The sequence below is a fragment of the Oncorhynchus masou genome, chromosome 3 (genome assembly GCF_036934945.1).
Source record: "Oncorhynchus masou masou isolate Uvic2021 chromosome 3, UVic_Omas_1.1, whole genome shotgun sequence".
NCBI classification, from domain to species: Eukaryota; Metazoa; Chordata; class Actinopteri; order Salmoniformes; family Salmonidae; genus Oncorhynchus; species Oncorhynchus masou.
This window is the reverse complement of record NC_088214.1, coordinates 693863-754810: the sequence shown is the minus strand read 5'-3', so window position 1 is coordinate 754810 and position 60948 is coordinate 693863. Positions and strand designations below refer to the sequence as shown.

The following is a 60948-nucleotide window of genomic DNA, read 5'->3' as shown; positions in this document are numbered from 1 at the left end:
ACCTCTTCCTCTCTGGACAGAGTAAACCCTCTCCTCTCACCTCTTCCTCTCTGGACAGAGGAAACCCTCTCCTCGCCTCTTCCTCTCTGGACAGAGGAAACCCTCTCCCTTCACCTCTTCCTCTCTGGACAGAGGAAACCCTCTCCTCTCCCTTCATCTCTTCCTCTCTGGACAGAGGAAACCCTCTCCCTTCACCTCTTCCTCTCTGGACAGAGGAAACCCTCTCCTCTCACCTTTTCCTCTCTGGACAGAGGAAACCCTCTCCTCTCGCCTCTTCCTCTCTCGACAGAGTAAACCCTCTCCCTTCACCTCTTCCTCTCTGGACAGAGGAAACCCTCTCCCTTCACCTCTTCCTCTCTGGACAGATTAAACCCTCTCCTCTCACCTCTTCCTCTCTGGACAGAGTAAACCCTCTCCCTTCACCTCTTCCTCTCTGGACAGAGTAAACCCTCTCCATTCACCTCTTCCTCTCGGGACAGAGTAAGCCCTCTCCATTCACCTCTTCCTCTCTGGACAGAGTAAACCCTCTCCCCTCACCTCTTCCTCTCTGGATAGAGTAAACCCTCTCCTCTCACCTCTTCCTCTTTGGACAGATCAAACCCTCTCCCTTCACCTCTTCCTCTCTGGACAGAGGAAACCCTCTCCCTTCACCTCTTCCTCTCTCGACAGAGTAAGCCCTCTCTCCTCCCTTCACCTCTTCCTCCCTGGACAGAGTAACCCCTCCCCCTTCACCTCTTCCTCTCTGGACAGAGTAAACCCTCTCCCCTCACCTCTTCCTCTCTGGACAGAGTAAACCCTCTCCTCTCACCTCTTCCTCTCTGGACAGAGTAAACCCTCTCCCTTCACCTCTTCCTCTCTGGACAGAGGAAACCCTCTAAAATCACCTCACCTCTTCCTCTCTGGACAGAGGAAACCCTCTCCTCTCACCTTTTCCTCTCTGGACAGAGGAAACCCTCTCCTCTCGCCTCTTCCTCTCTCGACAGAGTAAACCCTCTCCCTTCACCTCTTCCTCTCTGGACAGAGGAAACCCTCTCCCTTCACCTCTTCCTCTCTGGACAGATTAAACCCTCTCCTCTCACCTCTTCCTCTCTGGACAGAGTAAACCCTCTCCCTTCACCTCTTCCTCTCTGGACAGAGGAAACCCTCTCCCTTCACCTCTTCCTATCTGGACAGAGTAAACCCTCTCCTCTCCTCTCCTCTCACCTCTTCCTCTTTGGACAGATCAAACCCTCTCCCTTCACCTCTTCCTCTCTGGACAGAGGAAACCCTCTCCCTTCACCTCTTCCTCTCTGGACAGAGTAAACCCTCTCCTCTCCCCTCACCTCTTCCTCTCTGGACAGAGTAAACCCTCTCCTCTCACCTCCTCCTCTCTGGACAGATTAAACCCTCTCCCCTCACCCCTTCCACTATGGACGGAGTAAACACTCTCCTGTCACCTCTTCCTCTCTGGACAGAGTAAACCCTCTCCGCTCCTCTCCTGTCACCTCTTCCTCTCTGGACAGAGTAAACCCTCTCCGCTCCTCTCCTCTCACCTCTTCCTCTTTGGACAGAGTAAACCCTCTCCTCTCACCTCTTCCTCTCTGGACAGAGTAAACCCTCTCCTCTCACCTCTTCCTCTCTGGATAGAGTAAACCCTCTCCCTTCACCTCTTCCTCTCTTGACAGAGTAAAACCCTCACCTCTTCCTCTCTGGACAGAGTAAACCCTCTCCCTTCACCTCTTCCTCTCTGGACAGAGTAAACCCTCTCCTCTCACCTCTTCCTATATGGACAGAGTAAACCCTCTCCCCTCACCTCTTCCTCTCTGGACAGAGTAAACCCTCTCCTCTCCTCTCACCTCTTCCTCTATGGACAGTGTAAACCCTCTCCCTTCACCTCTTCCTCTCTGAACAGTAATCCCTCTCCCCTCACCTCTTCCTCTCTGGACAGAGTAAGCCCTCTCCCTTCACCTCTTCCTCTCTGGACAGAGTAAACCCTCTCCTCTCACCTCTTCCTCTAAGGACAGTGTAAACCCTCTCCCTTCACCTCTTCCTCTCTTTACAGAGTACACCCTCTCCCCTCATCTCTTCCTCTCTGGACAGAGTAAACCCTCTCCTCTCACCTCTTCCTCTCTGGGCAGAGTAACCCCTCTCCCCTCACCTCTTCCTCTCTGGACAGATTAAACCCTCTCCTCTCCCTTCACCTCTTCCTCTCTGGACAGAGTAAACCCTCTCCCTTCACCTCTTCCTCTCTGGACAGAGTAAACCCTCTCCATTCACCTCTTCCTCTCGGGACAGAGTAAGCCCTCTCCATTCACCTCTTCCTCTCTGGACAGAGGAAACCCTCTCCCTTCACCTCTTCCTATCTGGACAGAGTAAACCCTCTCCTCTCCTCTCACCTCTTCCTCTTTGGACAGATCAAACCCTCTCCCTTCACCTCTTCCTCTCTGGACAGAGGAAACCCTCTCCCTTCACCTCTTCCTCTCTGGACAGAGTAAACCCTCTCCTCTCCCCTCACCTCTTCCTCTCTGGACAGAGTAAACCCTCTCCTCTCACCTCCTCCTCTCTGGACAGATTAAACCCTCTCCCCTCACCCCTTCCACTATGGACGGAGTAAACACTCTCCTGTCACCTCTTCCTCTCTGGACAGAGTAAACCCTCTCCGCTCCTCTCCTGTCACCTCTTCCTCTCTGGACAGAGTAAACCCTCTCCGCTCCTCTCCTCTCACCTCTTCCTCTTTGGACAGAGTAAACCCTCTCCTCTCACCTCTTCCTCTCTGGACAGAGTAAACCCTCTCCTCTCACCTCTTCCTCTCTGGATAGAGTAAACCCTCTCCCTTCACCTCTTCCTCTCTTGACAGAGTAAAACCCTCACCTCTTCCTCTCTGGACAGAGTAAACCCTCTCCCTTCACCTCTTCCTCTCTGGACAGAGTAAACCCTCTCCTCTCACCTCTTCCTATATGGACAGAGTAAACCCTCTCCCCTCACCTCTTCCTCTCTGGACAGAGTAAACCCTCTCCTCTCCTCTCACCTCTTCCTCTATGGACAGTGTAAACCCTCTCCCTTCACCTCTTCCTCTCTGAACAGTAATCCCTCTCCCCTCACCTCTTCCTCTCTGGACAGAGTAAGCCCTCTCCCTTCACCTCTTCCTCTCTGGACAGAGTAAACCCTCTCCTCTCACCTCTTCCTCTAAGGACAGTGTAAACCCTCTCCCTTCACCTCTTCCTCTCTTTACAGAGTACACCCTCTCCCCTCATCTCTTCCTCTCTGGACAGAGTAAACCCTCTCCTCTCACCTCTTCCTCTCTGGGCAGAGTAACCCCTCTCCCCTCACCTCTTCCTCTCTGGACAGATTAAACCCTCTCCTCTCCCTTCACCTCTTCCTCTCTGGACAGAGTAAACCCTCTCCCTTCACCTCTTCCTCTCTGGACAGAGTAAACCCTCTCCATTCACCTCTTCCTCTCGGGACAGAGTAAGCCCTCTCCATTCACCTCTTCCTCTCTGGACAGAGTAAACCCTCTCCCCTCACCTCTTCCTCTCTGGATAGAGTAAACCCTCTCCTCTCAGCTTTTCGTCTCTGGACAAAGTAAACCCTCTCCTCTCCTCTCCCCTCTTCCTCTCTGGACAGAGTGAACCCTCTCCCTTCACCTCTTCCTCTCTGGACAGAGTAAACCCTCTCCTCTCCCCTCACCTCTTCCTCTCTGGACAGAGTAAACCCTCTCCTCTCCCCTCACCTCTTCCTCTCTGGACAGAGTAAACCCTCTCCCTTCACCTTTTCCTCTCTGGACAGAGTAAACCCTCTCCTCTCACCTCTTCCTCTCTGGACAGAGTAAACCCTCTCCCTTCACCTCTTCCTCTCTGGACAGAGTAAACCCTCTCCTCTCCCCTCACCTCTTCCTCTCTGGACAGAGTAAACCCTCTCCTCTCCTCTCACCTCTTCCTCTATGGACAGTGTAAACCCTCTCCCTTCACCTCTTCCTCTCTGAAGAGTAAACCCTCTCCCCTCACCTCTTCCTCTCTGGACAGAGTAAACCCTCTCCTCTCACCTCTTCCTCTCTGGACAGAGTAAACCCTCTCCCCTCACCTCTTCCTCTCTGGACAGAGTAAACCCTTTCCTTTCACCTCTTCCTCTCTGGACAGAGTAAACCCTCTCCTCTCACCTATTCCTCTCTGGACAGAGTAAACACTCTCCTCTCCTCTCACCTCTTCCTCTCTGGACATAGTAAACCCTCTCCCCTCACCTCTTCCTCTCTGGACATAGTAAACCCTCTCTCTTCACCTATTCCGCTCTGGACAGAGTAAACACTCTCTTCTCCTCTCACCTCTGCCTCTCTGGACATAGTAAACCCTCTCCCCTCACCTCTTCCTCTCTGGACATAGTAAACCCTCTCCCTTCACCTCTTCCTCTCTGGACAGAGTAAACTCTCTCCTCTCACCCCTTCCACTATGGACGGAGTAAACACTCTCCTGTCACCTCTTCCTCTCTGGACAGAGTAAACCCTCTCCGCTCCTCTCCTGTCACCTCTTCCTCTCTGGACAGAGTAAACCCTCTCACCTCTTCCTCTCTGGACAGAGTAAACCCTCTCCCTTCACCTCTTCCTCTCTGGACAGAGTAAACCCTCTCCTCTCCCCTCACCTCTTCCTCTCTGGACAGAGTAAACCCTCTCCTCTCACCTCCTCCTCTCTGGACAGATTAAACCCTCTCCCCTCACCCCTTCCACTATGGACGGAGTAAACACTCTCCTGTCACCTCTTCCTCTCTGGACAGAGTAAACCCTCTCCGCTCCTCTCCTGTCACCTCTTCCTCTCTGGACAGATTAAACCCTCTCCGCTCCTGTCCTCTCACCTCTTCCTCTTTGGACAGAGTAAACCCTCTCCTCTCACCTCTTCCTCTCTGGACAGAGTAAACCCTCTCCTCTCACCTCTTCCTCTCTGGATAGAGTAAACCCTCTCCCTTCACCTCTTCCTCTCTTGACAGAGTAAAACCCTCTCACCTCTTCCTCTCTGGACAGAGTAAACCCTCTCCCTTCACCTCTTCCTCTCTGGACAGAGTAAACCCTCTCCTCTCACCTCTTCCTATATGGACAGAGTAAACCCTCTCCCCTCACCTCTTCCTCTCTGGACAGAGTAAACCCTCTCCTCTCCTCTCCTCTCACCTCTTCCTCTATGGACAGTGTAAACCCTCTCCCTTCACCTCTTCCTCTCTGAACAGTAATCACTCTCCCCTCACCTCTTCCTCTCTGGACAGAGTAAGCCCTCTCCCTTCACCTCTTCCTCTCTGGACAGAGTAAACCCTCTCCTCTCACCTCTTCCTCTAAGGACAGTGTAAACCCTCTCCCTTCACCTCTTCCTCTCTTTACAGAGTACACCCTCTCCCCTCATCTCTTCCTCTCTGGACAGAGTAAACCCTCTCCCCTCCCTTCACCTCTTCCTCTCTGGACAGAGTAAGCCCTCTCCTCTCACCTATTCCTCTCTGGACAGAGTAAACCCTCTCCTCTCACCTCTTCCTCTCTGGGCAGAGTAACCCCTCTCCCCTCACCTCTTCCTCTCTGGACAGATTAAACCCTCTCCTCTCCCTTCACCTCTTCCTCTCTGGACAGAGTAAACCCTCTCCCTTCACCTCTTCCTCTCTGGACAGAGTAAACCCTCTCCATTCACCTCTTCCTCTCGGGACAGAGTAAGCCCTCTCCATTCACCTCTTCCTCTCTGGACAGAGTAAACCCTCTCCCCTCACCTCTTCCTCTCTGGATAGAGTAAACCCTCTCCTCTCAGCTTTTCCTCTCTGGACAAAGTAAACCCTCTCCTCTCCTCTCCCCTCTTCCTCTCTGGACAGAGTGAACCCTCTCCCTTCACCTCTTCCTCTCTGGACAGAGTAAACCCTCTCCTCTCCCCTCACCTCTTCCTCTCTGGACAGAGTAAACCCTCTCCTCTCCCCTCACCTCTTCCTCTCTGGACAGAGTAAACCCTCTCCCTTCACCTTTTCCTCTCTGGACAGAGTAAACCCTCTCCTCTCACCTCTTCCTCTCTGGACAGAGTAAACCCTCTCCCTTCACCTCTTCCTCTCTGGACAGAGTAAACCCTCTCCTCTCACCTCTTCCTCTCTGGACAGAGTAAACCCTCTCCCTTCACCTCTTCCTCTCTGGACAGAGTAAACTCTCTCCTCTCACCCCTTCCACTATGGACGGAGTAAACACTCTCCTGTCACCTCTTCCTCTCTGGACAGAGTAAACCCTCTCCGCTCCTCTCCTGTCACCTCTTCCTCTCTGGACAGAGTAAACCCTCTCACCTCTTCCTCTCTGGACAGAGTAAACCCTCTCCCTTCACCTCTTCCTCTCTGGACAGAGTAAACCCTCTCCTCTCCCCTCACCTCTTCCTCTCTGGACAGAGTAAACCCTCTCCTCTCACCTCCTCCTCTCTGGACAGATTAAACCCTCTCCCCTCACCCCTTCCACTATGGACGGAGTAAACACTCTCCTGTCACCTCTTCCTCTCTGGACAGAGTAAACCCTCTCCGCTCCTCTCCTGTCACCTCTTCCTCTCTGGACAGATTAAACCCTCTCCGCTCCTCTCCTCTCACCTCTTCCTCTTTGGACAGAGTAAACCCTCTCCTCTCACCTCTTCCTCTCTGGACAGAGTAAACCCTCTCCTCTCACCTCTTCCTCTCTGGATAGAGTAAACCCTCTCCCTTCACCTCTTCCTCTCTTGACAGAGTAAAACCCTCACCTCTTCCTCTCTGGACAGAGTAAACCCTCTCCCTTCACCTCTTCCTCTCTGGACAGAGTAAACCCTCTCCTCTCACCTCTTCCTATATGGACAGAGTAAACCCTCTCCCCTCACCTCTTCCTCTCTGGACAGAGTAAACCCTCTCCTCTCCTCTCCTCTCACCTCTTCCTCTATGGACAGTGTAAACCCTCTCCCTTCACCTCTTCCTCTCTGAACAGTAATCCCTCTCCCCTCACCTCTTCCTCTCTGGACAGAGTAAGCCCTCTCCCTTCACCTCTTCCTCTCTGGACAGAGTAAACCCTCTCCTCTCACCTCTTCCTCTAAGGACAGTGTAAACCCTCTCCCTTCACCTCTTCCTCTCTTTACAGAGTACACCCTCTCCCCTCATCTCTTCCTCTCTGGACAGAGTAAACCCTCTCCCCTCCCTTCACCTCTTCCTCTCTGGACAGAGTAAGCCCTCTCCTCTCACCTATTCCTCTCTGGACAGAGTAAACCCTCTCCTCTCACCTCTTCCTCTCTGGGCAGAGTAACCCCTCTCCCCTCACCTCTTCCTCTCTGGACAGATTAAACCCTCTCCTCTCCCTTCACCTCTTCCTCTCTGGACAGAGTAAACCCTCTCCCTTCACCTCTTCCTCTCTGGACAGAGTAAACCCTCTCCATTCACCTCTTCCTCTCGGGACAGAGTAAGCCCTCTCCATTCACCTCTTCCTCTCTGGACAGAGTAAACCCTCTCCCCTCACCTCTTCCTCTCTGGATAGAGTAAACCCTCTCCTCTCCCCTCTTCCTCTCTGGACAGAGTGAACCCTCTCCCTTCACCTCTTCCTCTCTGGACAGAGTAAACCCTCTCCTCTCCCCTCACCTCTTCCTCTCTGGACAGAGTAAACCCTCTCCTCTCCCCTCACCTCTTCCTCTCTGGACAGAGTAAACCCTCTCCCTTCACCTTTTCCTCTCTGGACAGAGTAAACCCTCTCCTCTCACCTCTTCCTCTCTGGACAGAGTAAACCCTCTCCCTTCACCTCTTCCTCTCTGGACAGAGTAAACCCTCTCCTCTCCCTTCACCTCTTCCTCTCTGGACAGAGTAAACCCTCTCCTCTCCTCTCACCTCTTCCTCTATGGACAGTGTAAACCCTCTCCCTTCACCTCTTCCTCTCTGAAGAGTAAACCCTCTCCCCTCACCTCTTCCTCTCTGGACAGAGTAAACCCTCTCCTCTCACCTCTTCCTCTCTGGACAGAGTAAACCCTCTCCCCTCACCTCTTCCTCTCTGGACAGAGTAAACCCTTTCCTTTCACCTCTTCCTCTCTGGACAGAGTAAACCCTCTCCTCTCACCTATTCCTCTCTGGACAGAGTAAACACTCTCCCCTCACCTCTTCCTCTATGGACAGTGTAAACCCTCTCCCTTCACCTCTTCCTCTCTGAAGAGTAAACCCTCTCCCCTCACCTCTTCCTCTCTGGACAGAGTAAACCCTCTCCTCTCACCTCTTCCTCTCTGGACAGAGTAAACCCTCTCCCCTCACCTCTTCCTCTCTGGACAGAGTAAACCCTTTCCTTTCACCTCTTCCTCTCTGGACAGAGTAAACCCTCTCCTCTCACCTATTCCTCTCTGGACAGAGTAAACACTCTCCTCTCCTCTCACCTCTTCCTCTCTGGACATAGTAAACCCTCTCCCCTCACCTCTTCCTCTCTGGACAGAGTAAACCCTCTCTCTTCACCTATTCCGCTCTGGACAGAGTAAACCCTCTCCTCTCCTCTCACCTCTTCCTCTATGGACAGTGTAAACCCTCTCCCTTCACCTCTTCCTCTCTGAAGAGTAAACCCTCTCCCCTCACCTCTTCCTCTCTGGACAGAGTAAACCCTCTCCTCTCACCTCTTCCTCTCTGGACAGAGTAAACCCTCTCCCCTCACCTCTTCCTCTCTGGACAGAGTAAACCCTTTCCTTTCACCTCTTCCTCTCTGGACAGAGTAAACCCTCTCCTCTCACCTATTCCTCTCTGGACAGAGTAAACACTCTCCTCTCCTCTCACCTCTTCCTCTCTGGACATAGTAAACCCTCTCCCCTCACCTCTTCCTCTCTGGACAGAGTAAACCCTCTCTCTTCACCTATTCCGCTCTGGACAGAGTAAACACTCTCCTCTCCTCTCACCTCTGCCTCTCTGGACATAGTAAACCCTCTCCCCTCACCTCTTCCTCTCTGGACATAGTAAACCCTCTCCCTTCACCTCTTCCTCTCTGGACAGAGTAAACCCTCTCCTCTCCTCTCACCTCTTCCTCTCTGGACATAGTAAACCCTCTCCCCTCACCCCTTCCACTATGGACGGAGTAAACACTCTCCTGTCACCTCTTCCTCTCTGGACAGAGTAAACCCTCTCCGCTCCTCTCCTGTCACCTCTTCCTCTCTGGACAGAGTAAACCATCTCCGCTCCTCTCCTCTCATCTCTTCCTCTTTGGACAGAGTAAACCCTCTCCTCTCACCTCTTCCTCTCTGGACAGAGTAAACCCTCTCCTCTCACCTCTTCCTCTCTGGATAGAGTAAACCCTCTCCCTTCACCTCTTCCTCTCTTGACAGAGTAAAACCCTCACCTCTTCCTCTCTGGACAGAGTAAACCCTCTCCCTTCACCTCTTCCTCTCTGGACAGAGTAAACCCTCTCCTCTCACCTCTTCCTATATGGACAGAGTAAACCCTCTCCCCTCACCTCTTCCTCTCTGGACAGAGTAAACCCTCTCCTCTCCTCTCCTCTCACCTCTTCCTCTATGGACAGTGTAAACCCTCTCCCTTCACCTCTTCCTCTCTGAACAGTAATCCCGCTCCTCTCACCTCATCCTCTCTGGACAGAGTAAGCCCTCTCCCTTCAACTCTTCCTCTCTGGACAGAGTAAACCCTCTCCTCTCACCTCTTCCTCTAAGGACAGTGTAAACCCTCTCCCTTCACCTCTTCCTCTCTTTACAGAGTACACCCTCTCCCCTCATCTCTTCCTCTCTGGACAGAGTAAACCCTCTCCCCTCCCTTCACCTCTTCCTCTCTGGACAGAGTAAGCCCTCTCCTCTCACCTATTCCTCTCTGGACAGAGTAAACCCTCTCCTCTCACCTCTTCCTCTCTGGGCAGAGTAACCCCTCTCCCCTCACCTCTTCCTCTCTGGACAGATTAAACCCTCTCCTCTCCCTTCACCTCTTCCTCTCTGGACAGAGTAAACCCTCTCCCTTCACCTCTTCCTCTCTGGACAGAGTAAACCCTCTCCATTCACCTCTTCCTCTCGGGACAGAGTAAGCCCTCTCCATTCACCTCTTCCTCTCTGGACAGAGTAAACCCTCTCCCCTCACCTCTTCCTCTCTGGATAGAGTAAACACTCTCCTCTCAGCTTTTCCTCTCTGGACAAAGTAAACCCTCTCCTCTCCTCTCCCCTCTTCCTCTCTGGACAGAGTGAACCCTCTCCCTTCACCTCTTCCTCTCTGGACAGAGTAAACCCTCTCCTCTCCCCTCACCTCTTCCTCTCTGGACAGAGTAAACCCTCTCCTCTCCCCTCACCTCTTCCTCTCTGGACAGAGTAAACCCTCTCCCTTCACCTTTTCCTCTCTGGACAGAGTAAACCCTCTCCTCTCACCTCTTCCTCTCTGGACAGAGTAAACCCTCTCCCTTCACCTCTTCCTCTCTGGACAGTGTAAACCCTCTCCTCTCCATTCACCTCTTCCTCTCTGGACAGAGTAAACCCTCTCCTCTCACCTCTTCCTCTATGGACAGTGTAAACCCTCTCCGTTCACCTCTTCCTCTCTGAAGAGTAAACCCTCTCCCCTCACCTCTTCCTCTCTGGACAGAGTAAACCCTCTCCTCTCACCTCTTCCTCTCTGGACAGAGTAAACCCTCTCCCCTCACCTCTTCCTCTCTGGACAGAGTAAACCCTTTCCTTTCACCTCTTCCTCTCTGGACAGAGTAAACCCTCTCCTCTCACCTATTCCTCTCTGGACAGAGTAAACACTCTCCTCTCCTCTCACCTCTTCCTCTCTGGACATAGTAAACCCTCTCCCCTCACCTCTTCCTCTCTGGACAGAGTAAACCCTCTCCATTCACCTCTTCCTCTCGAGACAGAGTAAGCCCTCTCCATTCACCTCTTCCTCTCTGGACAGAGTAAACCCTCTCCCCTCACCTCTTCCTCTCTGGATAGAGTAAACCCTCTCCTCTCAGCTTTTCCTCTCTGGACGGAGTAAACCCTCTCCTCTCCTCTCCACTCTTCCTCTCTGGACAGAGTGAACCCTCTCCCTTCACCTCTTCCTCTCTGGACAGAGTAAACCCTCTCCTCTCCCCTCACCTCTTCTTCTCTGGACAGAGTAAACCCTCTCCTCTCCCCTCACCTCTTCCTCTCTGGACAGAGTAAACCCTCTCCCTTCACCTTTTCCTCTCTGGACAGAGTAAACCCTCTCCTCTCACCTCTTCCTCTCTGGACAGAGTAAACCCTCTCCCTTCACCTCTTCCTCTCTGGACAGAGTAAACCCTCTCCTCTCCCTTCACCTCTTCCTCTCTGGACAGAGTAAACCCTCTCCTCTCCTCTCACCTCTTCCTCTATGGACAGTGTAAACCCTCTCCCTTCACCTCTTCCTCTCTGAAGAGTAAACCCTCTCCCCTCACCTCTTCCTCTCTGGACAGAGTAAACCCTCTCCTCTCACCTCTTCCTCTCTGGACAGAGTAAACCCTCTCCCCTCACCTCTTCCTCTCTGGACAGAGTAAACCCTTTCCTTTCACCTCTTCCTCTCTGGACAGAGTAAACCCTCTCTCTTCACCTATTCCGCTCTGGACAGAGTAAACACTCTCCTCTCCTCTCACCTCTGCCTCTCTGGACATAGTAAACCCTCTCCCCTCACCTCTTCCTCTCTGGACATAGTAAACCCTCTCCCTTCACCTCTTCCTCTCTGGACAGAGTAAACCCTCTCCTCTCCTCTCACCTCTTCCTCTCTGGACATAGTAAACCCTCTCCCCTCACCCCTTCCACTATGGACGGAGTAAACACTCTCCTGTCACGTCTTCCTCTCTGGACAGAGTAAACCCTCTCCGCTCCTCTCCTGTCACCTCTTCCTCTCTGGACAGAGTAAACCATCTCCGCTCCTCTCCTCTCACCTCTTCCTCTTTGGACAGAGTAAACCCTCTCCTCTCACCTCTTCCTCTCTGGACAGAGTAAACCCTCTCCTCTCACCTCTTCCTCTCTGGATAGAGTAAACCCTCTCCCTTCACCTCTTCCTCTCTTGACAGAGTAAAACCCTCACCTCTTCCTCTCTGGACAGAGTAAACCCTCTCCCTTCACCTCTTCCTCTCTGGACAGAGTAAACCCTCTCCTCTCACCTCTTCCTATATGGACAGAGTAAACCCTCTCCCCTCACTTCTTCCTCTCTGGACAGAGTCAACCCTCTCCTCTCCTCTCCTCTCACCTCTTCCTCTATGGACAGTGTAAACCCTCTCCCTTCACCTCTTCCTCTCTGAACAGTAATCCCTCTCCTCTCACCTCTTCCTCTCTGGACAGAGTAAGCCCTCTCCCTTCACCTCTTCCTCTCTGGACAGAGTAAACCCTCTCCTCTCACCTCTTCCTCTAAGGACAGTGTAAACCCTCTCCCTTCACCTCTTCCTCTCTTTACAGAGTACACCCTCTCCCCTCATCTCTTCCTCTCTGGACAGAGTAAACCCTCTCCCCTCCCTTCACCTCTTCCTCTCTGGACAGAGTAAGCCCTCTCCTCTCACCTATTCCTCTCTGGACAGAGTAAGCCCTCTCCTCTCACCTATTCCTCTCTGGACAGAGTAAACCGTCTCCTCTCACCTCTTCCTCTCTGGGCAGAGTAACCCCTCTCCCCTCACCTCTTCCTCTCTGGACAGATTAAACCCTCTCCTCTCCCTTCACCTCTTCCTCTCTGGACAGAGTATACCCTCTCCCTTCACCTCTTCCTCTCTGGACAGAGTAAACCCTCTCCATTCACCTCTTCCTCTCGGGACAGAGTAAGCCCTCTCCATTCACCTCTTCCTCTCTGGACAGAGTAAACCCTCTCCCCTCACCTCTTCCTCTCTGGATAGAGTAAACCCTCTCCTCTCAGCTTTTCCTCTCTGGACAAAGTAAACCCTCTCCTCTCCTCTCCCCTCTTCCTCTCTGGACAGAGTGAACCCTCTCCCTTCACCTCTTCCTCTCTGGACAGAGTAAACCCTCTCCTCTCCCCTCACCTCTTCCTCTCTGGACAGAGTAAACCCTCTCCTCTCCCCTCACCTCTTCCTCTCTGGACAGAGTAAACCCTCTCCCTTCACTTTTTCCTCTCTGGACAGAGTAAACCCTCTCCTCTCACCTCTTCCTCTCTGGACAGAGTAAACCCTCTCCCTTCACCTCTTCCTCTCTGGACAGTGTAAACCCTCTCCTCTCCCTTCACCTCTTCCTCTCTGGACAGAGTAAACCCTCTCCTCTCACCTCTTCCTCTATGGACAGTGTAAACCCTCTCCGTTCACCTCTTCCTCTCTGAAGAGTAAACCCTCTCCCCTCACCTCTTCCTCTCTGGACAGAGTAAACCCTCTCCTCTCACCTCTTCCTCTCTGGACAGAGTAAACCCTCTCCCCTCACCTCTTCCTCTCTGGACAGAGTAAACCCTTTCCTTTCACCTCTTCCTCTCTGGACAGAGTAAACCCTCTCCTCTCACCTATTCCTCTCTGGACAGATTAAACCCTCTCCTCTCCCTTCACCTCTTCCTCTCTGGACAGAGTAAACCCTCTCCCTTCACCTCTTCCTCTCTGGACAGAGTAAACCCTCTCCATTCACCTCTTCCTCTCGGGACAGAGTAAGCCCTCTCCATTCACCTCTTCCTCTCTGGACAGAGTAAACCCTCTCCCCTCACCTCTTCCTCTCTGGATAGAGTAAACCCTCTCCTCTCACCTCTTCCTCTCTGGACAGAGTAAACCCTCTCCTCTCCCCTCACCTCTTCCTCTCTGGACAGAGTAAACCCTCTCCCTTCACCTTTTCCTCTCTGGACAGAGTAAACCCTCTCCTCTCACCTCTTCCTCTCTGGACAGAGTAAACCCTCTCCCTTCACCTCTTCCTCTCTGGACAGTGTAAACCCTCTCCTCTCCCTTCACCTCTTCCTCTCTGGACAGAGTAAACCCTCTCCTCTCACCTCTTCCTCTATGGACAGTGTAAACCCTCTCCGTTCACCTCTTCCTCTCTGAAGAGTAAACCCTCTCCCCTCACCTCTTCCTCTCTGGACAGAGTAAACCCTCTCCTCTCACCTCTTCCTCTCTGGACAGAGTAAACCCTCTCCCCTCACCTCTTCCTCTCTGGACAGAGTAAACCCTTTCCTTTCACCTCTTCCTCTCTGGACAGAGTAAACCCTCTCCTCTCACCTATTCCTCTCTGGACAGAGTAAACACTCTCCTCTCCTCTCACCTCTTCCTCTCTGGACATAGTAAACCCTCTCCCCTCACCTCTTCCTCTCTGGACAGAGTAAACCCTCTCTCTTCACCTATTCCGCTCTGGACAGAGTAAACACTCTCCTCTCCTCTCACCTCTGCCTCTCTGGACATAGTAAACCCTCTCCCCTCACCTCTTCCTCTCTGGACATAGTAAACCCTCTCCCTTCACCTCTTCCTCTCTGGACAGAGTAAACCCTCTCCCTTCACCTCTTCCTCTCTGGACAGAGTAAACCCTCTCCTCTCCTCTCACCTCTTCCTCTCTGGACAGAGTAAACCCTCTCCTCTCACCTCTTCCTCTCTGGACAGAGTAAACCCTCTCCCCTCACCTCTTCCTCTCTGGATAGAGTAAACCCTCTCCCTTCACCTTTTCCTCTCTGGACAGAGTAAACCCTCTCCTCTCCCCTCACCGCTTCCTCTCTGGACAGAGCAAACCCTCTCAAATCACCTCACCTCCTCCTCTCTGGACAGAGTAAACCCTCTCCCCTCACCTCTTCCTCTCTGGACAGAGTAAACCCTCTCCCTTCACCTTTCCCTCTCTGGACAGTAAACCCTCTCCTCTCCTCTCACCTCTTCCTCTCTGGACAGAGTAAACCCTCTCCTCTCACCTATTCCTCTCTGGACAGAGTAAACCCTCTCCTCACCTCTTCCTCTCTGGACAGAGTAAACCCTCTCCCCTCACCTCTTCCTCTCTGGACAGAGTAAACCCTCTCCTCGCCTCTTCCTCTCTGGATAGAGTAAACCCTCTCCCTTCACCTCTTCCTCTCTGGACAGAGTAAACCCTCTCCCCTCCCTTCACCTCTTCCTCTCTGGACAGAGTAAACCCTCTCCTCTCCTCTCACCTCTTCCTCTGTGGACAGAGTGAACCCTCTCCCTTCACCTCTTCCTCTCTGGACAGAGTAAACCCTCTCCTCTCCCCTCACCTCTTCCTCTCTGGACAGAGTAAACCCTCTCCTCTCCCCTCACCTCTTCCTCTCTGGACAGAGTAAACCCTCTCCCTTCACTTTTTCCTCTCTGGACAGAGTAAACCCTCTCCTCTCACCTCTTCCTCTCTGGACAGAGTAAACCCTCTCCTCTCACCTCTTCCTCTCTGGACAGTGTAAACCCTCTCCTCTCCCTTCACCTCTTCCTCTCTGGACAGAGTAAACCCTCTCCTCTCACCTCTTCCTCTATGGACAGTGTAAACCCTCTCCGTTCACCTCTTCCTCTCTGAAGAGTAAACCCTCTCCCCTCACCTCTTCCTCTCTGGACAGAGTAAACCCTCTCCTCTCACCTCTTCCTCTCTGGACAGAGTAAACCCTCTCCCCTCACCTCTTCCTCTCTGGACAGAGTAAACCCTTTCCTTTCACCTCTTCCTCTCTGGACAGAGTAAACCCTCTCCTCTCACCTATTCCTCTCTGGACAGATTAAACCCTCTCCTCTCCCTTCACCTCTTCCTCTCTGGACAGAGTAAACCCTCTCCCTTCACCTCTTCCTCTCTGGACAGAGTAAACCCTCTCCATTCACCTCTTCCTCTCGGGACAGAGTAAGCCCTCTCCATTCACCTCTTCCTCTCTGGACAGAGTAAACCCTCTCCCCTCACCTCTTCCTCTCTGGATAGAGTAAACCCTCTCCTCTCACCTCTTCCTCTCTGGACAGAGTAAACCCTCTCCTCTCCCCTCACCTCTTCCTCTCTGGACAGAGTAAACCCTCTCCCTTCACCTTTTCCTCTCTGGACAGAGTAAACCCTCTCCTCTCACCTCTTCCTCTCTGGACAGAGTAAACCCTCTCCCTTCACCTCTTCCTCTCTGGACAGTGTAAACCCTCTCCTCTCCCTTCACCTCTTCCTCTCTGGACAGAGTAAACCCTCTCCTCTCACCTCTTCCTCTATGGACAGTGTAAACCCTCTCCGTTCACCTCTTCCTCTCTGAAGAGTAAACCCTCTCCCCTCACCTCTTCCTCTCTGGACAGAGTAAACCCTCTCCTCTCACCTCTTCCTCTCTGGACAGAGTAAACCCTCTCCCCTCACCTCTTCCTCTCTGGACAGAGTAAACCCTTTCCTTTCACCTCTTCCTCTCTGGACAGAGTAAACCCTCTCCTCTCACCTATTCCTCTCTGGACAGAGTAAACACTCTCCTCTCCTCTCACCTCTTCCTCTCTGGACATAGTAAACCCTCTCCCCTCACCTCTTCCTCTCTGGACAGAGTAAACCCTCTCTCTTCACCTATTCCGCTCTGGACAGAGTAAACACTCTCCTCTCCTCTCACCTCTGCCTCTCTGGACATAGTAAACCCTCTCCCCTCACCTCTTCCTCTCTGGACATAGTAAACCCTCTCCCTTCACCTCTTCCTCTCTGGACAGAGTAAACCCTCTCCCTTCACCTCTTCCTCTCTGGACAGAGTAAACCCTCTCCTCTCCTCTCACCTCTTCCTCTCTGGACAGAGTAAACCCTCTCCTCTCACCTCTTCCTCTCTGGACAGAGTAAACCCTCTCCCCTCACCTCTTCCTCTCTGGATAGAGTAAACCCTCTCCCTTCACCTTTTCCTCTCTGGACAGAGTAAACCCTCTCCTCTCCCCTCACCGCTTCCTCTCTGGACAGAGCAAACCCTCTCAAATCACCTCACCTCCTCCTCTCTGGACAGAGTAAACCCTCTCCCCTCACCTCTTCCTCTCTGGACAGAGTAAACCCTCTCCCTTCACCTTTCCCTCTCTGGACAGTAAACCCTCTCCTCTCCTCTCACCTCTTCCTCTCTGGACAGAGTAAACCCTCTCCTCTCACCTATTCCTCTCTGGACAGAGTAAACCCTCTCCTCACCTCTTCCTCTCTGGACAGAGTAAACCCTCTCCCCTCACCTCTTCCTCTCTGGACAGAGTAAACCCTCTCCTCGCCTCTTCCTCTCTGGATAGAGTAAACCCTCTCCCTTCACCTCTTCCTCTCTGGACAGAGTAAACCCTCTCCCCTCCCTTCACCTCTTCCTCTCTGGACAGAGTAACCCCTCTCCTCTCCTCTCACCTCTTCCTCTGTGGACAGAGTAAACCCTCTCCCTTCACCTCTTCCTCTCTGGACAGAGTAAACCCTCTCCTCTCCCCTCACCTCTTCCTCTCTGGACAGAGTAAACCCTCTCAAATCACCTCACCTCCTCCTCTCTTGACAGAGTAAACCCTCTCCTCACCTCTTCCTCTCTGGACAGAGTAAACCTTCTCCCTTCACCTCTTCCTCTCTGGACAGAGTAAACCCTCTCCTCACCTCTTCCTCTCTGGACAGAGTAAACCCTCTCCTCTCACCTCTTCTTCTCTGGACAGAGTAAACCCTCTCCCTTCACCTCTTCTTCTCTGGACAGACCAATGACATCAGATAGTAGATTATTTGATGAAAACATTTGAAGACAGACAAAGAAACACAACTAAAGGCAGACAGAATAATATAATAATTAATCTTATCAAAACACATTCATAAAGTAATATCTTTATTTGTGTCACACTTTTCAATGCAAGTGACAGTGACACATCAGCTTCACATCATAAAATAGAAAATAAATGTAATAACAATGAAACAAAAACAAGTGTAAGGAGAAATTGAAAGTAAAATTGAAATCATACATTAAAGCCATGTTCAGCAGGAATGTATAGAGCCTCTGAATCTGCAGGCCTGATCTCCTCTGGCAGACCATTCCAAAGTCTAGGGGTCCTAATGGCAAATACCCAGCCTCCTTTCTTTTTCAATATAGACTCTGGAATGGTCAACAGTGCCCTGCCAGAGGATCTCATGCTGTGTCCTGGCTCATAGGGAGATGAATGGAAGAGGTGAAGAGGATACCATCGATCACCACATTCTTTTGGAGAGATTGGAAACCCAAATTGGTCTACACGGACAAGTTCTGGCCTGGTTTAGATCTTATCGGTCGGAAAGATATCAGTTTGTCTCTGTGAATGGTTTGTCCTCTGACAAATCAACTGTAAATTTCGTAATTCCTCAAGGTTCCGTTTTAGGACCACTATTGTTTTCACTATATATTTTACCTCTTGGTGATGTTATTCGAAAACATAATGTTAACTTTCAATGCTATGCGGATGACACACAGCTGTACATTTCAATGAAACACGGTGAAGCCCCAAAATTGCCCTTGCTAGAAGCATGTGTTTCAGACATAAGGAAGTGGATGGCTGCAAACATTCTACTTTTAAATTCGGACAAGACAGAGATGCTTGTTCTAGGTCCCAAGAAACAAAGAGATCTTCTGTTGAATCTGACAATTAATCTTAATGGTTGTACAGTCGTCTCAAATAAAACTGTGAAGGACCTTGGCATTACTCTGGACCCTGATCTCTCTTTTGAAGAACATATCAAGACCATTTCAAGGAGAGCTTTTTTCAATCTACGTAACATTGCAAAAATCAGAAACTTTCTGGCCAAAAATGATGCAGAAACATTAATCCATGCTTTTGTCACTTCTATGTTAGACTACTGCAATGCTCTACTTTCCGGCTACCCGGATAAAGCACTAAATAAACTTCAGTTAGTGCTAAATACGGCTGCTAGAATCCTGACTAGAACCAAAGAATTTGATCATATTACTCCAGTGCTAGCCTCCCTACACTGGCTTCCTGTCAAATCAAGGGCTGATTTCAAGGTTTTACTGCTAACCTACAAAGCATTACATGGGCTTGCTCCTACCTATCTCTCTGATTTGGTCCTGCCGTACATACCTACAGGTACTACGGTCACAAGACGCAGGCCTCCTAATTGTCCCTAGAATTTCTAAGCAAACAGCTGGAGGCAGGGCTTTCTCCTATAGAGCTCCATTTTTATGGAACGGTCTGCCTACCCATGTCAGAGACGCAAACTCGGTCTCAACCTTTAAGTCTTTACTGAAGACTCATCTCTTCAGTGGGTCATATGATTGAGTGTAGTCTGGCCCAGGAGTGGGAAGGTGAACGGAAAGGCTTTGGAGCAACGAACCGCCCTTGCTGTCTCTGCCTGGCCGGTTCCCCTCTTTCCACTGGGAATCTCTGCCTCTAACCCTATTACAGGGGCTGGCTTACACTGGCTTACTGGGGCTCTCTCATGCCGTCCCTGGAAGGGGTGTGTCACCTGAGTGGGTTGATTCACTGATGTGGTCATCCTGTCTGGGTTGGCGCCCCCCCTTGGGTTGTGCCGTGGCGGAGGTCTTTGTGGGCTATACTCAGCCTTGCCTCAGGATGGTAAGTTGGTGGTTGAAGATATCCCTCTAGTGGTGTGGGGCCTGTGCTTTGGCAAAGTGGGTGGGGTTATATCCTGTCTGGTTGGCCCTGTCCGGAGGTATCATCGGAATGGGGCCACAGTGTCTCCTGACCCCTCCTGTCTCAGCCTCCAGTATTTATGCTGCAGTAGTTTATGTGTCGGGGGGCTAGGGTCAGTTTGTTATATCTGGAGTACTTCTCCTGTCCTATTCAGTGTTCTGTGTGAATTTAAGTGTGCTTTCTCTAATTCTCTCTTTCTCTCTTTCTTTCTCTCTCTCGGAGGACCTGAGCCCTAGGACCATGCCCCAGGACTACCTGACATGATGACTCCTTGCTGTCCCCAGTCCACCTGGCTGTGCTGCTGCTCCAGTTTCAACTGTTCTGCCTTATTATTATTAGACCATGCTGGTCATTTATGAACATTTGAACATCTTGGCCATGTTCTGTTATAATCTCCACCCGGCACAGCCAGAAGAGGACTGGCCACCCCACATGGCCTGGTTCCTCTCTAGGTTTCTTCCTAGGTTTTGGCCTTTCTAGGCAGTTTTTCCTAGCCACTGTGCTTCTACACCTGCATTGCTTGCCTTTTGGGGTTTTAGGCTGGGTTTCTGTACAGCACTTTGAGATATCAGCTGATGTACGAAGGGCTATATAAATAAATTTGATTTGAATGGTCAACAGTGCCCTGCCAGAGGATCCCAGGCTGTGTCCTGGCTCATAGGGAGATGAATGATCAACAGTGCCCTGCCAGAGGATCCCAGGCTGTGTCCTGGCTCATAGGGAGATGAATGATCAACAGTGTAGGCATGTAGACGTTTCTCCAGATCAGTGACTGAGATAAAATACTGGACTTTAGCTGTATTTCTTGGATGATTAAAGCAGTACTGGACAACCTTCTTTCCATGCAGCTTGAGGTTAAGGTCAGGGTCAAAGAAGACACCAAGGTTTCTGGCCTTAGGCTTTACATTGGTGGACAAATGACCAAGGTTATCCACAATCTAAGTTCTAGCAAGGGGGGGGGGAATACAACCTCTGATTTTTTTTAAATCATTGAGCTGGAGAAAATGGTCAGACATCCAACATTTGATGCCAGCAATACACTTGTATTACACACCTAGCGTGGTCACTGGGTCTGATTGGTAAATAGGGCTGCGTGCGTGGTGATGTCACCAGGGAATGCCTATACAGGGGGGAGATTGGGCTTCCAGAATTGATACCTGAGGGACACCGTAGTGAATAGGTCCCATAAAGATATGAGCTGAACCAGTCGAGGGCAACACCAGAGATTCCCACCCACCTCTTCATCCACTCAACAAAGATGTTATGATCAATAGTTTTAAACTGAGATCTTAAAGAACTACAATAGAGCATTTAATGGCATCCGCAGCCAACAGAAGGTCATTAATATCAACAGGAAATAGAAAAAGAAGAGAGGAAGAGGTCCTGTGGAACTCTAAAAAGGCCTCAATATCTATGTGGAAAGGGTTAAAAACAACAGCCAGTGATATTAGAGACCTTGATGTCTTTGTGGTCTAGTGACCTTTACTTTCCCAAATCCTCTTGGTACCCCTCTGTAGTTGCTAGGACCGTTCTACGAGAGGAACAGATACCCGCATGTGTTCTAGATAGATTTCAGCTCCAACCTCCACACTATGTGTGCAGCCTAAACGCTATTCTCTTTACAGTACATTGATTGAACCTTTATTTAACTAGGCAAGTCAGTTAAGAACAAATTCTTATTTAACAATGACGGCCTACCCCAGCCAAACCCTAACCCAGACGACGCTGGGGGACTCCCAATCACGCCCGTTTGTGATACAGCCTGGAATCGAACCAAGGTCTGTAGTGATGCCTCTAGCACTGAGATGCAGTGTCTTAGACTACTGTGATACAGCCTGGAATCAAACCAAGGTCTGTAGTGATGCCTCTAGCACTGAGATGCAGTGCCTTAGACCGCTGTGATACAGCCTGGAATCAAACCAAGGTCTGTAGTGATGCCTCTAGCACTGAGATGCAGTGCCTTAGACCGCTGTGATACAGCCTGGAATCAAACCAAGGTCTGTAGTGATGCCTCTAGCACTGAGATGCAGTGCCTTAGACCGCTGCGCCATTCGGGAGCCCATGTGGGCCTGGTTAAAACTAGTGCCTGTTAAAGTGAATTGAGTGCCATTTGTGACGCGTCGTATCGATGGTCTCGTCTGTTTCTCTGAGGAACAGAAACCTGCAGTTGAATTTGAGGTGCAACTTCCATACTTGGTGCGTCTCAACGGTCTATATGATGCACTACTTTGACCAGAGCCCCCACAGTACACTATATAAAGTAGTGCATCATAAAGGGAATAGGGTGCCATTCGGTCTCTCCTTAGGGTCTAGTGTTCCAGTCAGTCAGAGTACGTATCTGAGACAGGTTGACTGAATCAGATCAGTCATCCTCATCTGTAGTCACTTAGCAACAACTAGGGTCTCTGTGTTCCAGGGTCTCTGTGTTCCAGGGTCTCTGTGTTCCAGGGTCTCTGTGTTCCAGGGTCTCTGTGTTCCGGTCAGATCATCACTACCACCACCTAGTTCTGTTCTGCTGGGACGACACACCTCTACAGGGAGATGGATGCTGAAGGAGCCAACATGGAGGTAGGAGGAGGGATATACATTTTATATCTAATATAGACTGAACAAAAATATACTGAACAAAAATATACTGAACAAATATATACTGAACAAATATATACTGAACAAATATATACTGAACAAATATATAAACGCAACATGTAAAGTGTTGATCCCATGTTTCATGAGCTGAAATTAAAGATCTCAGAAATGTTCCATACAAAAAGTTTATATCTCTCAATTTTTTTGCACAAATGTGTTTACGTTCCTGTTAGTGAGCATTTCTCCTTCACCAAGATAATCCATCCACCTGGCAGGGCTGGCAGATCAAGAATCTGATTAAACAGCATGATCATTACACCTTGTGCTGGGGACAATAAAAGGCCACTAAAATGTGCAATTTTGTCAGACAACACAATGCCACAGATGTCTCAAGTTGAGGGAGCGTGAATTTGGCATGCTGAGTGCAGGAATGTCCACCAGAGATGTTGCCAGAGAACTGAAAGTTAATTTCTCTACCATAAGCAACCTCCAACATCGTTTTAGAGAACTTGGCAGTGCGTCTAACCGAACACACAACCGCAGGCCACATGTATGGCGTCGTGTGGGCGAGGTGTTTCCTGATGTCAATGTTGTGAACAGAGTGCCCCATGGTAACGGTGGGGTTATGGCATGGGCAGGCATAAGCTACGGACAATGAACACAATTACATTTTATTGATGGCAATTTGAATGCACAGTGATACTGTGACAAGTTTGAGGCCCATTGTCGTGCCATTTATCCACAGCCATCACCTCATGTTTCAGCATGATAATGCACGGCCCCATGTCACAAGGATCTGGACACAATTCCTGGAAGCTGAAAATGTCCCAGTTCTTCCATGACCTGCATATTCACCAGAAATGTCACCCATTGAGCATGTTTGGGATGCTCTGGATCGACGTGTACGACAGTGTGTTCCAGTTCCCGCCAATATCCAGTAACTTAATCATCAATGAAAAGGAAAAGGCATAACATGCACATAGGTTAGGTTACTCGGGTGACGATAGGTTAGGCTACTAGGGTGACCATAGGTTAGGCTACTAGGGCGACCATAGGTTAGGCTACTAGGGCGACGTTAGGTTAGGCTACTAGGGTGACGATAGGTTAGGCTACTAGGGCGACCATAGGTTAGGCTACTAGGGTGACCACAGGTTAGGCTACTATGGTGACCATAGGTTAGGCTACTAGGGTGACCATAGGTTAGGCTACTAGGGCGACCATAGGTTAGGCTACTAGGGCGACGATAGGTTAGGCTACTAGGGTGACCATAGGTTAGGCTACTAGGGCGATGATAGGTTAGGCTACTAGGGTGACGATAGGTTAGGCCACTAGGGTGACCATAGGTTAGGCTACTAGGGCGACGATAGGTTAGGCTACTAGGGTGACCATAGGTTAGGCAACTAGGGAGACCATAGGTTAGGCTACTAGGGCGACCATAGGTTAGGCTACTAGGGTGACCATAGGTTAGGCTACTAGGGTGACGATAGGTTAGGTTACTAGGGTGACGATAGGTTAGGCTACCCGGGTGACGATAGGTTAGGCTACTAGGGTGACGATAGGTTAGGCTACTAGGGTGACGATAGGTTAGGCTACTCGGGTGACGATAGGTTAGGTTACTAGGGTGGCGATAGGTTAGGCTACTAGGGTGACTATAGGTTAGGTTACTATGGTGACCATAGGTTAGGCTACTAGGGTGATGATAGGTTAGGTTACTAGGGTGACGATAGGTTAGGCTACTATGGTGACGATAGGTTAGGCTACTAGGGTGAAGATAGGTTAGGTTACTAGGGTGAAGATAGGTTAGGCTACTCGGGTGACGATAGGTTAGGCTACTATGGTGACCATAAGTTAGGCTACTCGGGTGACGATAGGTTAGGCTACTATGGTGAGCATAGGTTAGGCTACTATGGTGACCATAGGTTAGGCTACTATGGTGACCATAAGTTAGGCTACTAGGGTGACCATAGGTTAGGCTACTAGGGTGACCATAGGTTAGGCTACTAGGGTGAACATAGGTTAGGCTACTATGTTGAACATAGGTTAGGCTACTAGGGTGACCATAGGTTAGGCTACTAGGGTGACGATAGGTTAGGTTACGATGGTGACCATAGGTTAGGCTACAAGGGTGACCATAGGTTAGGCTACTATGGTGACCATAGGTTAGGCTACTAGGGTGACCATAGGTTAGGCTACTATGGTGACCATAGTTTAGGCTACTAGGGTGACCATAGGTTAGGCTACTATGGTGAACATGGGTTAGGCTACTATGGTGACCATAGGTTAGGCTACTAGGGTGACCATAGGTTAGGCTACTATGGTGACCATAGGTTAGGCTACTGGGGTGACCATAGGTTAGGCTACTATGGTGACCATAGGTTAGGCTACTATGGTGACCATAGGTTAGGCTACTAGGGTGACCATAGGTTAGGCTACTAGGGTGACCATAGGTTAGGCTACTAGGGTGATGATAGGTTAGGCTACTATGGTGACCATAGGTTAGGCTACTATGGTGACCATAGGTTAGGCTACTAGGGTGACCATAGGTTAGGCTACTAGGGTGACCATAGGTTAGGCTACTAGGGTGATGATAGGTTAGGCTACTATGGTGACCATAGGTTAGGCTACTAGGGTGACCATAGGTTAGGCTACTATGGTGACCATAGGTTAGGCTACTATGGTGACCATAGGTTAGGCTACTATGGTGATCATGGGTTAGGCTACTATGGTGACCATGGGTTAGGTTACTAGGGTGACCATAGGTTAGGCTACTAGTGTGACCATAGGTTAGGCTACTAGGGTGACGATAGGTTAGGTTACTATGGTGACCATGGGTTAGGCTACTAGGGTGACAATAGGTTAGGCTACTATGGTGACCATGGGTTAGGATACTAGGGTGATGATAGGTTAGGCTACTATGGTGACCATGGGTTAGGCTACTAGGGTGACGATAGGTTAGGTTACTATGGTGACCATAGGTTAGGCTACTAGGGTGACGATAGGTTAGGTTACTATGGTGACCATAGGTTAGGCTACTATGGTGACCATAGGTTAGGCTACTATGGTGACCATAGGTTAGGCTACTAGGGTGACCATAGGTTAGGCTACTAGGGTGACGATAGGTTAGGTTACTATGGTGACCATAGGTTAGGCTACTATGGTGACCATAGGTTAGGCTACTAGGGTGACCATAGGTTAGGCTACTAGGGTGACCATAGGTTAGGCTACTAGGGTGACGATAGGTTAGGTTACTGGGGTGACCATAGGTTAGGCTACTATGGTGACCATAGGTTAGGCTACTAGGGTGACCATAGGTTAGGCTACTAGGGTGACGATAGGTTAGGTTACTATGGTGACCATAGGTTAGGCTACTATGGTGACCATAGGTTAGGCTACTAGTGTGACCATAGGTTAGGCTACTAGGGTGACCATAGGTTAGGCTACTAGGGTGACGATAGGTTAGGTTACTATGGTGACCATAGGTTAGGCTACAAGGGTGACCATAGGTTAGGCTACTATGGTGACCATAGGTTAGGCTACTAGGGTGACCATAGGTTAGGCTACTATGGTGACCATAGTTTAGGCTACTAGGGTGACCATAGGTTAGGCTACTATGGTGAACATGGGTTAGGCTACTATGGTGACCATAGGTTAGGCTACTATGGTGACCATAGGTTAGGCTACTAGGGTGACGATAGGTTAGGTTACTAGGGTGAAGATAGGTTAGGCTACTCGGGTGACGATAGGTTAGGCTACTATGGTGACCATAGGTTAGGCTACTATGGTGACCATAGGTTAGGCTACTGGGGTGACCATAGGTTAGGCTACTATGGTGACCATAGGTTAGGCTACTATGGTGACCATAGGTTAGGCTACTAGGGTGACCATAGGTTAGGCTACTATGGTGACCATGGGTTAGGATACTAGGGTGATGATAGGTTAGGCTACTATGGTGACCATGGGTTAGGCTACTAGGGTGATGATAGGTTAGGTTACTATGGTGACCATAGGTTAGGCTACTAGGGTGACGATAGGTTAGGTTACTATGGTGACCATAGGTTAGGCTACTATGGTGACCATAGGTTAGGCTACTAGGGTGACCATAGGTTAGGCTACTATGGTGACCATAGGTTAGGCTACTAGGGTGACCATAGGTTAGGCTACTAGGGTGACGATAGGTTAGGTTACTATGGTGACCATAGGTTAGGCTACTATGGTGACCATAGGTTAGGCTACTAGGGTGACCATAGGTTAGGCTACTAGGGTGACGATAGGTTAGGTTACTATGGTGACCATAGGTTAGGCTGCAAGGGTGACCATAGGTTAGGCTACTATGGTGACCATAGGTTAGGCTACTAGGGTGACCATAGGTTAGGCTACTAGGGTGACGATAGGTTAGGTTACTAGGGTGACCATAGGTTAGGCTACTAGGGTGACCATAGGTTAGTTCTGCAAGGGTGACCATAGGTTAGGCTACTATGGTGACCATAGGTTAGGCTACTAGGGTGACCATAGGTTAGGCTACTAGGGTGACCATAGGTTAGGCTACTATGGTGACCATAGGTTAGGCTACTATGGTGACCATAGGTTAGGCTACTAGGGTGACCATGGGTTAGGCTACTATGGTGAACATGGGTTAGGCTACTATGGTGAACATGGGTTAGGCTACTATGGTGACCTGTTGGGTCTTACGAACCCTTCGAATGCATTGACAGAGTATTTAAATCTGATTGGGAAACAATACAGAGTAATTTAGAATTCCTTTAACAGATGTGTTTCTATTTTTGTTCAGTATATTTTAACATGATTACTGTTCACTTCAGCTTGTAACACTTCATCACAGGTATGATTGTGTCGCTCATGGAGATGTTTTGTAACCCAGATTGACTGACTCAGACTAGGAGCTAGTAAAACAGGAACTGATACCATTGAAGGTCAAATATAATGGTATATTTATTAGTATTTCAGGATGTCATTGTTACTGGGTATCGTTGAACCTTTTTCCCCTTATAGGAATCTCACTCATTAAGACTTTTTCAATCTCAGAGGTTTCCTACAGGGAACCTGTATAGCGCTGTAGAGGACGGATTGAGACCTACTACTCTCAACTATGGTACCAATAGAACCACTGATTTCTACGGCAGCGCCGACTATGACGAAGAGTACGAGGATGAACGCTGCTCCAAGACAGACGTGGTCAGGTTCGGAGCCCTCGTCACACCCATGGTCCTCTCCGTGGTCATTGTGCTAAGCCTTGTGGGTAACCTGCTGGTGCTGGTGATTCTGGCCAGGTAGGACAGTCTGATGATGACAAATAGATCATTAATATTTTCCTCATTTTCACTTGGCTTGCTGCTCTTGTCATGCATCTTGTTTTGAGAGAGCGAGGTAACTAGTGACAGGATGGAGGAAGTATTGTGCTAATCTGAAGGAGTGGTCTTCCTCAGTGGTCTGTGTTATCTGAAGGAGTGGAGTCTTCCTCACTGGTCTGTGTTATCTGAAGGAGTGGAGTCTTCCTCAGTGGTCTGTGTTATCTGAAGGAGTGGTCTTCCTCAGTGGTCTGTGTTATCTGAAGGAGTGGAGTCTTCCTCACTGGTCTGTGTTATCTGAAGGAGTGGTCTTCCTCAGTGGTCTGTGTTATCTGAAGGAGTGGTCTTCCTCACTGGTCTGTGTTATCTGAAGGAGTGGAGTCTTCCTCACTGGTCTGTGTTATCTGAAGGAGTGGTCTTCCTCACTGGTCTGTGTTATCTGAAGGAGTGGTCTTCCTCACTGGTCTGTGTTATCTGAAGGAGTGGTCTTCCTCACTGGTCTGTGTTATCTGAAGGAGTGGTCTTCCTCACTGGTCTGTGTTATCTGAAGGAGTGGAGTCTTCCTCACTGCCTAATAGCCTAGTTCAGGGCGCTCTAACCCAGTTTCTGAAGAACTACCATCCTGTAGGTTTTCACTCCAATCCTAATCTAGCACACCTGATTCTTATAATTAGTTGAGGTAACTGAACCAGGTTAGTTACAACTGGGGTTGGAGCGAAAACCTACAGGAGGGTCTCTCTCCAGGAACAGGGTTGGAGCGAAAACCTACAGGAGAGTATCTCTCCAGGAACAGGGTTGGAGTTAAAACCTCCAGGATGGTATCTCTCCAAGAACAGGGTTGGAGTTAAAACCTACAGGAGGGTCTCTCTCCAGGAACAGGGTTGGAGTTAAATCCTACAGGAGGGTCTCTCTCCAGTAACAGGGTTGGAGTTAAAACCGACAGGAGGGTCTCTCTCCAGTAACAGGGTTGGAGTTAAAACCTACAGGAGGGTCTCTCTCCAGGAACAGGGCTGGAGTTAAAACCTACAGGAGGGTCTCTCTCCAGGAACAGGGTTGGAGTTAAAACCTCTAGGATGGTATCTCTCCAGGAACAGGGCTGGAGTTAAAACCTACAGGAGGGTCTCTCTCCAGGAACAGGGTTGGAGTTAAAACCTCTAGGATGGTATCTCTCCAGGAACAGGGCTGGAGTTAAAACCTACAGGAGGGTCTCTCTCCAGGAACAGGGATGGGGAGCCCTGGTCTAGATACACAGGAGGGTATCTCTCCAGGAACAGGGTTGGAGTTAAAACCTCTAGGATGGTATCTCTCCAGGAACAGGGTTGGAGTTAAGACCTACAGGAGGGTCTCTCTCCAGGAACAGGGTTGGAGTTAAAACCTACAGAAGGGTATCTCTCTTGGAACAGGGTTGGAGTTAAAACCTACAGGAGGGTCTCTCTCCAGGAACAGGGTTGGAGTTAAAACCTACAGGAGGGTATCTCTCCAGGAACAGGGTTGGAGAGCCTAGTTTGAACCATAACTCTTACTGTAGTCTTCATCAGGGTTACAGGGTAGGACTATTACTGTAGTCTTCATCAGGGTTTCAGGGTAGGACTATTACTGTAGTCTTCATCAGGGTTACAGGGTAGGACTATTACTGTAGTCTTCATCAGGGTTACAGGGTAGGACTATTACTGTAGTCTTCATCAGGGTTTCAGGGTAGGACTACTACTGTAGTCTTCATCAGGGTTTCAGGGTAGGACTACTACTGTAGTCTTCATCAGGGTTTCAGGGTAGGACTACTACTGTAGTCTTCATCAGGGTTTCAGGGTAGGACTACTACTGTAGTCTTCATCAGGGTTTCAGGGTAGGACTACTACTGTAGTCTTCATCAGGGTTACAGGGTAGGACTATTACTGTAGTCTTCATCAGGGTTTCAGGTTAGGACTACTACTGTAGTCTTCATCAGGGTTACAGGGTAGGACTATTACTGTAGTCTTCATCAGGGTTACAGGGTAGGACTACTACTGTAGTCTTCATCAGGGTTTCAGGGTAGGACTACTACTGTAGTCTTCATCAGGGTTTCAGGGTAGGACTACTACTGTAGTCTTCATCAGGGTTACAGGGTAGGACTATTACTGTAGTCTTCATCAGGGTTTCAGGTTAGGACTACTACTGTAGTCTTCATCAGGGTTACAGGGTAGGACTATTACTGTAGTCTTCATCAGGGTTACAGGGTAAGACTACTACTGTAGTCTTCATCAGGGTTTCAGGGTAGGAATATTACTGTAGTCTTCATCAGGGGTACAGGGTAGGACTATTACTGTAGTCTTCATCAGGGTTTCAGGGTAGGACTACTACTGTAGTCTTCATCAGGATTTCAGGGTAGGACTACTACTGTAGTCTTCATCAGGGTTACAGGGTAGGACTACTACTGTAGTCTTCATCAGGGTTTCAGGGTAGGACTACTACTGTAGTCTTCATCAGGGTTTCAGGGTAGGACTACTACTGTAGTCTTCATCAGGGTTACAGGGTAGGACTACTACTGTAGTCTTCATCAGGGTTTCAGGGTAGGACTACTACTGTAGTCTTCATCAGGGTTACAGGGTAGGACTATTACTGTAGTCTTCATCAGGGTTTCAGGGTAGGACTACTACTGTAGTCTTCATCAGGGTTACAGGGTAGGACTATTACTGTAGTCTTCATCAGGGTTTCAGGGTAGGACTACTACTGTAGTCTTCATCAGGGTTACAGGGTAGGACTACTACTGTAGTCTTCATCAGGGTTTCAGGGTAGGACTATTACTGTAGTCTTCATCAGGGTTACAGGGTAGGACTACTACTGTAGTCTTCATCAGGGTTACAGGGTAGGACTACTACTGTAGTCTTCATCAGGATTTCAGGGTAGGACTACTACTGTAGTCTTCATCAGGGTTACAGGGTAGGACTACTACTGTAGTCTTCATCAGGGTTACAGGGTAGGACTACTACTGTAGTCTTCATCAGGGTTACAGGGTAGGACTACTACTGTAGTCTTCATCAGGGTTACAGGGTAGGACTACTACTGTAGTCTTCATCAGGGTTACAGGGTAGGACTACTACTGTAGTCTTCATCAGGGTTACAGGGTAGGACTACTACTGTAGTCTTCATCAGGGTTTCAGGGTAGGACTACTACTGTAGTCTTCATCAGGGTTACAGGGTAGGACTACTACTGTAGTCTTCATCAGGGTTTCAGGGTAGAACTACTACTGTAGTCTTCATCAGGGTTTCAGGGTAGGACTACTACTGTAGTCTTCATCAGGGTTACAGGGTAGGACTACTACTGTAGTCTTCATCAGGGTTACAGGGTAGGACTACTACTGTAGTCTTCATCAGGGTTTCAGTGTAGGACTATTACTGTAGTCTTCATCAGGGTTACAGGGTAGGACTACTACTGTAGTCTTCATCAGGGTTACAGGGTAGGACTACTACTGTAGTCTTCATCAGGGTTACAAGTTAGGACTACTACTGTAGTCTTCATCAGGGTTACAGGGTAGGACTACTACTGTAGTCTTCATCAGGGTTACAGGGTAGGACTACTACTGTAGTCTTCATCAGGGTTACAAGTTAGCACTACTACTGTAGTCTTCATCAGGGTTACAGGGTAGGATTACTACTGTAGTCTTCATCAGGGTTACAGGGTAGGACTACTACTGTAGTCTTCATCAGGGTTACAGGGTAGGACTACTACTGTAGTCTTCATCAGGGTTACAGGGTAGGACTACTACTGTAGTCTTCATCAGGGTTTCAGGGTAGGACTACTACTGTAGTCTTCATCAGGGTTACAGGGTAGGACTACTACTGTAGTCTTCATCAGGGTTTCAGGGTTTCAGGGTAGGACTACTACTGTAGTCTTCATCAGGGTTACAGGGTAGGACTACTACTGTAGTCTTCATCAGGGTTTCAGGGTAGGACTTCTACTGTAGTCTTCATCAGGGTTTCAGGGTAGGACTACTACTGTAGTCTTCATCAGGGTTACAGGGTAGGACTACTACTGTAGTCTTCATCAGGGTTACAGGGTAGGACTACTACTGTAGTCTTCATCAGGGTTTCAGGGTAGGACTATTACTGTAGTCTTCATCAGGGTTACAGGGTAGGACTACTACTGTAGTCTTCATCAGGGTTACAGGGTAGGACTACTACTGTAGTCTTCATCAGGGTTACAAGTTAGGACTACTACTGTAGTCTTCATCAGGGTTACAGGGTAGGACTACTACTGTAGTCTTCATCAGGGTTACAGGGTAGGACTACTACTGTAGTCTTCATCAGGGTTACAAGTTAGCACTACTACTGTAGTCTTCATCAGGGTTACAGGGTGTTTAAAACAGTGTTGTGTTTAAAACAGTGTTGTGTGTCTGCTTCTCTCCCAGGTACGAGCATCTTCGGTCACTGACAAATGCGTTCATGATGAACCTGGCGTTGTCTGACCTGGTGTTCACCTGCGGCCTCCCCTTCTGGGTCTCCTATCACATGATTGGCTGGAGCTACGGTGACCTCACGTGTAAGGCGGTTAGCTTCCTGTTCTATGCTGGCTACTACAGCAGTGGCATCTTCCTCATCCTAATGACACTGCATCGTTACCTGGCCGTGCTCCACCCCCTGTCTTACCTGGTGTCAGGCCCCTCCCACTCTCAGGGCACCTGGAGCGCTGTCGTATCATTGGTCGTCTGGATCGGCAGTCTGTTAGCTGCTATGCCAGCTCTCATCTTTACCAAGTTCATCATCACTGATTCTACTGACCTTAAAGACCCTCTGGACCCGAACAACCCTGATGGGCCTAGTGACTCTAACGCCTCTAGTGGTGAACGGCGGTACTGTGAGGTTGCAGATGTCAGCTGGAGGCTGTGGGGGGTCTACCAGCAGAACATCCTGTTCATAGTGACATTATTAGTGGTGTGTGTCTGTTACAGTCAGATTCTAGTCCGCCTCCTGAGACCCAGGGTTAGGGTTAGACGCCAGAGGAGCGGAGGAGACAGGAGGAGCCACAGGACCGCCAGGCTGGTCTTCGGCCTGGTCCTGGTTTTCTTTGTGGGCTGGGCGCCGTACAACGTGGTCATCTTCCTCAGGACACTGGCGTATAAGAGTCAAGATGGCGGCGGTGCTGATTCATCCACAACACTATGGGACGAGTGTGGCACCAGCACCACGTTGGACTACTCCTTCTATGTGACCAGGCTGCTGGCGTTCTCCTACTGCTGTCTCAACCCTTTGTTCTACGTGTTCGTTGGGGTCAAGTTCCGGAACCACCTGAAGAGAATGTTGAAGGGTTGTTGTCATGGTGTTACCGTTGTCAATAACAACAACAACAGCAGTGTTCTGTACAGGAGCAGCAGACTGACATCACAGTCCAGTGGGGAGGAGTTCTCACTTTAAATAACAACACTGTAAACAACATCAACAATAGCAGTAGTCTGTACAGGAGTAGCAGACGGACATCACAGTCCAGGGGGAGGAGTCACTGTACTAGACATCACTTTCATACTAGATATTGTAGTATTCTTTACTTCATGATACCTGGAGCCTTACACTGAACCCAAACCAGACATGCATACATTTGTTTTGTACCCCTACACCAAACGCGATCACAACACGCAGGTTAAAATATCAAAACAATTATTAATTTGGGGACAGGTCGATAAGCATTAAACATTTATGGAAATGTAGCTAGCTAGCTTGCACTTGCTAGGTAATTTGTCTTATTTAGCTAGATTGCTGTTGCTAGCTAATTTGTCCTGGGACATTGAGTTGTTATTTTACCTTAAATGCACAAGGTCCTCTACTCTGACAATTAATCCACACGTAAAATGGTCAACCAAATCGTTTCTAGTCACCTCTCCTCCTTCCAGGCTTTTTCATCTTTGAATTTATATGATGATTGGCATCTAAACTTTCATAGTATTACCATGACGACCGGCAACACATTTCCTATTTCAATCACCCATGTGGGTATAACCAATGAGGAGATGGTACGTGAGTATGATCTGCATCAGAAATAGAACTGATTCTATTTTAGCCCTTGGCAATGCAGACGATCGTTGGCGCACGTGAGCAGTGTGGGTGCAATAATTGAATAACATAGATTTCTAAATTTATTTTGCAACGCTCGTGCACGCGATGTTGTCAGGGTATTACACGTTCATACTAGATATTGTAGTATTCTTTACTTCATGATAACTGAAGCCTTTCACTGGATCGATTTTCCATTCATATTATCCATTTGCAGATAATGATTGCATTCCTCAAGACTATTTGAGGTGTTTATATCATACCCCTTTAATACCATGTTTAATACCATGTTTAATACCATGTTTAATACCATGTGTAATACCACATTTAATACCATGTTTAATACCACGTTTAATACCATGTTTAATACCATGTTTAATACTAGGTTTAATACCATGTTTAATACCACATTTAATACCATGTTTAATACTAGGTTTAATACCATGTTTAATACCACGTTTAATACCATGTGTCATACCATGTTTAATACTAGGTTTAATACCATGTTGAATACCATGTTTAATCATATGTTTAATACCATGTTTAATACCATGTTTAATACCACATTTAATACTACGTTTAATACTAGGTGTAATACCATGTTTAATACCACGTTTAATACCACGTTTAATACCAGGTTTAGAAGCAAATTAAATTGTGATTGTTGTATTTTGATTGCTGTAAGTCAAATCAGATTGTATTTGTCATATACACATGTTTAGCAGATGTTATTGGTCATATACACATGTTTAGCAGATGTTATTGGTCATATACACATGTTTAGCAGATGTTATTGATCATATACACATGTTTAGCAGATGTTATTGTGGGTATAGTAAAATGCTTGTGTGTCTGGCTCCAAGTATGTAGTAATATCTAACAATTCACAACAATACACACAATCTAAAAGTAGAAGAATGCAATTAAGGAATTGACAGAGAGAAAGAGCAGGTCCTGCTTGTACGTAAACACACCAGCCATTGTGTTACCATACTGTAGGTTCATATAATCAGCATATATTTTTCATGGTCAGATTTGAATTGTGTAAATATTGAACTATTGTTTAATGTTTTTAAGTCTTCTGAATAAAGTACTGATTTGTTTTAACATTGATGGAAAATGTCTTAACTGTCCAATATATCACAACAATTAATGATTTGATAATTTGACTAAATTTGAAACTGATGTGAAAATGAGGAACATGTAGTCTGTCCCCTCCACCCCAGAACAGGTTAACAGATCTCTAAATGAGGAACATGCAGTCTGTCCCCTCCACCCCAGAACAGGTTAACAGATCTCTAAATGAGGAACATGCAGTCTGTCCCCTCCACCCCAGAACAGGTTAACAGATCTCTAAATGAGGAACATGCAGTCTGTCCCCTCCACCCCAGAACAGGTTAACAGATCTCTAAATGAGGAACATGCAGTCTGTCCCCTCCACCCCAGAACAGGTTAACAGATCTCTAAATGAGGAACATGCAGTCTGTCCCCTCCACCCCAGAACAGGTTAACAGATCTCTAAATGAGGAACATGCAGTCTGTCCCCTCCACCCCAGAACAGACTTCTGAACAACAGACTTCTGAACAACAGACTTCTGAACAACAGACTTCTGAACAACACTGAGGAAGACTATGATGAGCTGTTTCGTCTAGGTAATAGCCTGTTTCTGTGTGCTCTGTGTCGCCTAGGTAAGTGCCTGTTGCTGTGTGCTTTGTGTTGTCTAGGTAACTGGCTGTTGCTGTGTGCTCTGTGTTGCCTAGGTAACTGCCTGTTTCTGTGTAGTCTAGGTAACTGCCTGTTGCTGTGTGCTCTGTGTCGTCTAGGTAACTGCCTGTTGCTGTGTGCTCTGTGTTGTCTAGGTAACTGCCTGTTGCTGTCTGCTCTGTGTTGTCTAGGCAACTGGCTGTTGCTGTGTGCTCTGTGTTGTCTAGGTAACTGGCTGTTGCTGTGTGCTCTGTGTTGTCTAGGTAACTGGCTGTTGCTGTGTGCTCTGTGTTGTCTAGGTAACTGGCTGTTGCTGTGTGCTCTGTGTTGTCTAGGTAACTGGCTGTTGCTGTGTGCTCTGTGTTGTATAGGTAACTGCCTGTTGCTGTGTGCTCTGTGTTGTCTAAGTAACTGTCCAACCTGTTCATTCTCAACCTGCTGTCTTCTGACCTCCTCTTCACCCTGACCCTGCCCTTCTGGGCCGTCTATCACCTGACTCACTCGGTGTTCAGCACCTTGGTGGGTATGATGTCATTACATTAACCCTCTGACCTATCTAACCCTGTCTAACCCCTAAACCTGACTCCCTCCCTCAGTTGCTGCTGACCTGCCTGGCCATAACCCTAACCTCTGAACCCAGTTAACGGGGGCCTACTTCACCGGTCATTACAGCAGTCTGATGCTGATGACCTGCCTGACCCTAACCCTAACCTCTGACCCCAGTTAACGAGGGCCTACTTCACCGATCATTACAGCAGTCTGATGCTGATGACCTGCCGGACCCTAACCCTAACCTTTGACCCCAGTTAACGAGGGCCTACTTCACCGGTCATTACAGCAGTCTGATGCTGATGACCTGCCTGACCCTAACCTCTGACCCCAGTTAACGAGGGCCTACTTCACCGGTCATTACAGCAGTCTGATGCTGATGACCTGCCTGACCCTAACCCTAACCTCTGACCCCAGTTAACCAGGACCTACTTCACCGGTCATTACAGCAGTCTGATGCTGATGACCTGCCTGACCCTAACCCTAACCTCTGACCCCAGTTAACCAGGATCTACTTCACCGGTCATTACAGCATTCTGATGCTACTAAGCTGCCTGACCCTAACCCTAACCTCTGACCCCAGTTAATCAGGACCTACTTCACCGGTCATTACAGCAGTCTGATTCTGCTGACCTGCCTGACCCTAACCCTAACCTCTGACCCCAGTTAACCAGGGCCTACTTCACCGGTCATGTGGGAGCAAATATAACACATAGACAAATGCATAAGGTGACAGAATAGCTGGACATACCTAGGCCAGAGGGATATACAAAGTAGGGGGTCAGTCAAATGACTAACTGATGACCAACAGACATAGTTCGCATATTTTTAGGACGTAGAGACGCTAGACACTGAGGAGACACATCGTCTGCTGATGTCATGTCTTGTTATGTCTGTTCCTGTCCTTTCTCTTCACTCTGTCTCTCTCTGCTGGTCTTTTTAGGTTACCTTCTCTGTCTCTCATTCTTCAGCTGTTCTACATCTCCCCTAACTAGCTCATTCACTCTTTCACACCTGTTCTCTCTTCCCCCTCTGATTAGGTCTCTATTTCTCTCTCTGTTCCTGCTACTTTCAGTGTCTGATTCTTGTTTGTGTTTTTGATGCCAGAAGCAAGCTGTCGTCTCGTTTGCTTCCACCTTGTCCTATCCTGTCGGAGTCTGCCTGGCAGGTGCATCCTGCACTATACTACGTTCTTTTTGTTCCATTGTCAACGTTGGAAGAGGATTTATGCCATTCCTGTTTTTCATTAAAGAACTCTGTTTTCTGTTAAAACCGCTTTTGGGTCTTCACTCAAGTACATAACAGAAGAATCAGACCAAGAATGGACCCAGCGGCTCCGGACCCTTTTCACTCCGCCGTCGAGATCCAGGGAGCGATGCTAGGCAGACACGAGGAGGAATTGTCTGCTGCTCGACATGCCGTTGAGACCCTGGCCGTCCAAGTCTCCGACCTCACAAGACAGGTTCACCAACTCCACCTCGATCCACCGCCCACTTCCAGGGTTTCCGAGTCTCCGGAGCCCAGGATCAACAACCCGCCCTGTTACTCTGGGGAGCCCACTGAGTGCCGCTCATTCCTCACTCAGTGTGATGTGGTGTTCTCTCTCCAGCCCAACACTTACTCCAGGAGCGCAGCCCGCATCGCCTACGTCATTTCTCTCCCTTACCGGACGGGCGCGTGAGTGGGGCACGGCAATCTGGGAGGCGAGGGCTGAGTGTATTAACCAGTTTCAGGACTTTAAGGAGGAGATGATACGGGTTTTTGACCGTTCTGTTTTTGGGGAGGAGGCTTCCAGGGCCCTGTCTTTCCTATGTCAGGGGAATCGATCCATAACGGATTATTCTATTGAGTTTCGCACTCTCGCTGCCTCTAGTGACTGGAACGAGCCGGCTTTGCTCGCTCGTTTTCTGGAGGGTCTCCTCGTCGAGGTTAAGGATGAGATCCTCTCCCGGGAGGTTCCTTCCAGTCTGGACTCCTTAATAGCCCTCGCTATTCGCATAGAGCGACGGTTTGATCTTCGTCGCCGAGCTCGTGGAAAGGAGCTCGCGTTCTCCGTTGCTCCCCTCTCCACATCACTGCCACCTGCCGCATCACTGCCACCCTCCTCCGCCGGCTCGGATGCTGAGCCTATGCAGCTGGGGGTATCCGCATCTCGGCCAAGGAGAAGGAACGGAGAATCACCAATCGCCTCTGTCTCTACTGCGGCTCCGCTGGTCATTTTGTCACCTCATGTCCAGTAAAAGCCAGAGCTCATCAGTAAGGGGAGGGCTACTGGTGAGCGCAACTACTCAGGCCTCTCCTTCTGGATCACGCACTACCTTTCCGGTCCATCTCCGCTGGCCCGGTTCATCTGCTTCCTGCAGTGCCTTGATAGACTCTGGGGCGGAGGGCTGTTTTATGGACGAGACCTGGGCTCGGGAACATGACATTCCTCTCAGACAGTTAGGGAGCCCACGGCCTTGTTCGCTTTAGATGGTAGTTCTCTCCCCAAGATTCAGCGTGAGACGCTGCCTTTAACCCTCACTGTCTCTGGTAATCATAGCGAAACCATTTCTTTTTTAATTTTTCGTTCACCTTTTACACCTGTTGTTTTGGGTCATCCCTGGCTAGTGCGCCATAACCCTTCTATTAATTGGTCTAGTAATACTATCCTTTCCTGGAATGTTTCTTGTCATGTGACCTGTTTAATGTCTGCTATCCCTCCTGTTTCCTCTGTCTCTTCTTCACAGGAGGAGCCTGGCGATTTGACAGGGGTGCCGGAGGAGTATCACGATCTGCGCACGGTGTTCAGTCGTTCCAAGGCCACTTCTCTCCTCCACACCGGTCGTATGACTGTAGTATTGATCTCCTTCCGGGAACCACTCCCCCCGGGGTAGATTATACTCTCTGTCGGCTCCCGAACGTAAGGCTCTCGAGGATTATTTGTCGGTTTCGCTCGACGCCGGTACCATAGTCTCCTCCTCCTCTCCCGCCGGAGCGGGGTTTTTTTTTGTTCAGAAGAAGGACGGGTCCCTGCGCCCATGCGTGGATTATCGAGGGCTGAATGACATAACAGTTAAGAATCGTTATCCGCTTCCTCTTATGTCTTCAGCCTTCGAGATCCTGCAGGGAGCCAGGTTTTTCACCAAATTGGACCTTCGTAACGCCTACCATCTCGTGCGCATCAGGGAGGGGACGAGTGGAAGACGGCGTTTAACACTCCGTTAGGGCACTTTGAATACCGGGTTCTTCCTTTCGGCCTCGTTAACGCTCCAGCTGTCTTTCAGGCACTAGTTAACGACGTCCTGAGAGACATGCTGAACATTTTTGTTTTCGTTTACATGGACGATATCCTGATTTTTTCACCGTCTCTCTCGATTCATGTTCAGCACATGCGACGCGTCCTCCAGCGCCTTTTGGAGAACTGTCTTTATGTGAAGGCTGAGAAGTGCACTTTTCATGCCGCCTCTGTCCCTTTTCTCGGTTCCGTTATTTCCGCTGAGGGCATTAAGATGGATCCCGCTAAGTTCCAGGCTGTCATTGATTGGCCCGTTCCTAAGTCACGCGTCGAGCTGCAGCGCTTTCTGGGCTTCGCTAATTTCTATCGTCGTTTCATCCGTAATTTCGGTCAGGTGGCAGCTCCCCTCACAGCCCTTACTTCTGTTAAGACGTGCTTTAAGTGGTCCGTTTCCGCCCAGGGAGCTTTTGATCTTCTTAAGAATCGTTTTACATCCGCACCTATTCTTGTTACACCTGACATCTCTAGTCAGTTTGTTGTTGAGGTTGACGCGTCAGAGGTGGGCGTGGGAGCCATTCTTTCTCAGCGCTCTCTCTGACGGCAAGGTCCATCCTTGCGCGTTTTTCTCTCATCGCTTATCGCCGTCAGAACGTAACTATGATGTTGGTAATCGCGAACTGCTCGCCATCCGCTTAGCCCTAGGCGAATGGCGACAGTGGTTGGAGGGGCGACCGTTCCTTTTGTCGTTTGGACTGACCATAGGAACCTTGAGTACATCCGTTCAGCCAAACGACTTAATGCGCGTCAGGCTCGTTGGGCTCTGTTTTTCGCTCGTTTCGAGTTTGTTATTTCTTATCGTCCGGGCTCAAAGAACACCAAGCCTGATGCTTTATCTCGTCTCTTCAGTTCTTCTGAGGTCTCCACCGACCCCGAGGGGATTCTCCCTGAAGGGCGTGTTGTCGGGTTGACTGTCTGGGGAATTGAGAGGCAGGTAAAGCAAGCACTCGCTCACACTCCGTCGCCGCGAGCTTGTCCTAGGAACCTTCTGTTCGTTCCCGTTCCTACTCGTCCGGCCGTTCTTCAGTGGGCCCACTCTGCCAAGTTAGCCGGCCACCCCGGCGTTCGGGGTACGCTCGCTTCCATTCGCCAGCGTTTCTGGTGGCCCACTCGGGAACGTGACGCGCGTCGATTTGTCGCCGCTTGTTCGGTCTGCGCGCAGACTAAATCTGGGAACTCTCCTCCTGCCGGCCGTCTCAGACCGCTTCCCATTCCCTCTCGACCGTGGTCTCACATCGCTTTAGATTTCATCACCGGACTGCCTTCATCAGCGGGAAGACAGTTATTCTTACGGTTGTCGATAGATTCTCTAAGGCGGCTCATTTCATTCCTCTCGCTAAGCTCCCTTCTGCTAAGGAGACGGCTCAGATCATTATCGAGAATGTTTTCCGAATTCATGGCCTTCCGTCTGACGTCGTTTCCGACAGAGGCCCGCAGTTCACGTCTCAATTTTGGAGGGAGTTTTGCCGTTTGATTGGGGCTTCCGTCAGTCTCTCGTCCGGCTTTCATCCCCAGTCTAACGGTCAAGCCGAACGGGCCAATCAGACTGTTGGTCGCATTTTACGCAGTCTTTCTTTTCGTAACCCTGCGTCTTGGTCAGAACAGCTCCCCTGGGCAGAGTACGCCCACAACTCGCTTCCCTCGTCTGCTACCGGTCTATCTCCTTTTCAGAGTAGCCTCGGGTACCAGCCTCCGCTGTTCTCATCTCAGCTCGCCGAGTCCTGCGTCCCCTCCGCTCAGGCTTTTGTCCAGCGTTGCGAGCGCACCTGGAAGGGGGTCAGGTCGGCACTTTGCCGTAATAGGGCGCAGACTGTGAGGGCCGCTAATAAGCGTAGGACCAAGAGTCCTAGATATTGTTGCGGTCAGAGAGTATGGCTCTCCACTCAGAACCTTCCCCTTAAGACAGCTTCTCGCAAGTTGGCTCCGCGGTTCATTGGTCCGTTCCGTATTTCCCAGGTCATTAATCCTGTCGCAGTGCGACTTCTTCTCCCGCGCTATCTTCGTCACGTTCACCCGGTCTTCCATGTCTCCTGTGTTAAGCCCGTTCTTCGCGCCCCCGCTCGTCCCTCCCCCCCCCATCCTTGTCGAGGGCGCACCCATCTACAGGGTTCGTAAGATTTTGGACATGCGCCCTCGGGGCCGTGGTCATCAGTACCTAGTGGATTGGGAGGGGTACGGTCCTGAGGAGAGGAGTTGGGTTCCCTCTCGGGACGTGCTGGACCGTTCGCTGATCGATGATTTCCTCCGTTGCCGCCAGGTTTCCTCCTCGAGTGCGCCAGGAGGCGCTCGGTGAGTGGGGGGGGTACTGTCATGTCTTGTTATGTCTGTTCCTGTCCTTTCTCTTCACTCTGTCTCTCTCTGCTGGTCTTTTTAGGTTACCTTCTCTGTCTCTCATTCTTCAGCTGTTCTACATCTCCCCTAACTAGCTCATTCACTCTTTCACACCTGTTCTCTCTTCCCCTCTGATTAGGTCTCTATTTCTCTCTCTGTTCCTGCTACTTTCAGTGTCTGATTCTTGTTTGTGTTTTTGATGCCAGAAGCAAGCTGTCGTCTCGTTTGCTTCCACCTTGTCCTATCCTGTCGGAGTCTGCCTGGCAGGTGCATCCTGCACTATACTACGTTCTTTTTGTTCCATTGTCAACGTTGGAAGAGGATTTATGCCATTCCTGTTTTTCATTAAAGAACTCTGTTTTCTGTTAAAACCGCTTTTGGGTCTTCACTCAAGTACATAACAGCTGATCCTAGATAATACACAAACAAAAGAATGCTTTTAGCTAAGTGCTGAGCCAAAGCATAGGGTTGTAAAATAGAGGAATGTATAGTATTTTTAGTATAGTTGGACACACTAGAAACTGAGGAGACACATAGTTTGCTGATCTTAGATAATACACAAACAAAAGAATGCTTTTAGCTATGTGCAGGAACAAAGCAAGGGTCTTGTCATCATTATAATCTGACGGAAAGCAGGTATGGGCGTTATTGAGCTGAACAAGCGAGATGCACGGATTGGAATATAACTTCATTTGCATGTGGGATGGGCTCATATGCAATATGTGGATTAATACTGGAGCCGGGGCTCTGGAAAGTGGAGTGTGTTCCGCGGACCATCCCGGCTTGCTATACTTTTGTATTAAAGCCGAATTGATTTCACAAGTTCTGTAATGCGTTGTATTTGATCCGATTTTCCACGACAAATTGGCGAGCTTACCCAGGAGGGCCAGGGACTGAAAAACGTTCTTGGCTGTCGGCAGGATCTTTGGAGCAATCTGGCAAAACAAGGGTGGCCGCCCGACATTAAACAAGGTAAGCAAAGTTCTTACAAATAGTTGAAGATAAGATTGCGTAAGATTGCTTCAAAAATCCTGCCTCAAGCAAGGGGAATGTCAAGTAGGTCTCTCTCAAATTTCCTAAAAATGATAGAAACGAAAGAACTTTTGAATTCAATGAATTGCATGCATGTGTGTAAACTTGGGAATTGTATAGCAAATACGAATGTGCATGCATGTTTAGTGAGTAAGTAGGCGGGGGCTGTGAACTTCGCTGGTGTCGGGTGTGTTATTCTTATGAAGGTCTGAATAAAATAAGTAGTTATATAAATATCCGTGGCTCTATGAAAGAGGTCTGAAATGGAAGGATATTTAGAACAGGAAGAATGCTAGCCTGATTGTGCGACGTTAAGTTTAAACTGTATGTTTTTAGGTAAAAATAAAATAATGGAATTTTCACCAAGCAGTGTATAGAATCTGATCGATCAATAAGTGGTTCATAGAGAGTACAGTTTATATGTGATAAAATACATACTAGATTACGTTTTACCGATCTTCTAGTAAGGTACCGATGTGATTTACAAATAGCCCCACTTGGAATCATTTTGCACGGAAACAACAGTTTCAGTGGCGATAAAATACGTGGAGAAGTTGTTATTAGCGTCAAAAAATAAACGTATACGAGAAATCGCAAACGTGGTAAAATTAGTTAGAAGAAAAGCAAATTGTTATATGGGTAAGATACCGATAACCGACCAGGAAGAAACTAGGCGTTCTGTGCATGGCTAAAACCTTTATCGCATGCTCAGGAAAAGAAAGGGGATTTTAGTATATGTAACATCATTAGCTTGGTGAATTAAAAGGTAGCATTGTGAATGTTAACGAAATGTACATTTCTTTTCCAGTAAATAAGGGCTACATTTTCTCTGGTAAAAATGTCATTGGAGACCGTGGTACTGAGGAACGCAGTTAGAGATATTCGGCCACTTTTTAAAAAAGTCTTAGTATCTGGATAACGACTTGATTAGTGTAGTGTCAACAACGCAGCCACTGCCAGCTAGCCTACAAAGTCAACAACGCAGCCACTGCCAGCTAGCCTACTCCAGCAGTACTGTATCATTTCAATCATTTTAGTCAATAAGATTCTTGCTACGTAAGCTTAACTTTCTGAACATTCGAGACGTGTAGTCCACTTGTCATTCCAATCTCCTTTGCATTAGCGTAGCCTCTTCTGTAGCCTGTCAACTATGTGTCTATCTATCCCTGTTCTCTCCTCTCTGCACAGACCATACAAACGCTCCACACCGCGTGGCCGCGGCCACCCTAATCTGGTGGTCCCAGCGCGCACGACCCACGTGGAGTTCCAGGTCTCCGGTTGCCTCTGGAACTGCCGATCTGCGGCCAACAAGGCAGAGTTCATCTCAGCCTATGCCTCCCTCCAGTCCCTCGACTTCTTGGCACTGACGGAAACATGGATCACCACAGATAACACTGCTACTCCTACTGCTCTCTCTTCGTCCGCCCACGTGTTCTCGCACACCCCGAGAGCTTCTGGTCAGCGGGGTGGTGGCACCGGGATCCTCATCTCTCCCAAGTGGTCATTCTCTCTTTCTCCCCTTACCCATCTGTCTATCGCCTCCTTTGAATTCCATGCTGTCACAGTTACCAGCCCTTTCAAGCTTAACATCCTTATCATTTATCGCCCTCCAGGTTCCCTCGGAGAGTTCATCATTGAGCTTGATGCCTTGATAAGCTCCTTTCCTGAGGACGGCTCACCTCTCACAGTCCTGGGCGACTTTAACCTCCCCACGTCTACCTTTGACTCATTCCTCTCTGCCTCCTTCTTTCCACTCCTCTCCTCTTTTGACCTCACCCTCTCACCTTCCCCCAACTACCAAGGCAGGCAATACGCTCAACCTCATCTTTACTAGATGCTGTTCTTCCACTAACCTCATTGCAACTCCCCTCCAAGTCTCCGACCACTACCTTGTATCCTTTTCCCTCTCGCTCTCATCCAACACTTCCCACACTGCCCCTACTCGGATGGTATTGCGCCGTCCCAACCTTCGCTCTCTCTCCCCCGCTACTCTCTCCTCTTCCATCCTATCATCTCTTCCCTCTGCTCAAACCTTCTCCAACCTATCTCCTGATTCTGCCTCCTCAACCCTCCTCTCTTCCCTTTCTGCATCCTTTGACTCTCTATGTCCCCTATCCTCCAGGCCGGCTCGGTCCTCCCCTCCCGCTCCGTGGCTCGACGACTCATTGCGAGTTCAACGAACAGGGCTCCGGGCAGCCGAGCGGAAATGGAGGAAAACTCGCCTCCCTGCGGGCCTGGCATCCTTTCACTCCCTCCTCTCTACATTTTCCTCCTCTGTCTCTGCTGCTAAAGCCACTTTCTACCACTCTAAATTCCAAGCATCTGCCTCTAACCCTAGGAAGCTCTTTGCCACCTTCTCCTCCCTCCTGAATCCTCCTCCCTCTCTGCAGATGACTTCGTCAACCATTTTGAAAAGAAGGTCGACGACATCCGATCCTCGTTTGCTAAGTCAAACGACACCGCTGGTTCTGCTCACACTGCCCTACCCTGTGCTCTGACCTCTTTCTCCCCTCTCTCTCCAGATGAAATCTCGCTTCTTGTGACGGCCGGCCGCCCAACAACCTGCCCGCTTGACCCTATCCCATTCCTCTCTTCTCCAGACCATTTCCGGAGACCTTCTCCCTTACCTCACCTCGCTCATCAACTCATCCCTGACCCCTGGCTACGTCCCTTCCGTCTTCAAGAGAGCGAGAGTTGCACCCCTTCTGAAAAAACCTACACTCGATCCCTCCGATGTCAACAACTACAGACCAGTATCCCTTCTTTCTTTTCTCTCCAAAACTCTTGAACGTGCCGTCCTTGGCCAGCTCTCCCGCTATCTCTCTCAGAATGACCTTCTTGATCCAAATCAGTCAGGTTTCAAGACTAGTCATTCAACTGAGACTGCTCTTCTCTGTATCACGGAGGCGCTCCGCACTGCTAAAGCTAACTCTCTCTCCTCTGCTCTCATCCTTCTAGACCTATCGGCTGCCTTCGATACTGTGAACCATCAGATCCTCCTCTCCACCCTCTCCGAGTTGGGCATCTCCGGCGCGGCCCACGCTTGGCTTGCGTCCTACCTGACAGGTCGCTCCTACCAGGTGGCGTGGCAAGAATCTGTCTCCTCGCCACGCGCTCTCACCACTGGTGTCCCCCAGGGCTCTGTTCTAGGCCCTCTCCTATTCTCGCTATACACCAAGTCACTTGGCTCTGTCATAACCTCACATGGTCTCTCCTATCATTGCTATGCAGACGACACACAATTAATCTTCTCCTTTCCCCCTTCTGATGACCAGGTGGCGAATCGCATCTCTGCATGTCTGGCAGACATATCAGTGTGGATGACGGATCACCACTTCAAGCTGAACCTCGGCAAGACGGAGCTGTTCTTCCTCCCGGGAAGGACTGCCCGTTCCATGATCTCGCCATCACGGTTGACAACTCCATTGTGTCCTCCTCCCAGAGCGCTAAGAACCTTGGCGTGATCCTGGACAACACCCTGTCGTTCTCAACTAACATCAAGGCGGTGGCCCGTTCCTGTAGGTTCATGCTCTACAACATCCGCAGAGTACGACCCTGCCTCACACAGGAAGCGGCGCAGGTCCTAATCCAGGCACTTGTCATCTCCCGTCTGGATTACTGCAACTCGCTGTTGGCTGGGCTCCCTGCCTCTGCCATTAAACCCCTACAACTCATCCAGAACGCCGCAGCCCGTCTGGTGTTCAACCTTCCCAAGTTCTCTCACGTCACCCCGCTCCTCCGCTCTCTCCACTGGCTTCCAGTTGAAGCTCGCATCCGCTACAAGACCATGGTGCTTGCCTACGGAGCTGTGAGGGGAACGGCACCGCAGTACCTCCAGGCTCTGATCAGGCCCTACACCCAAACAAGGGCACTGCGTTCATCCACCTCTGGCCTGCTCGCCTCCCTACCACTGAGGAAGTACAGTTCCCGCTCAGCCCAGTCAAAACTTTTCGCTGCTCTGGCCCCCAATGGTGGAACAAACTCCCTCACGACGCCAGGACAGCGGAGTCAATCACCACCTTCCGGAGACACCTGAAACCCCACCTCTTTAAGGAATACCTAGGATAGGATAAAGTAATCCTTCTCACCCCCCCTTAAATGATTTAGATGCACTATTGTAAAGTGGCTGTTCCACTGGATGTCATAAGGTGAATTCACCAATTTGTAAGTCGCTCTGGATAAGAGCGTCTGCCAAATGACTTAAATGTAAAATGTAAATGGATAAGGCTATAACTGGAGTTCTGGATAAGTGAGGCCAGCTCATGTGTATTCTTGGCCTATATGCGAGAGTGGATTTCCTTTGGAGGGGTTTTTGTTCAGTTCAGTTTCAAATTGGGTAAATGTTTTTGAAAATATATTTAAGTTGTTTCTAAAGAAAAGAGAGTGGAAACATTTTAATGGTGTCAAATGCCCTGAACCCTAAGAATTTCCCGTGAAGACTGATCAACTTCACTAGAAATTGTTGGAACAGGTTGGAGTTAATTATAAAATGATTGAGAAACACCAGTCTCTATTCAAAGTGTACCATCACTTTGAAATTCTATTATTTCTTGAATTGACTAGTTATTCAAATTGGTTTATTTTAATTTTAACATAGGTTCATAGGATAAATTATCAGTTCCCTGGGGTTATGGTCTTTGGGTAAATCCTAACTGAGGGAAAGGTTTGAGCGTTTAAATTAGGGCTATTTTCTGTTGTCCAGATGCTGGATAAACAACTACAGATAACTGTAAAATGGGTCTAGTTGCAGAGAATCTCAGTCAGGTCCATAGCATTGCTGGTATAGTGGTGAGCGAAGCAGTCTTACAAACTGCGATCAAGGGTTCGGTTCCCAGCCGAGGCGTTAATTAAAAATATATATATCTGAGTTCTTGGTGGTAATTAAATTGTTTTGCAGAGAAAGTTATAGTTATAGTCACTCGTAAAAGTTGTAGTCACTAGTATTGGTATAAGATATAAACGTATTAAATAGTTTGTTTGGTTCAAATTGAAAGACTAATTCATTCAACTGAAAAATTTTTTTTTTTATTTTACCTTTATTTTACTAGGCAAGTCAGTTAAGAACAAATTCTTAAGGGTGAAGCGATGTCTGTTCACTAAATTATCGGTTGGGAATAATATATTGGGAATAGAGTCGTAATTAAAATGCTAAATCAAAGACGAGACAGTAACTTAAATCAAATGAATTCTGAATAATAACGGGGAAATTACGATAGATTTGTGCCCATCGAAATGTTCTTATAAATTTAGCAAATTGGGAGATGAGAAATGTTGATTGATGTTGTAAACTCTAATTCAGGATTCAACAGATGTGATAAATTAGGGGTGGTTCATCGAACCCGAAATACTGTTGCTGTAGACAGCCAACAATTCATTGAAAATCGTTGCGAATTGAGTCGAGGTTGAGCACTTGTTGATGACATCACTCGCGAGGCTTTCGTCGCCACGGAAATGATGTCGTGACTGGGGGTAATGGAGAAAATTGTTCGTGTCTTTTAGAAGGAAAATGCGTGCATTATTGTTGAGTCACGTTTCAGAAGTTGATAAAAATGTCGAAATACATTTTTAAAAGGAGTATGTAAGTCGTCAGGAAAGATGCTAAAAACTAGCAGCTCATTCGCTAAGTGGGTATCATTGATTTGTGGCGTTTATCTGGACTGTAATTAGGCCATGAGAAAGGGAGATTGAATGTCTGAATCGTAAAATATCGTGATAATGGATTCTGATGGTTATTGATTCATGGTTTGATTGTTTATGTAACACCAGTGAATTTGAGCACTGTTTTCATTATGTGGAACAATGTTAGGGTAATAATGTTGAAAAGCAACCTCTATAGTAAAACATAATTGTATATGTTTCGGGAAACTAGCTAGGTTGAATTTGGTTATTTGAGCTTTTCCCTTGATACGTAGACATATGTAATAGGGGCAAGTTGTTTTTCTGGAGGAACACGCAGATGGTGTTTTGTTTTATTGAGATGTAAACGTGAGTTTCTGAGTCATTTTATTATCTGAAGCGTTATGGTAATGAGTTTTTGTATAGTATGTTTTTTGCTGATAAATGTGGTTTGTTTATTTGGGTACTGAAGATTGGTTATTCTAGGAGTTGATTTAACTTAATTAAGCATTTGTTCTGGTGTGTTTAAGTAGGATTCTTCATACTGGGACGGGTGGAAGTTATCTAAAATATGTGAGTTGAAGGAGCCAAGGGGAAAATACGTTTACATTTTTATTAAATATCTGGGATTAAATTACGGATTTCTGAACACTGAGAAATGTACGACATTTGCGGCAGGGGGAAAAAATAATACATTGGATAATGATGTTATCAGGTTAATTGTATCTAAGGGTAGCATGTTCATTTAAGTAAACATATGCATTGACGTTGTTTGAAACTTTTGATTAATGATTTGAGTTAAAGGGGAATTATCATTAGGTTTAGTTTATAGTTCACTTTTGAGTTTCTGAATCGAAGTGAATGCTAGTTAGAAGTGTTGTGTTCTTCTGGGAAAATTGATGTTTAGGTGTCTCAATTAGGGATGTTTCCTGGGATTATAATCTTGGGGAGAATGAGGCCATAAAACGACCAAATTGAAAAAAGGCCTGGAAGTTTTGATGAATCATTAAGGTTTGCAAATATATACACATAAAACATTTGTTAGGACTATTTGTTTTGGTGCAAAGGTATTTTAAAGAGGCACGCTCAAATATGGAATTTTATGAGTTTTAAATTACACAAGTGAATTTTGATTTTAAGGATAAAGGGTTCTTTAATATGTCTAATGTAGCATAGAACTTGACTATTAAAGGGTGGGTTGACTATTGACATTATCATGACCATCTTCTGAGGTCTGATCAGCCATTGAGAGTCATTGGTATAATGAAAGTCATATTGAGTTACTAGTTAAGGTAACTAGTTTTAAGGTAAATTCATTATAATGGAGTTTTGGTTGGGGGTTTGGAATTATTGTTTGAATCACTGAAGAGAAAGTGTTTCAGGATTCTGATTTACAATATTAGCTGTGAAATTTTTGAATGGGCTATTAATGATTTGGTATTGTAACAGAGAAAAAAAAATCCTATTTATCATTGAGAATAAATAGGGGAAGATGAGATACATTGAGGTTTGGATAGGAGATATATTATGCCAATAGGGCAGGGAATTACATAGAAAAATAAGTTTCAGTTCTTTGTGGTGATAAATTACTGTAGATAAGGTATTCCACACTTTGCAACATGTATTAAATTCATGTTATTGTCAGATAGAATACTGAGGGTCCCTGAAGGAAAGAGCTTGTTAGTGTAGGAAGGATTTTGATATGATTAGCATTTGTTTTGAATTTGTTTGATTATTAGGAGTTTTTTTAAATAGTATTACATTTAACAGGAATATAGGACATCTGTGGTGATTTAGGATTATTGTTAGGATTAAGATATGATTAGATTATAAATGTAAGGACTTGAGAGAGTGCCACACATAGACATGTTTTTTTCAATGATTTTAGATCAAGTCAAACTGTTAGAAGCTTAGTGGTATTTGAGAGATATGAGAGAAAAGGGTTATCGGTAAAAATATATATTTAAGAAAATATATAAGTAGCACAGATAGTTCTTAAAGTAGATAAGAAACTTGACAGAGTATTGGTACAGGATTGACATAAATGGATGCCCAAGGGAGAATTGGACATGTGGAAAATGAAAGGGGCTCCTACATGATGATGTCAGACATAAGGATAATTTACTAATCTTACCTAAGTCATTGTTTAAGAGTAGGCAAGGTTGTTCCCTGGCCAGAGCCAGGTAACAAAGGGGGGATGGGTAAATAGTGTTCTAGGATAGGATGTGACCTACGGGATAATTAACAGATGAGGAACGACAGTTGGTCTTGTAAAAATATAGGGACAATTCTAAAAGTAAATAGAACATTACACACACCTAGATTATGGTAAAATAAATAAGTAGTGGCAGTTTGAATACTAGAGCAAAAGTTTAAGAAGCTTAGGACTTTGTTTTGTTAGGATTGGATATTCTTTCAACTGGAAGACACTTGACTGATGACATGTTATTCTTACAGCAGGTGTTGTAGGGACCATAATTTGGCTATCATTATGAATATTTTTGTGGCAAGAGGCCAGGTATTTGAGACAGAATGTTTACATAACAGAATGTTTACATAGGGCTGTTATTTAAAAATTAAGATTTAGTGATCCTGCTATAAGAAGAAAGTCTGTTGTCAGGAAATAATAATAGTGTGTATGTCCCCAGGAAAAGACAGCACATAAGACGCCAGATGCAAGGGCATGGGCTGAATTCTGGAGACTGAGTGTACATCAACATACACCAGGCTGGGGATATACTTCTCACAGCACCTGCAGTGGTAAAGATCGTCATGTCTCTCTTTGATGGGTGCATAAGTTTCACAAGAAATAAGGTCCAGCTGAATAATGGGTGAGCTTGAAAACACCATGACAAAGGACATGAAACAAAACAAAAGAGAGAGAGAGAGAAAGACTAGATTCTACTGTAGACATACTGGGTTGAATTTGGGGTTATTTGTTTTATTTGATAATGTATGTTAGGGTAGTTGTACTCTAAACCACATGTTGAAGAAGAAATAATGTTGATTAAGGTTATGCACATGCTTATCAGTTGAAATAGAGCAGATGGGGAATTGAGTAAAAAAAAAAAAAAAAGTAAAAAAAAAATTATGACATGATTTGGGAACACCTCTCAGAACCTGCGGACGAAAGGGGAAGACTGGATAAAAGTACGAGGAAGCTAATTAGGGCTTCCATTTTTGTGGAGTCCAGCAGAAAAGTATCCTGGAGGCATAGAGTCAGGTGAAGAGAGAGTGGGAATTGTCATGGTCTTAGATTTCAGTATTCATGAATACAGTCATGCATAACACATAATATTGTCAATACTGTTATGTTTTGTCCTTTGTTTTCCAAGTCTTATGTTTAGGAAACCAGATGGAGAAGGGTTCTCCAGCTTCAGCTGGAATGTCAGTTTGTGTGATGAAAGTAAGAGAATGTATGGTGTCATCGTAGAACAGAGGCCATAAGTCTCTAAGTCTGAATGCCCCACAGAAATAAGGCAGAAACCTGAACCAGGACGAGAGGTTCCACATCTGATGATCCAAGGGGACCAGAAGGATCTCTCCCAGTGATAACAGGGGATCGAGTCTACGTTCGAGTGTTCCGAAGGAAGTGGGATCAGCCGAGGAGAGAAGGACCCTACGAGGTGGCAACAGCCACAAACACGGCCGTCCAAGTGAAAGGAAGCAAGACGTGGTATCATCTAAACCACTGCACCCGAGTCCCGACAGAGAGAAGGATACAATCATACAGAGATGAGGACACAGAGGATGTTGATTCACCAGGTGGGAGCCCGGAGGGAGCAGGAGCAGCGGAGACGATCAAAACGCCAGAGAGGAATCAAGAAAATGGCAGACCAGCTACATGCCAAAATACGACGAGTGAGCCAACTAACGCACTCAGAAGAAGCACCAGGGGAAAAGAGCCTGAAAAGAAAAGAGACAAACAACCAAAGCCTCCTCCAGTATGGCCAGAAAGCCCAGAAGTGGGGTGGTAACATGTCTACTACTCCTGACTCCTGATGATATACTTGTTGGGGCAGACTCTGTAGACGGAAGCCCTTTACAGTTGGACCTCGAGGTATCACCTAAAGAATGGGAACATCTCTTCCCTGAAATGGACTCCTTCCCAGATGGAAGCCCAGAAGTGGGGTGGTAACATGTCTACTACTCCTGATGATATACTTGTTGGGGCAGACTCTGTAGACGGAAGCCCTTTACAGTTGGACCTCGAGGTATCACCTAAAGAATGGGAACATCTCTTCCCTGAAATGGACTCCTTCCCAGATGGAAGCCCAGTTCGGCCTGAGGAGGGAACAACAGGCGAAGAGAGTGGAGGAGAAACCTCATCAGGAACAACAAGTGAAGAAAGCGGAGGAGAAGCCTTACCAAGAGCAGAAGGAGAAATCTTACAAGATGAAAGGAATGGGGATTGACTTTTCAGCCCTTACCTGGTGTCCATAATGAACAATTGAAATTAGGACCACAAAAGAACAGTGACAATGGAAGAGTGAGAACAACTAAGGACAATATGGAAATGATGCACACACTCATGATCAAGATAAATGATAAAAACAGGAAGAGAAGAGAGGAACCTGTTGAACAAGATGAAAAGACAGGATATTTTTTTGACAGGTTTAAGTTTCATGTTCCGTCACAAATTCTAACAGAACCAGGGGAACAAAGGACAGTTTCTGTATGGAAGAAGAAACCTGTACTGAAGGAGCCACTCTGTGGATGGACGCATCATATAACAAAGGGAGAAGCTGTTTGGGACCCCAAAGGATGAGACCTGACATTAATCAAATGTGTGGAAGAGTGGGTGCTCACCATGAATCAGATTGAACCAGTTGAAGGTGAAATAACGAGAACAAGATTGACTGAAGGAAGTAGCTCCTCAGTCATTCAGAATTGGTCTTACGCAAATACCTAAACAGGGAGAGCCTGTGGTAGCTAGAAAGCATCAGAACCAGGAGGGTTCTTTACAGACATTTGGATTTTTTTTTTACAAACTCTAATGACCCACCTCAAGACAAGAACATTGCGGAGATGATTGACATAGACATATCAGAATCTGAACCATTCAAGGATACCGCACGAGAAGAAGTAGTGAAGGATGAGTGGTACAAATGGGCGAAGTATACGGCGAACAAACACAATGGACAATTGTATATTGTGTAGTAAATCACCTTTGTCGGATCTCATAATAGTCCCTGAACCAGCATCATTTAAAAACTGTGTAACTTGGAAAAATGTTCATTGTACCAAGACAAAGTATTCTATTCCCTTGTGTGATATAGAATGTATGATTGCTCAGGGGAGCACTCGAGGCAGAACTGTGTTGAACGACACTGGGTTGGGTGACAAGGATTGTGCTGTCTATAACATTAGAACTGAATTAAATGGGCCTTTGTTAGATGGAAACACTGTGATTAAAGGTAAATATGAATGTTTTTACAGCCACAACACCGAAGGGATTAATGTAGGAAACTCCACTGTAGAATGTGATACTATTTGGGTACTAGAGACTGCAGGGGTTCGTAGAAATGTTGATACAGGCTACCAGTAAAATATCTTGGCAAAATAGACAGGCTCTCAATTGGCTTTTGGCAGAGAAGGGTGGTGTTGTGTTGTGTTTGGGGATGATTGTTGCACCTTTATTCCCAATAACACTGCGCCTAGTGGATCCTTTGCTGTCGCTATGGCTAAACTTAAAGGTTTACGAGCAGAGGTTAAGGCAAATGCTGGGTTTGACTCTCATGTTTGGGATTGGTTGGATTTAGCATTGGGGAAATGGGGAGCTATGTTTGCTAGGATGGCAATTATGCTGGGGGGGGGGTTATTGGCTCTGGGTATTGTGTTTTGTTGTATTTTACCCTTGGTAAAATCATTTGTGGTCCAGACAACGGTTAAACAGATGTCAATGAATAGAGCTGACCCTCCGGTGATAGTTAATCCTGTGCTGGGTAGTCCAGGCCACTATACTGATGTGAATGGACAGTTATGCAATGCGGTTGGTGGACCCCTTGACTGCCCCTTTGGTAATCCAAACTGCCTGTATGGAGTGGTCCCTGGAGGTGGTTACGCTTGCCATGGTTTTCATAGGGATGATTTACCTATATATTCTGCCATCCCGAATGTATAAGAAAGTCTACTGATACATATCTACAGAAAGGGTATTTTCCATAGTAAATACAGGGGTACTATGTATGGTTTTAATATATCTATTTTTGCTTATGGCCTTGTGTTAGTGTATGTTTTGTTGAATATTTTTATAGGTATGTCGATGAATGACGACAGTCATTACAGCAGTCTGACGTTGTTGACCTGCCTGACCCTAACCCTTACCTCTGACCCCAGTTAACCAGGGCCTACTTCACCGGTCATTACAGCAGTCTGATGTTGCTGACCTGCCTGACAGTGGACCGCTGCGTGACGGTGGTCATGCTGTAGTTCCAGTCCCTAGACGTGAGGACAGATATAATAGTAACATAATATTCAGTGCTGTCTAATTTGAGAATAATGAAGTTTCTTGTGATGTTTTCTGTCCTCAGATACAGAGAGCTGTGAAAGCCTGTCTGCAGATGAAGAGGTCCCAGTAAAGAGCAGTAATTCTCAGTCCTGGGGACTCAGATACAGAGAGCTATGAAAGCCTGTCTACATATGAAGAGGTCCCAATGAAGAGCAGTGGTTCTCAGTCCTGGGCACTCAGATACAGAGAGCTGTGAAAGCCTGTCTACATATGAAGAGGTCCCAATGAAGAGCAGTGGTTCTCAGTCCTGGGGACTCAGATACAGACAGCTGTGAAAGCCTGTCTGCATATGAAGAGGTCCCAGTAAAGAGCAGTAATTCTCAGTCCTGGGGACTCAGATACAGAGAGCTATGAAAGCCTGTCTACATATGAAGAGGTCCCAATGAAGAGCAGTGGTTCTCAGTCCTGGGGACTCAGATACAGACAGCTGTGAAAGCCTGTCTGCATATGAAGAGGTCCCAGTAAAGAGCAGTAATTCTCAGTCCTGGGGACTCAGATACAGAGAGCTATGAAAGCCTGTCTACATATGAAGAGGTCCCAATGAAGAGCAGTGGTTCTCAGTCCTGGGGACTCAGATACAGAGAGCTGTGAAAGCCTGTCTACAGATGAAGAGGTCCCAGTAAAGAGAAGTAATTCTCAGTCCTGGTTGCGGAGACTCAAAGGGGTGTACCTTTTTTGTTTTTGCCTCAGCACTGCACAGATGATTCAAATGATCAACTCATCGTCAAGCTTCAAGTGGTATTTATGTATTAAGTGTAACCGTAAAAGCCTTGGTAAAAGCCCTGGTAAAAGCCATGGTAAAAGCCCTGGTAAAAGCCTTGGTAAAAGCCTTGGTAAAAGCCCTGGTAAAGGCCTTGGTAAAGGCCTTGGTAAAAGCCTTGGTAAAGCCTTGGTAAAAGCCCTGGTAAAAGCCTTGGTTTCATGCCCTGGTAAAAGCCCTGGTAAAAATCTCGATAAAAACCCTGGTAAAAGCCCTGGTAAAAGTCTTTGTAAAAGCCCTGGTAAAAGCTCTGGTAAAAGCCCTGGTAAAAGCCTTGGTTTCATGCCCTGGTAAAAGCCTTGGTAAAAGCCCTGGTAAAAGCCTTGGTTTCATGCCTTGGTAAAAGCCATGGTAAAAGTCTTGGTTTCATGCCCTGGTAAAAGCCCTGTTAAAAGCCTTGGTAAAAGCCTTGGTAAAAGCCCTGGTAAAAGCCCTGGTAAAAGCCTTGGTAAAAGCCCTGGTAAAAGCCTTGGTAAAAGCCCTGGTAAAAGCCCTGGTAAAAGCCTTGGTAAACGCCCTGGTAAAAGCCCTGGTAAAAGCCTTGGTTTCATGCCCTGGTAAAAGCCTTGGTTTCATGCATGTTAACATCAGAAGCCTCCTCCCTAAGTTTATTATATTCACTGCTTCATCAAACCATCAAACCAAATCTGTTCTGAATTATACAGGAGGCACCATTTACAGCTTTTATTAACTGGGGAAAATAAGCATTGAATTCTTAACTGCAATCACGGGCAGTATTAACCTATGTTTAAATACATTAATAGAATAACATGTAAAGCCTTTTCTTTCGGGGTGTTGCTATAGGCCACCAAGTGCTAACAGTCAGTATCTAAATAATGTGTGAAATGCTTGATAGTGTATGTGATGTTAACAGAGAGGTCTACTTTCTCAGGGACCTGAATATTGACTGGTTTTCATCAAGCTGTCCACTCAAGAGGAAGCTTCTCACTGTAACCAGTGCCTGTAATCTGGTTCAGGTTATTAAATCAACCTACCAGGGTGTTCACAAACACTACAGGAACAAGATCATCCACATGTATTGATCACATCTTTACTAATACTATAGAACTTTGTTCTACAGCTGTACCCGTACCCATTGGATGCAGTGATCATAATATAGTGGCTATATCCAGGAAAGACAAAGTTCCAACAGCTGGGCCTTAAATAGTGTATAGGAGATCATACAAAATACATTGCTGTGACTCTTATGTGGATGTTAAATATATTAGTTGGTCTGACGTGATTAATAAGCAGCATCCAGACACTGCACTTGAGGAATTTATGAAATTGCTTCTTCAAATTATTGATAAACATGAACCTGTTAAGAAACTGACTGTTAGAACTGTTGAGGCTCCATGGATTGATGAGGAATTGAACAACTGTATGGTTGAAAGAGATGGGGGCAAAAGGAAGTGGCTAATAAGTCTGGCTGCACATCTGACTGGCTGACTGACTGCAAACTGAGAAGTGATGTGACTAAACAACAAAGAAGAAGAAACTGTATAATGAAGCCAAGATCAATGATAGAAAGAATGATGGAAAAAAAGTACTTTAAATGAAATTATGGACAGAAAGACAAATTCAACTCCATCTTTCAACCAATCAGATGGCTTATTCATCACAAAACCATTTAATGTCGCCAATTATTTTAATGTTTACTTCATTGGCAAAGTGCCAACAACGAACACTGAGTAATTGTATTCAAGCATAAAATAACTAATAATGAAAGAAAAGCATTGCAAGTTTGAATTATGTAAAGTTAGTGTGGGAGAGGTGGGGAAATGATTGTTATCGATCAATAATGACTAACCTCCTGGCATTGACAACTTAGATGGAAAGCTACTGAGGATGGTAGCTGACTCTATAGCCACTCCTATCTGTCATATCTTTAATCTGAGTCTAGAGGAAAGTCTTTGTCCTCAGGCCTGGAGGGAAGCCAAAGTAATTACACTACCCAAGAGTGGTAAAGCGGCCTTTACTGGTCCTAACAGCAGACCTATCAGCTTGCTGACAGCTCTTAGCAAGCTGGTGAAAGAACTTGTGTTTGACCAAATACAATGCTATTTCTGTCATGCCCTGATCTGTTTCACCTGTTCTTGTGCTTGTCTCCACCCCCTCCAGGTGTCTCCCATCTTCCCCATTATCCCCTGGGTACTTATACCTGTGTTCTCTGTTTGTCTGTTGCCAGTGTTTTGTTTCTCAGCTCCTGCTTTTCCCTAGTCTTAGTTGTCTTGTTTGTCAAGTCAACCAGTGTTTTGTTTCTCAGCTCCTGCTTTTCCCTAGTCTTAGTTGTCTTGTTTGTCAAGTCAACCAGTGTTTTGTTTCTCAGCTCCTGCTTTTCCCTAGTCTTAGTTGTCTTGTTTGTCAAGTCAACCAGTGTTTTGTTTCTCAGCTCCTGCTTTTCCCTAGTCTTAGTTGTTGTTAGTGATCCGAGACGGTGGCACTGTATTATCCTCAATGCGGGCAAAGAAGGTGTCTAGTTTGTCTGGAAGTTTTGTAATAAACATTGTTACTTCAACACAGTCTGCACTTGGGTCTTACCTGAAACGTAATAATTTCTCTGTAAACAAGTTAACAACAGACTTTCAGCATGCTTATAGAGATGTACTGCACTGACACAAATGACTGATGATTGATTGAAATGTATTGATAATAATAAGAATGGTCGTGGACAGGCAAAAGGTCAAAACCAGATCAGAGTCCAGGAGGTACAGAGTGGCAGACAGGCTCGTGGTCAAGGCAGGCAGAATGGTCAGGCAGGCGGGTACAGAGTCCAGAACAGGCAAGGGTCAAAACCGGGAGGACTAGAAAAAGGAGAATAAAAAAAGCAGGAGAGCATGAGAACACTGGTTGACTTGGAAACACATACAAGACGAACTGGCACAGAGAGACAGGAAACACAGGGATAAATACACTGGGGAAAATCAGCGACTCCTAGAGGGGGTGGAGACAATCACAAGGACAGGTGAAACAGATCAGGGTGTGACAATAAGAGCATTGTATTTGGTACAAATCATTCCTTAAATTCCAGACCTCAGCTGAATCCGGTAATGAATGGTGTGGCTGTTGAACAAGTTGAGGAGACTAAATTACTTGTTGTCACTTTAGATTGTAAACTGTCAGGGTCAAAACATATAGATTGAATGTTTGTAAAGGTGGGGAAAGGTCTGTCTGTAATAAAGAGATGCTCTGCTTTTTTGACACCACACTCCAAAAAGCAAGGTCTGCAGGTTCTAGTTTTGTCTAATCTTGATTATTGTCCAGTCGTGTGGTCCAGCGCTGCAAGGAAAGACCTAGTTAAGCGGCAGCTGGTCCAGAACGGAGGGGCACGTCTCGCTCTTCATTGTAATCAGAGGGCTGATATTATTACTATGCTGCCAGTCTCTCTTGGCTGAGAGTTGAGTAGAGACTTGACTGCGTCACCTCTTAGCTCTGACACACACACTTGTCCCACCAGACATGCCACCAGGGGTCTTTTCACAGTCCCCAAATCCAGAACAAATTCAAGAAAACATACAGTATTATATAGAGCTCTTATTGCATGGAACTTCCTTCCATCTCATATTGCTCAAATAAACAACAAACCTGGTTTCAGAAAACAGATAAAGCCACACCTCACAACGCCTCTCCCCTATTGGACCCAGATAGTTTGTGTGTATCCATTGATATGTAAGCTACGTATGTAGGCTACGTGTATTAAAAAGGCATGTAGTTCTGTCCTTGAGCTGTTCTTGTCTAATGCTGTTCTGTATTATGTTTCATTCTGACCTTATGTTTCATGTTCTGCGTTCTGTGTTCTGTGTGAACCCCAGGAAGCGTAGCTGCTGCTTTTGTAACAGCTAATGGGGATCCTAATAAAATACCAAATACCAAATGAATGCTTTCTGCTGTACCTATCAGCATCGTGTCTTGGCTAAATTAGTTGATGTTTTGTTGTTATTCAGTGGATGTTGTTGTTATTGTGTTGTTGTTCAGTCCTGTTTTTGCCAGAAGCCAAACAGCTGTTGTTGTTTTCTCTTCTGATGTTTCCCTCCTCCAGCTCTTCATTCCCCTCCCATCCCCTCTCTCCCCTCTCTCCTCTCATCCCCTCCCCTCTCTCCCCTCCCCTCCCCTCTCTCCTCTCATCCCCTCCCCTCCCCTCCTCTCCCCTCTCCCCTCCTCCACTCCCCTCTCTCCTCCCATCCCCTCCCTTCCCCTTATCCCATCACCTCCCCTCCCCCTCTCTCCGCTCATCCCATCACCTCCCCTCTCTCCTCTCATCCCCTCCCCTCATCACCTCCCCCTCCCCTCCCCCTCCCCTCCCCTCCCCTCCCCTCTCTCCTCTCATCCCCTCCCCTCTCTTCCCTCATCACCTCCCCTCCCCTCTCTCCCCTCATCACCTCCCCTCCCCTCTCTCCTCTCATCCCATCACCTCCCCGCTCTCATCCAATCACCTCCCCTCATCTCCTCCCCCTCTCTTCTTCTCTTCTCCCCTCTTCATACCCCCCATTCCCCTCTCCTCCCCTCTTCAAACTCCTCTCCTCTCATCCCCTCACCTCACCTCTCTCCTCTCATCACCTCCCCTCCCCTCTCTCCTCTCATCCCCTCACCTCACCTCTCTCCTCTCATCCCCTCCCCTCCCCTCTCTCCTCTCATCTCCTCCCCCTCTCTTCTTCTCTTCTCCCCTCTTCATACCCCCCATTCCCCTCTCCTCCCCTCTTCAAACTCCTCTCCTCTCATCCCCTCACCTCACCTCTCTCCTCTCATCCCCTCCCCTCTCTCCTCTCATCCCCTCCACCTCTCTTCTTCTCTCCTCCCCTCTTCAAACTCCTCTCCTCCCCTCCCCTCCCCTCATCCCCTTGCCCAGCTGATGAGCATCTGGTACATTCCATTGGCTTGGGCTCGTGTAAGAGTGGGGGTTGGGCCTGTTTGCCTGCTCACGGCCTGGACGTATGTGTGACTTCCATGTTGAGGCCCTCTTTGCGGGGGTGGGGTGCATGGGGTGTGGAGGAGGGGCATAGGTCTGATCTGAGTGGGCCTATATGGGGTGTGAACATGGTTGGTTTTGGGGGGATATTAATTGGTTGGGGTGAGGGTGTGGATGTGTCTGGTGGTGCTGTGGTTTGGATGTAGGTCCTCTCGGCGTGGGTCCTCTATGTGTAGGACCGGGGGGGGTCCCGCAGGTTTGGGAGAGTGTCTCGCTGGTCTGTGCGGGGTGTCTGTTGATCTGATGCTCCTGTATGAGGTGTGGGGGCTGCGGTGTTCTCTAGAGTCCGGGCGAAGGTGTATATGTTGTATATGTCCTGGTGACATAGTGAAGGATATGTTGTAGAGGGTAGTATCCTCTATATGTCCTGGTGACATTGTGAAGGTTATGTTGTAGAGGGTAGTATCCTCTATATGTCCTGGTGACATAGTGAAGGTTATGTTGTAGAGGGTAGTATCCTGTATATGTCCTGGTGACATAGTGTTGTAGAGGGTAGTATCCTGTATATGTCCTGGTGACATAGTGAAGGTTATGTTGTAGAGGGTAGTATCCTGTATATGTCCTGGTGACATAGTGTTGTGGAGGGTAGTATCCTGTATATGTCCTGGTGACATAGTGTTGTAGAGGGTAGTATACTGTATATGTCCTGGTGACATAGTGTTGTAGAGGGTAGTATCCTGTATATGTCCTGGTGACATAGTGAAGGTTATGTTGTAGAGGGTAGTATCCTGTATATGTCCTGGTGACATAGTGGAGGGTAGTATCCTGTATATGTCCTGGTGACATAGTGTTGTAGAGGGTAGTATCCTGTATATGTCCTGGTGACATAGTGGTGTAGAGGGTAGTATCCTGTATATGTCCTGGTGACATAGTGGTGTAGAGGGTAGTATCCTGTATATGTCCTGGTGACATAGTG

The 60948-nt window shown here is 47.5% G+C and overlaps 1 protein-coding gene across 1 annotated transcript; it reads left to right on the top strand.

Annotated features, from left to right (window-relative positions):
* The first annotated feature begins 21596 nt into the window (after nt 1-21596).
* LOC135508501 (chemokine XC receptor 1-like) lies at nt 21597-34401 on the top strand. The gene is made up of 3 exons (XM_064928752.1): nt 21597-21943; nt 27005-27249; nt 31653-34401. The coding sequence occupies exons 1-3, from the start codon at nt 21917-21919 to the stop codon at nt 32653-32655; spliced, it is 1275 nt and encodes a 424-aa protein (XP_064784824.1). The 5' UTR covers nt 21597-21916; the 3' UTR covers nt 32656-34401.
* Nucleotides 34402-60948: the final 26547 nt, after the last annotated feature.

Bases quoted from the DNA above. Each gene is read 5' to 3' on its own strand.
- LOC135508501 (XM_064928752.1), top strand. From the start codon at position 21,917: ATGGATGCTGAAGGAGCCAACATGGAG. The intron at 21,944-27,004 runs GTAGGAGGAGGG...TTTCAATCTCAG, and splicing joins CTGAAGGAGCCAACATGGAG to AGGTTTCCTACAGGGAACCT. The intron at 27,250-31,652 runs GTAGGACAGTCT...CTTCTCTCCCAG, and splicing joins GTGCTGGTGATTCTGGCCAG to GTACGAGCATCTTCGGTCAC.